General features: G+C 47.0%; 2 protein-coding genes and 1 long non-coding RNA gene across 3 annotated transcripts; 1 reads left to right on the top strand and 2 right to left on the bottom strand.

The window, feature by feature from the left end:
• Nucleotides 1–20,155: 20,155 nt before the first annotated feature.
• LOC120970894 (transposon Tf2-1 polyprotein) lies at nt 20,156–24,264 on the bottom strand. Its single transcript, XM_073503536.1, is given in 4 exon segments — nt 20,156–21,140; nt 21,252–22,566; nt 22,622–23,151; nt 23,235–24,264. Coding segments are annotated over 4 exon segments (3,735 nt in total). The 3' UTR covers nt 20,156–20,280.
• Nucleotides 24,265–34,621: 10,357 nt separating this feature from the next.
• On the top strand, nt 34,622–37,789 carry LOC120968141 (receptor-like protein EIX1). The gene has a single exon (XM_040394681.3). The coding sequence runs from the start codon at nt 34,677–34,679 to the stop codon at nt 37,545–37,547; it is 2,871 nt and encodes a 956-aa protein (XP_040250615.1). The 5' UTR covers nt 34,622–34,676; the 3' UTR covers nt 37,548–37,789.
• A 14,426-nt stretch (nt 37,790–52,215) lies between these two features.
• On the bottom strand, nt 52,216–53,367 carry LOC120968143 (uncharacterized). The gene is made up of 2 exons (XR_005762324.2): nt 52,689–53,367; nt 52,216–52,604 (listed from the first exon to the last, which is right to left on the bottom strand). It is a non-coding gene; the product is annotated as an uncharacterized lncRNA (long non-coding RNA).
• Between the last annotated feature and the right edge of the window lie 18,722 nt (nt 53,368–72,089).

Raw genomic sequence — 72,089 nt, 5'->3', positions numbered from 1 at the left:
GTGGTGTTCAAAAAAAGTATAAATTTGGTCAAACACTTTGCAAACGGTTGACGGGAGTAAAAAGGACCAGAGGGAGTATCATGCATGCGGAGTAGGCAAAAAATTTTGCTTGTCTAAAATAAAGGCAAAAAAAATTGCTCAGTTATAGCCGGTCGAAGTCTCAAAGGGCGCGACCGCGCGAGGGAGGCGAAGGTCGTGGGAGGCGCGACGTTTGACGGAATTAAGTGAAGTTACATCCACGCGCCGGCATGGCGTGCGAACAGGCATAAGCTATACCGTCAGGCCTACGATATGGGTCTAGTAGACATGACATCTAGTGGGTCCCGCATAGTTCTCGAGAACTCTGGGGGCTTGCAGCCGTTTATCCACCGGGCAACCAAGCAACCCCACGCCGTTCGCACGCCCTAGTCATCCCCGTCTTCTACCTTACAACAGTTCGCTCCCAGTCGCCCCGTCCTCTCACATTAGTTCGCTCCCAGTTTTTTTTGCGGGGTACAACAGTTCAAGTTCTCCTAACCCTCCTCCAAAATCCATGGCCTCCCAAATCTCCATGGTCGCCGCTGAGTACCAGGTTAGAGCTATCACCGGCGATCAGTTCATCGTCATCTACACACGTGGATCCGAGATGGTGAAAGCATGGCTTGCTCGCTTCCTACGCATGTTCAACAGTTCAACGGATGAGTGGGTCGCTGGGCTAGATGTTGAGTACACCACAGTCCTGGGACGAGAGAAGGATCTAAAGGACGAAGAGAGGAAGAAGCCCGCCGTGATCCAGGTTTGCGTACATAACGTTTGCTTGGTCTACCACATATGCCATGCCGATGTTGAGTGCCAGGATTTTAAGAACTTCCTCAAGGACAAAAGAGTGAAATTCGTTACTGTAGGCTTTAAGAACGACAGGGATGTCCTGCGTCAGATAGGTCTCGTTGTAGGCCTGCCCTTCGATCTCCAGAAGGCAAGCCTGGTGTCCTCCTCTCAACCTTCAATGCTGACCCTGGCAGCATCCATGATTGATCCTTCGTACGCTAAACTGAAGAAACCTCATCACGAGTTTCATCATGCATGGGAGTCGAAGAAATTAGATGAATATCACATCCTGTACGCAGCAATGGATGCCTACCTTTGTTTAAATATCTACAAGGGTTGGATGAAGAAGCAGAGCCCAGTGTCCGGTTCAAGCAAAGAAGCGTCGGTGAAGAGGAAGAGGAAGAGGGACGAGGACGAAGTCGAGGACGTGGACTCGGACTCCGAGTAGGTGGAAGTGCCGTCGCTCATGCTGGTTCTACTGCAGTGTCAAGCGGACTAGTTGCTTAGTTTATTTTCAAGGGTGTGTTGTGCTGAGGCCCCAGCAGAACTATGTTTATGTTCTTTCTCGTTATTTGAACTCTTTAGTACGTACAGTAGTACTAGTACTATGTCTTACTACTGTTCTTCTTGCAGGTGGTACTACTGCTCGTATCTTCGTGTTCCTACTATACTTAATACGTTCGTACTAGTAGTATAATTTGGGTCAGTCGATTTGTGAAAGAAGTTCGACGGAGCGAAGGAAGAAGACGGCAGAAGAGGTGGAAGAAGCCCTTCTAGCCATCCATGTTGCATCAAACGGCTCACATGAGTCGCCTGACCCAAATTGCACCTTCAGATTGCAGGATCCACGTGGCATTCAAGGTCTCGAAGGTAGATTCCGCGTCCGCACCCGGTTTGCGGGCTCGACGCGCGCGCGACCGGCTTCCGCCGCGACAGCCACCATGCGCGCCTCCTCCGCGCGGGCGGAGACGACAATGACACGCTAGTTCCTCCTCGCCGGCGTGCTGGAGCACGCGCTCGTCCTCCTCTTCGTACGCTACGTGCATAGACGCGGCTCCACCAGCTACTCGCGTCCTTGGCAGCGCGACGGCATCGCGAGGAGGGACTGCAGACGACGTGAGCGGGCGAGCCTTCGGCTTCATGGCACAGGGATGGCGGCGACACGGCGGTGATGGGCGAGAAATTGTTGGCCGGAGCAGGCGGGCGCCGGCATGCGCAACGGCGGCGGCGGCATATTGATGAGTGCGCGGGTGGGAGCTTACTTTAGTTTTATATATAAGGTTGGTCAAACTTAAAAGAAAACCGTACTAGTACATGTAAACATTAGACTTAGGCAGCGCTTTTATTAGTTAGTACCACAACCACGATACGGAATCCTGTGCAAGCGCGTGAACCGCTGCCGCGCGGTCGATCGAACGGTGCGTCACCGTGTCGCACTCGAAGGACATCCACGGAACCTTTTTGTGCGTGTGAAAACAATCCTCGAATATTACTCAACTTTTTTTCCTGTGAAAGTTCTTGACGCTGCAATATTTCCATATATTTGAATTTAGCTCCAGTTCGTGTTTATTTGGATTTGGACGTTTTAGGTGCGCCCTAGTTTTTTTAATACTGATTTTGTGTGTGTGACTGAGAGAGAACGTGTATATGTGTCCATATGTGTGTTGTGGCGGAAGGGCAATGTGGAGACGGTGTGCGTGTGATACAGACATAGAGAGGTGTGAATGTGCAAATGATCATGCATGAGTGAGACATAGACAGATGCCGATATGTTGTGTATACATGAGAGAACGGTCTTCTAGTTTACTTTGTGTGTGTGTGTGTATATGTGAGTTTGAGCATGTTGTGAAGTACTATAGACCTTGTATACATCTTGGCATTCGACAATGATTGTAACTATTGAATTATATAGACCATTACATTCGAAGTCAATAGCCTAATATATTTATTTCACAATTTCAACAAATGATTAGTTCACTACAAACTAAGAAAACAAATGTGTACCCCCTCCGTTTTTATTTAAGTCCGCGTATTAGCATTGGTCAAAGTCAAGTTTTGTAAACTCTCAGAAAGCTTATAACAAAAATATTAACATATACAATAACAAATAAATACCATTAGATTCATTATTGAATGTACTTTCACATCATACATATTTGTTATGGTAAATGTTTATATTTTTCTATAAACTTGGTCAAACTTTAGGAAGTTTGACTTCGGTCAAACCTAATATGCAGAGTTTACTACTACTACTCGCTAGTTGCTTAGCCGAATCACTCAACACGCCACACGGGGAGTCCAGTGTCACAAAATTTTGAGGTCGGCGGAAAAATCTCCTGCGACCCTGATTCGAGCAGTGGGAAGTTACCATCATCGCCTTCGGAACAGGCCTACGGATGATGCTTGGTAGGGGGCTGTTTTCGTAACTTCAGGTTCACCCTACCCAGCCAACCCCACCCCGGCACCCAGAGTAGTACACCTGAATACTCCCCATTTTCTATCCCCACCGCAAAATAGACTTCTCCACGACACCGCAGCCTTCGTGCTCCTCCCCTTTACATCGGCGCACTCGTCCACCGCAGCGCATCTGCCTCATTGACGACCTCGTACGCCGCACTGGAGCCGGTCCACCGTCGTCGTCGTACATGGAGCCTCTTCCCCGGCATCGTCTTCCACGGTCTCGGATCTGCTTCCCGGAAGCCGACGCCAAGCGCAGAAGTACCACCGTCGTGGACAATGAACTAACTCCCGTTGCCGACCATGACTCACAGAGGCCGCAGCGACCATCGTTCTCCTCATCGATTGGTAATGTGTGTATTGAATCACTTAGCAGTACATGTGCGGTTCCAATTTTGTTCATACCTACCCTTCAAATTTCCTGGGTGCTATTGTTCCGGTAAAAGTAATTGGTTATAGCCTCCATTGTCCAACAGAATATCAGCTTGTAATTGTGCGTCGCTCCTCTATCACATTGTGCTTGGGTAGGTTTTTCATCTGTAACCAGTAGTGTGGCAAATGATGGAAAGGTTTTTAGAACTAACAAGATGCCCATGCGTTGCACGCATCAAGATGCATTTGTATGAGTAGTTTATCTTGTGGGAGAAAAGGATGAACGAGGGAAGGCCTTCTTTGCAAATCTGGAGAGGGGTATGGGTATCTTTTTGCAAAATTCCCATTTGTTGCCTTCCTATCTGTCAGATATAAATCGGACGGCCTATATTGCAAGAAAAAAAAGTATAGAGAAAAAAAGTAGACAGTAAAGGAAGTAGAGATAAATATTAAATATTAAATATTAAATAAATATAACAGTAGAGAAGAGAGTAGAGATAGCAGAGACGTCGGGAAAGGATCGCGCGCGCGGGGAAAAAGCGGCCGGGCGTGCGCTAGTTTTGGCGCGCGGCGTCCGGGGCGCTTTATAAAATCCAACGCCCTCCGACCGCTCTATGCCTTCCCACCGCTCTCTCCCCGCTCTGTGCCTCGCCACCGCTCTCTCCCCGCTCTTTTTCGCCTCGCCGCCGCCGCGCCACCATGCCGCCGCGTCACCGGGAAACTTGGGGATACCGCGGCGTCCGCGCGCGCCCCTCCGGCGGCTTCTCCGCCGATATCCGGTTCCGCGGGATGCGCCTCGGCCTCGGCAATTTCGACACCGCCAACGAGGCCGCCCGCGCGTATGACGCGGCAGTGTGCCACCTCCGGTGGCCTCATAGAACATTGAACTTCCCCAACGTGCCGACGCGGGAGCGGGCACAGGAGCTCGCGCCTCTGCCGCGGCTTAGCACCGAGATCGACGAGGAAGCCATGGCGCTGTGGCGCCAACACTTCCCGCAGGACATCATCAAAGAGCACGAGTTCTACGCGCAAAGCAGGGCGGAGAGGGATAAGAGGAGGGCGGAGCGAGCCGCCTATCGCGAGGACAAGCGTAGGCGAAAAGCGGACGCTCAATTCAACATGAGGCTAGGAGCAGCGTCGCCCTGGGAATCCGACGACGATCGGTATCTTCACGCCTATAGTTAGACGTCGGAGGAGGACATCACCGAGGAGGAGTCGGACGACGAGGAGTACTTGAATTATCTTTTTTCTTATCTATCTATGCTGAGAACTATCCTCTGCTCTCTAGTATCTACTTCTCGATCTCAGCACTGTAAACGCTTTTTTTAAAGCGCCGCGCATTGCAATTCTGTTGGACATGCTCTAACATGGCAGACGAGTGCTTTAATGTTGCCCACAAGATGCGCGAGTATTACTAGTAGTATATTTTTCTTGCCATGTTGAGATTTTAAAACCACGAGTGCGAACATGCAGAGGAGCAATGAAGACCAAACACGGGATATTCGGGACATCTTCAAGGAGCGTGGCAAGTTAAAGAGGAGCTGCACCGAACCTGTAAAACGAGCTTTGGTAAGTAACACCCTTTCAATTACTTTCGTGTAGCCTCGTGTTCTTCGATGTGTATATGTTGTAGTTTCTGTTTCTCTTAAGCGTGGTGTTCTTCGATGTGTAATAAGAAGAGTCTTAATCGTCCTAATGCTTTCGTTTTTAGCTTGATGTAGGAAGTGGGTGTTCTCACCTTGTAGTCTATATTTTTTCCTTTTGAATTCACTTCTCCGAGTTCTGTTTATCTGGCTTCTACTAAATGGATCTAGGTTGCTCTGAGTATTGATCTAAAAAAGAAGTAACTTCATGTCGGGATGCAATTCCTGCGAGGAGGGAAGTATGTTCAACCTCGAGATCATGTTTCCAAAATGAGGCTGGATTACACACAAGGTGCCAGTTCCCTAATGATGCTGGATTAGACACAAGGTGGAAATTCCCAGATGATGCTGGATTACACACAAGCCAGGTGGAGTCGTCAGCTGTTCGTGTCCTCGTGGCATTAGTAAAGGCTGAAAGAAAGCGTGCAGCAGCCCTTGAGAATGTAGCTGAGTTTCTGAAGAAGCGAAAAGAAGAATCAGATGCTCTCTTCACCCAAGCCAAAGAAGAGATGGAAGAAGCCAGAAATAAGCTAGCAGAGGCAAAGCAGGCTAGGCGTCTCCTGCTATCTAAAACTGTTGTCAATACAAAATTTCCTTCATAATAGCTAGGTTCAAATGTTTATCCAGTCAGCATGCCTGTTGTGATGTCCGTGCATCTACTGATGTGGCACAAAATGTTTTTTTCGGGTCATGTAATAACAGCAATTACTTTCCAAACAATAACAGACGAAGCATTGGACATGGTATAGTTCACGCGCAAGCCCGACATTCCAAATTCAACTTCCACATCAAACTCATGTTCACAGATATCTGCACATTCATACATAATGTCCACAACCATGATTCACTTCAAAGCCAAAAAAAAATGTGAGGAGAGTTATAAATAAAGAAAATCCTCTACTAGTTCCTGCTACCAGTGCAAGCACAACAAGTCAAGACCATGCGTAAATTAATTATATTTTAGTCATTTTTTGTGTTCTAAAATGCCTGCCGGCTCGCGGAAGGACGTGTTGCCGGCACATGCGCGGATTCAATGAAGGCAGGCGGGGCAGTCTTAAGCTGGTTGCACGCGGCGAGGAGGCGTGCTCAGCCGGGCCTGCAGCGAGTGCGGCCCTCTTGGCCGGCGCGCCGGTTCAATGCCTGCGCTATGAGAGGTCGCGTCCGTGTCAGAGCAATCACTCCCTCCAGTCCTTTTTTGTTTGGGTATAACAAAATCTCGTTTTCCATTCACATTTTACAAGTAAAATTCATGGACAAACTTTGACCCAAAGTACGATGGGGACTAGTAAACCAGAATGGAGGTAGTAGTTTTTTTAATCAAAGAAGGGTTTCCCCTTCCGATTTTCATTACTGAAAACCAGCATCTAAATCTAAACCATAGTATTTGCCCTAGAACTACCAGGTTCAACATCTCGCAACATAAACCCATACAACCTCCATCGCAAAAAAACCATACAACCATATGCCAAGGAGGTACGTACTACTATGAATTCCATTTTCGCTCCATACCAATCGTTCTAAAAACTACTTACTACTTATAACGCGCCATTGAAAATCTGAACTCTTAAGCCCGCTAAAAAAAGATATTTTAAACGTGGCTACTCGATCTGTGGCACCTGGCGAGCCAGCGCGCTCCAAGTCGTTCACCTGTGGTCCCGACCATCAACTCCTACGGATCAAATTATCACGCGAGCTGACTATTCCTACAAAGGTGCTCCACCACGTACCCGGTACCCGCGAATGCAGCAATCGTGCACCTAGGGTTTTAGGGTTTATTTGTTAACGTCGCCTTTACGTAACACTCATGTGTGCGAGACAGCGAGAGGCCGACTGCATGCGTGCGCCTCTTCTCTTCGTATATGTACTCCACCGTTTGTCTGGTGTCCAAAAAATTATAATAACTACTAGAAATGTGCCAATGCGTTGCCACACGATCAAAGTAGACTAATACATATTCACCGATTTGATAGAAAAAAGAGTCTAGTTTTGAAATACGTATATCACTAAAAATATGTTATGTTTCACTCAAAATATATTCCTTTGGCGGTTCTGATGAGATAAGGGAGGAATGTTGTTGGTTTCAAGATTCGAGAAGTGGTATATGTCTAATTTCTACTCTTACTAGCAAGATGCACGTGCGTTGCATGGAACATCAAGATCTTGTGGGAGAAAAGGATGAACGAGGGAAGGCCTTATCTGCAAATGTGGTGAAGAGTGCGGGTAAATTGCCATATTTTCCTTCCTATCCGTCAGATGTAAATCGGACGACCTACATTGCAGGATGGCAGGCCCACCATCATCACCAACTCTATTTTTTATCCCTACTCTTATAAAAAGCATTGTCGGTGATGATCGTGTGCCTTCCATCCTACAATATAGGCAGTCCGATCTATATCTGACGGATAGGAAGGAAACTATGACAATTTTGCAAAAAGATACCCACACCCCTCTCCACATTTGCAAATAAGGTCTTCCCTCGTTCATCCTTTTCCCCCACAAGATAAACTACTCATACAAATGCATCTTGATGTTCCGTGCAACGCATGGGCATCTTGCTAGTTGTTGCAAAAAGCCCATGTGTGTGTGAGAGAGAGGGAGAGTGGAGGAGGACGGAGTGCATGTGTGACAAAGACACAAGGAGTGTGTGTGCGATAGGTATCAGCTTAAAATGAGGTGATAGTGTGTGTGTGCACGATCGAGAGGGCGTGTCTCAAGAAGGGAAGAAAAATCTACATAGATACAAGGAGCGGGAGAGAGACATGTATGCGATGGTGGAAGCACGAGTGTGCGGGTGTATAAACCTATCTAGAGGCTAGCTAGTCGATAAATGTTTGTGAGAGAAATACGAGCCGGGGTGCGAAAGCGAGAGTTTTGTGTGTGTGAGAGAGAGACGGTAGTCGGGAAGGGGAGTGGAAGCAGGAGTTGTGTGTGTGTGTGTGTGTCTGTGAGAGAGAGAGAGAGGAGACGGTAGTCGGGGTTGTCTGATCGGTAAACAAATGAATAATGTCAGTCTGGGATGGAGACGAAAAGGAGACCGCAACAAATGTTATGTCTACAGGAGAGAGAGAGTAATTTTAGTGGTATGAGTCATATGTAGAGACATATAGGGTGAGTGAGAGAATCCCATAGAGAGAAAGACAAAGTGAAAGACGAGTGGAGACTGTGTGTGTGGCGGTGAAAAAGAAAGCTTAGGTACCGAGTGATACCAGAGAACAATAGAGACGTGAGAGATAATGAAAACCGTGTAATATATAATGATAGGGAGAGTGTGACACTTCTCAAGGGAGACGTCGAGAGACCAGGTTTGCGAGGATAGGAGAAACATGAAGTGAGTGTGCGGGTGAGCTGGAGAAAAGAGAGTGATAGCTACCTGAAGGAGCATGCATCCGAGAGAGATGGGCGTGGAAGGAGTGAACAAAAAAGGGATTCAAATATTTGAATTCGAGATAATGATACATGTAATCCATACTCGAACCAAAATTGATCTATCAAACATGCATACACATACGAATTCACGCACATCTATCTTATTTAATATGTAGATATTACTGATCCATATATTTTAGTAGAACATAATTTGGTTAAATTTTTTCGAATTCAACCTTAAGATTTCGAGATCGTTGTATTTGTAAATCATATTATACATATAAAGGAGCAGAATTCTTTGTTGTGCTTTTGAAAGTATATATAAAAAATGATGTATATAGAATGTAATTCCAATTGAAAATGAATCCCGCCCGATAAAAAAATAGAATACAAACGGGATTCGAATTGAGTTGGCACGGTAAACGTGCACTCTGCAAAATTTGAACGAAGCGGGGAAAGTCGCAGTAACCGACCGAAAGCAAAATCTGCGAGATGGAAATCACTACTGCCTATCCCTACCACGCAAAGCCTATCTGCTGGATTTCTAGAGGTTTCGATAGGGGTAGGTTTGTAATTTCACCCAAACGTGACATAACCGCCTCTCACCCGGATTCGTACACGGTGGGCGCCAAAACACAGTGTGTCCTCGGCCGAAATCGACTCCCTCCCCAATTCATATTCATACACGGTGGGCGCCAAAAACAAACTCTCGTCGGCAAATATTCGGTGTATGCGAGATTACCGTCCTATCCCCAACCAACTAATATCGCTGTGATGTAGTAGAAATTTGAAACGGGGGCTAAGTTTGTAAATTTCCTCGCATTTGAGACAAGCGCGCCCTGAATACATGGTTCCCCCCTTCCTCTCTACCTCCCTTTTCCCCATTCGTACTCCGTGGGCGCCAAAACACCCTCTCCACCCCACCCTCCTCCATCTGCCGCCGTCCGCCATCCCATCCACCGCCGTCCTCCTCCACCATGCCGGAGCTGATACCCCGACGCCGCCGTCCATTACAAGAGATCGACCTCTCTCATCCATGGCTTCGGACCAGGATCCTTGCATCCCGTCCTCTCGCTTCATCCCCGCCGTCGTCCATCTTGACGGCGCCGCTCCTACGACCGTCTCGTCCACCGCGCCCTGCCGCCACCGTCTACCCTCCTAGATCTGCTTCCACGCCGCCGACAGCCATCGCTACCGCAGCACCGTCAAATTCTCAGCAGATGCGTACACGGCGCCGCACCAGAGGCGGTACTCTTTCGTATCTGCTCAACTTATTTATCGCAGCAAGAAAATAGATCGCCACTGCTTTACTCTGATTTCTTGTCTTGGTTGCGAAGTTGCCTTTGTCCGGTTTGCACCTTCAGATCTGCCATGGCACGCTCAACACTATACTCCCAATGCTTATGGTTTTCCCCTTTTATATTCCACACTAGCTAAATCACAGTAGACTAAATTTCAAAATTGGGTCAGTCGATTTTTCAGAGCTCGCCGGAGTTCGCCGGTGCGATCGAAGGGGCTCGGGTGGTTGTGGGGCCTCGCCGAACGAAGAAAACTCGATGCGGGTGGGGGTTGGGCGGGGGTGGGGGTGGCGGAGGAACACAGGCGGTGGGGGCCGGTGGTCCGGCCGGCGGCCCGTGCGGTGTTCTGTATGGGAAGAATCAGAGACGAGGAAGAACAAGGGTTAGGAAACGTAGGATCTTCATCCAACCACCTGAAATGGTCGAGAGACAGCTGGGAGTTGCATTCTTAATGCGCTCTGGTTCATCATGTGTGGGCAATGCGCAACCAACATTTTATTATCCAAAATCTGCTTGCTCTTCTTTACCATGTTCCTCTTTCGTTCTTCTTTAATATTTACTCTCTCCATTCCTAAATACAAGTTTTTGTATAGATTCCACCATGGACTACATATGGAGCAAAATGAGTGAATCTACACTCTAAAATGTATCTGGATACATCTGTATGTGATCCATAGTGGAAATCTCTACCAAGACTTATATTTTGGAACGGAGGGAGTATGATAGTAGTACAGTATGTTCCTTGTACTGAAGATGAGCTAGGACATTTTCAGTGTAGAGGTCTATACGTGATGGACACTTTGAGCCTCTTTGATTCGTAGGATCTTGTAAACATAGGAATAGGATTTGTAGTGGCCTGCCCACTTGAGTCCTATAAGAATAGCAAGGAAATGCGGGGAGCTGTGTCGCCTTTGAGAGTTACACTGATATTAACATTACCGCACCTTCACTTGAAGAGAGCTGGTATCCGAAGCCTTTCTAGCCGTACCGGCAATACTAGCACATATATTCCAGCAAGTTCCACTTTGCTGATTTTACTCTGATGCTTAAGGTTTTCCTGTTATATCTACACTATGATCTGTGTAACTGCTTTGTGTCGCACTAGCAGCAGTCCACTCTTGAAGCTAAACACTGCAATGACTTACAAAATTGGCACCAAGGCACTGAGTGCCATTCTGGATGCAATGAAACTCATACGCTCCCCACCTGTTGATTCTTGTTCAGAATATGATCCTAATGACTATTCTAACCTCGAGGAGTCAAAGGCAGATGGCCTGTCCTGTTCACCCATCAAGGTGCTTGTTCTAATTTGGCAATGTTTTATTGATTGCGGGTATCTTGCATATGTTGTCTTGCATTTCTTCTACTTTGTTGCACCGCCATCTGCTTAGTTTACTCATCATATATGTCGAGATGCCATGCCCATCCATTATCAATACATATTCCATCTATCATCATACCATGTTTTTTCACTCAAATGCTGTTCTTGTGCATCAGACATCAAAAAGGAAGAGGGTGATTGCCGAACCTGAAGGAGCACCAGCAAAGTCCTTGAAAAACGTGGTGGTGCCAGAGAAATCAGACAGCACCCCACTTATATTGGATGTACAACCACTGACACAAAACATAGGACCGACTCCAGCAGACTGTACCCATACTTCACTGGCCACACCACTAGCCCCACCACACAGGACCTGCACTCCAGCAAAAGGTATACCGATTTCATTTGCCATAGCACCGGCTGTACCATAGAAAAATCCCACTCCAACAAAAAGTACAGCAAGTCCACCGGCCGAAGACCTATCCCAACTGCAGAGACCACCAATTCCTGCAGATTGGAACCCATTCCATTTATTCCCAGTTTAAACGACAACGCTTTCAATGTTGTTAGGGACTACGTGCATATATTCCCATCATGGGAAGATTATTGTGAAGACAAACACCATTTTCACATCTTCCTGTCCAACTTACGTGTAAGTGCTATTATCCATGGTTATTATTTTCCTGTTTTCTGCTGATTGAACACATTGTTGTAACTAGGCGAGGGTCAATCTGGATAGTCATGACGAGCAAAGCTTGCTTGTGCTTCTCAAGGAAGCATTGCAGCAGTATCGGTGTTACCTGAGGAAATCACACTTTGATGGCAAGTCTATAAACGAATTTCCGGTGAAGTCTCCTGTGCTAAATTTAGAAGACATTGAATGGAAAAACCTTGTTATGCACTGGTCTCGTTCCCAGGATGAGGTACTGTCTATGAAATCACATGACAATTTGAACTTCTACTTTTTCGCATGTGCCTTACGGATCTTTTTTGCAGGAAATCTGCTCGAAGAAGAATTCCGGTTTGACAAGAACGACAGGATATCGCAAATATGCTGCCTGCTGCTTTGCTCTTGTTAGTACCTGTTGTCCTGTATCACTATAATTGCATACATACCTGGTTCATTATGTGACAGCAGTATTCATGATAGCTTGCTTATCAATTGTTCGCTCCAAATTATCTGATCTGTATGAATGGTTACATTAGTGTAGAATATATCCAATGCCAATGTTTTTTTTAGCTCTGCATTGTTCTTGTAAGTACATGCTGTCCTTTATCAGTGTACTTATAATGACAGGTAGTTGTTCATGTACCATCACTCTGCAGCTTATTTTCCTTTGCCCTCCATTTTCTACACATCAGATCTATATTTACTTACCATAAGGTTGGTACTGAAGAAGTTTAGCTGTGCATTGCTCTTGGTTGTACCTTTTGCCTGTATCGCTGCACTTACATTTATAGCTACTTGGTTATGTAGCATCACTCTTCATCTTATCTTAAATATTCTCCATTTTTTCGTATATTATAACATCTATATTTACTATTAACAAAATGTAGAATAAAGGCAATGCTTTTGAAGAAGATTCTGTGGTAAACTTCTTGAATTGCCCCCCCCCCCCATCAGCATGGACAAGGCCTTTATAGAGCCTGTCTTCACCAATAATGTAAGTTTGTCCATCTCAAGCCTTCAAACTTTGTTTTATATATTTGGTTAGGCATGACTACACAACAGCTGTTTATTTTTGGTGTTTGCATCAAATTGCTTGTTTAAAGTTTATTATGTAGTTCATAAACAAAAGTTTGTCCTTTCTCAATTTAAGTTTTCAGTTGTACAACCAAGTTCCTTCTTCATACCATGTAAATTAAACTATACAGAGCAAGTGATCTTCTTTTGCACTGCATGTATGCTTCTGTTCTTCATCCGTCATCTAGTGGTGTGGTGAACCTACCCACTATAGCACAATGTCATATTCTGCAATGTCTTAACTATGAACAATGTCATATCATTCTACTATTATTTAAACCGTCTCTTTATTTGCCAATCTGAAATGGTATAAATTGATAGCACACTAACCATTGATACTTATGAGTTCTTGATCTGTAATCCAGTGGTGTCATGAAGCTGCCAACTCCTTCACAATGTCATTTCCTGCCATGTCATGACCTGAACAATACCATATTGTGTTAATGCAATTTTAAACTGTGTCACTTTATTCGTCAGTAAGAAATGTGATGAATTGTCAGCACTGATACTTTTATGTGCAAAACCTGTCATCTGTCTGCTTGTTTATCTTTCAGAGTGAGGAAGATATAAGTGTTGAACAAGCGCAGTCTCATCATCTTGCTCAGCTGCTTGCGCTGCAGCTCCCCAGCAGGGCTAACCTTTCTTGAACTCTATTAAAGTGCTGTCGGTTTTGTATATTATTTTTTCGGCGTGTTTATTTGCACTGGTGGCGATCTTTGATGCCCAGTGTATGTAATCTGTTGTCTGCTTGTGCTTTATTATCATAGTGGCGAATTTTGATGCCCAGTGGATGTAATATGCCGTAATTTCTTTATTGTATAGTCTAGGTTTTTTCTTATTCACGATACTACAGTTATTTTACTGTATATATATATCCTGTCTTCGCAGTAAACCGGCCAAACCGTAAAATTACGGTACATAATCGGGCCGTCATGCAATCACGATGTAGGTTCGGCCTGAAACGTGTCGAACAGCTCACGGGCCGGCAGCAGCCCGAAATGAACCCCGGCCCATGATTGTGCGAATCAAATCACGGGCTTTTAACAGGGCAAAATTGTCTCGGTCCTTGTTTGGCCCAATCAGATATCGGCTGCGAGCAGGCCGGATGCAAACCGGGCCGTAGTTAGGCCCAACTATATGACGGGCTTTTAACAGGCCGAAATTAATATAGGGCCGAAATGTTAAACGGGCCCTTAACAGGCCAAAACTAATATCAGGCCGAATTACTAAGTGGGCCTTTAGCAAGTGGGCCCAAAAGCATAGTGTCCAGTTGACGGGCCGAACCTGATATGGGCCATAATTGAGCCCAAAGCCTCTTAAAGGGCCGGACCTGATCTGGGCCGTAATTTGGCCCAGAACGTGGTAGGCTTTTAACGGGCCGGATCTCATATGGGCCACTATTAGGCCCGGAGCATGGCAGGCCATTAATGGACCGGATCAAATATGGGCCGGCATTTGGCCCAAAACATGGCAGCCAGTTAATGGGCCGGCCTACTAGGGTCCTCAAAATCTTGTGGGCCTACAGCTGGGCCGGCCCATTAATGTCGGCGAAATCTCGTGGGCCTTTAGCTGGGCCGGCCCATTATGATCCGCAAGAATCTTGTGGGCCTTTACCTGGGCCGGCCCATTATGGCACACAAAAATCTTGTGGACCTTTACCTGGGCCGTCCCATTATGGCCCGCAAAATCTTGTGGGCCTTTATTTGGGCCAGCCCATTATGGTCCGCAAAATCTCGTGGGCCTTTAGCTGGGCCGGCCCATTATAGTCCGCAAAATCTTGTGGGCCTTCATTTGGGCCGGCCCATTTAAACTTGATGGGCCGGTCCACGTGTCAACATATCATAGGCGCGTCTCGCCCATTGGATGAGTGACACCTGTGCCAACGCGGACCTGACACGTGTCTCCTCCAGCCAATGATGATTTTACACGTGGAAAATCCCCATTGGTCGGGGCTGTTAACGGGTTATCGGATCCAAAACCCGACCCGATAGCTTAACGGCGTTCCGTTACGGTGGATGCCACGTGTCGGTCAGCCTTGACGAAAGCACTTCTGTGACGTGCGATTTATCGTCATGGAAGTGGACACTTCCGTGATGATAATTTTGGTAATGTCATGGAACACTTCTACGACAGCACAGGTATGACTATCTTGATTCTGTCATAAATTTGTCATGGATGTACATGCATGACAAAAAACACGACCTACTGCGACAAACACGTATCATCACGGAAGTGTATTTTTTTTGTAGTGTCCCCTGATCGGTACGGTCTCTCTATTATTGTTGAGCCCACTTCCTATCAGACTGCCATGACTGAGCCTGAATGGCAGCTTGCGATGGCCGAAGAGCTTGCTGCTCTTGAGCGCTCTAGCACATGGGATCTGGTTCCCCTTCCTTCCGGTGTTCGTCCCATCACCTGCAAGTGGGTCTACAAGATTAAGACTCGCTCCGATGGTTCTCTTGAGCGCTACAAAGCTCGTCTTGTGGCCCGTGGTTTTCAGCAGGAGCAGGGGCGCGATTATGATGAGACATTTGCTCCTGTGGCCCACATGACCACTGTCCGCACTCTTCTTGTTGTGGCTTCTGTTCGTCAGTGGTCTATCTCTCAACTTCATGTTCAGAACGCTTTTCTCAATGGCGAGTTGCGTGAGGAGGATTATATGGAGCCACCACCGGGGTACTATGCTCCTGATGGTATGGTATGTAGACTTCGCCGCTCCCTCTATGGTCTCAAACAGGCCCCTCGCGCCTGGTTTGAGCACTTCGCCTCTGTGGTGACTGCCGCTGGTTTCTTGCCCAGTGATCATGATCCCGCGTTCTTTGTTCACACGTCTCCTCGTGATCGGACTCTTCTCCTTCTCTATGTTGATGACATGATAATCACTGGTGACGACTCTGATTACATTGCCTTCGTTAACGCTCGCCTTCGCGACCAGTTTCTCATGACTGATCTTGGTCCACTTCGCTATTTTCTTGGGATTGAGATCTCCTCGACCTCTGATGGCTTCTACATCTCCCAAGAAAAATATATTCAGGATCTTCTTGCTCGCGCTGCTCTTGGTGATGAGTGCACAGTTGTGACTCCTATGGAGCTCAACGTTCAGCTTCGTGCCTCTGATGGTGACCCTCTTCCTAATCCCACTCGCTATCGTCACCTTGTTGGCAGTCTTATCTATCTTGTTGTTACGCGTCCTGACATCTCCTATCATGTCCACATCCTGAGTCAGTTTGTTTCAGCCCCCACCTCTGTCCACTATAGTCATCTCCTCCGTGTTCTACGATACCTTCGTGGAACGATCTCTCAGCGCCTTTTCTTTCCCCGCTCCAGCTCCCTTGAGCTCCAGGCCTACTCTGATGCTACCTGGGCTAGTGATCCCTCTGATCGCCGCTCGCTGTCTGCTTATTGTGTCTTTCTTGGTGGCTCTCTTATTTCCTGGAAGACAAAGAAACAGACTGCAGTTTCTCGCTCGAGTACAGAGGCTGAGTTGCGAGGCATGGCTATGTTGACGGCTGAGGTGATCTGGTTACGGTGTTTACTTGAGGACTTTGGTGTGGCTGCTACTACTTCGACTCCCTTACTGTCAGACAGCACTGGTGCTATCAGTATTGCACGTGACCCGGTGAAGCATGAGCTCACCAAGCACATTGGTGTGGATGCCCACTTTGTACGTGCCGCTGTGCAAGATCAGACTCGAGCGCAGCATGGCTTCTTCCTCTCCAAACTCAGTGTTGTTGATCCACCATGAGTTTGAGGGGGGGTGTTAGATATGTATAGTCCCTTTTCGGTATATCCCCATTGTATAAGGGGCTCTCTGCACTTTGCCACACATGTATATGTAATGGCCTTTGGCCCTCAGTGAATACTAGTTGCTGTTTATCCAACACCAATAATCCCTGATTCCAACTTGCAGGAACTGAATTCTATCATTTCCATCTTGGGGGAGACGCCCTTAGAAAGTAATGCAAAGTTTCCTGAGATTCAGAAATGCTTCTTCTCTGAACACTAACTTCTTCCCATAGTAAGCAGCCCCATCTAGATTGAGGAGCATGAGCTTGGGCAGCTTTCCTAGCATTTCTGTTATTTGATCTTCCTTTAGTCTCCTACACTCCAAATGAATCTTTACCAAATGCTTCAGACTTCGAACCCACTCGGGCATCTTCCCTCCAAGATTTCCGACCAACTTCAACTTATTTAGCAGGGGAGCAGGGGAGGAAACATTATGCAACCACTCATGTGATCCACTTCCAACATTTATGACTAATGTTGAGTCCATGGATTATACGCACTTTTCTTCCTTCCACCATTGCTAGCCTCTCTAATACCGCGCACTTTTTGCCGATATCATACACCCACCATATACCTTCCTCAAAACAGCCACCATACCTACCTATCATGGCATTTCCATAGCCATTCCGAGATATATTGCCATGCAACTTTCCACCGTTCCGTTTACTATGACACGCTCCATCATTGTCATATTGCTTTGCATGATCATGTAGTTGACATCGTATTTGTGGCAAAGCCACCGTTCATAATTCTTCATACCACTACTAGAAAAAGGCCTACTAGTGGCGCACCAGTTTTGCCTACTAATGACGCACTACTGGTGCGCCACTAGTACCACGCCACTAGTGGTGCGCCATTAGTATCGCACCAGTGGTGCGCCATTAGTATAGGCCACGGTGCGCCATTACTATCTGACTTAGTAATGGCGCACCACATAGAAGTGCGCCATTAGTAACAATTTTTTTCAAATATTTTTTCAGAAATATTTTTTTCAAAAAAAAATTTCAAATTTTTTTTTCGTTTTTTTTCTTAATCTCGGGTCACTATGGCTTAATCTTGGGTCAATATGCTTAACCTCAAGTCAAATCGCACTAAGTGGTCAAACTTCCCGTAAGGTCACCCATCCTCACACTAATCCAACCCGAGCACGCTTAACTTCGCAATTCTATCCAACCCTAGCACCACCTCACTTAACAGCCACTTGTTGATATATCTATCATATCAATCCTATTAAACCTTGTTGATGTCTAGGACTTTGTTCATATTCATGAGTATGATGAAATTTCAAAAAATATTTCAAACTTTCCTGTCATATTACGAATCATTTTTTGAAAAAAAATCCAATTTTTTTTTCTAGATACTTGTTATGTTGAGGACACTCTGTACTTCTGCTAAACTTTTACTCCCTCCGTCCGAAAATACTTGTCGAAGAAATGGATGAAAATGGATGTATCTAGAACTAAAATACATCTAGATACATCCATTCCCAGGACAAGTATTTCCGGACTGGAGGGAGTATAATATTTCTAGATCCTTTTCACACAAAAATGAGCAGCACATTGCATGACCAATATTAATTTAGGCAGAAAATATATTAAAAATAAATAAATAGTGAAACGAAACTAAAATATATCCGGAAGAAATCCAGAATAGAACAAAAATGAAAACAAAACCAGCAGAAAAACTATAGTAGGAAAGAAGGAAAGAGAAAAAACGAAACAACCAGCAGTCACACTAAAACGGTGCGGGCTTGTCTTAGCTTGGTACACCGATGAGGCCCAAGCCCAGCTGAAGCCATCTGATCCCCACTTGCCGACACGTGCGGCACTGCGCTGCGCTGCCCTGCCAGTAAACAGAGAGTGCGGCGCAGTCGTCGGGGACCGCCGCCGCGTGCCGCGCCGACGCCGTCGCCATCATCGGCGTCTCTCCTTCTCCGTGTTGTTAAGTATATATGCCTGTCTCCCTCTCTGGTTCAGCCGAGTGCTTCCCTTTCTCTCATCCCTCTCCGGCTCTCCCCTGAAGCGCAAGAACCCTAGCTAAGATTCACAAGTCAAGTGATGTAGTTGTAAGCGATTCGTCCACTCACGGCCCACTCACCCATCTGGAGATTTTCGAAATCCGTAGCCCGGTCTTCTTAAGTAATTAGACAAGACCGGCCGCAACAGGGGGCTGGAAGCACCGGGATTTTTTTTAAGAATAATTCTATATGGCATTAGGAGTATATTTTTCGTACAGATATGTTCGTTAAACACGATCTATAACTGTATATCTAATTTTCGAATTTTCAAAACGAAAATCAAAAGTGATTTTTGGGTTGGGGCAGTAAATCATTTTCTCTGCTTAAGGACAGTGATTTGGACCAACGTGGCTGTGTTTTGACTTTTGCACATTACTTTGTATTCTTGTGGTGAGCGGAAGGTGATCTGGTAATTGGCTGCATCTCCCCTGAAGCGCAAGACTAGCAAGAGCAATAGCGAACCTTGGGGATGAATTTTTTTTTTCTGTTTTTGTTTACTTTCATTTTGGCTTACGGTTCGTCTTATTTCCAGATTTCTTTTTTCTATTTTTAGTTTTGATGTTGTTTTCATTTCATCTTTTATTTGTATGTAACTTGTCGCTTTTTTCATTAATATATGTCTTTTCTAATGGCTTTTATAAATAGTCATGTTCTTTTATCACCAGTTATGTTCACTGGCGGAGCTTCGTCGAGGCTGACTGGGCCATGTCCCGCCCAAGGCTGGAACAAAATAAACTTATATATAGCCCAGACCATCACCAGTTCACTACTGCAACCCGCAACACTGGCCGACACCAATACAGAGCAGGAACACAGCAGCCTCGCACTGGTAGCATTCGCAGTGTCGCCTCAAAAAAATCGTAGCATTCGCAGTGATACAGAGCTTAGGGTCTGGCCGGGTGGCCACAAGCACACATCAGCTGCCGGAGCATCACACACATCAGTGCCTCCCAAAGTCCCAAGAGGACGTCCAATCAGACACCACCCACCGGCACACAGCTAGTCAGCGAGCACGCGGCCACGCAGCGGCGAGCCGGCGACCAAGACACCCAGCTGGCTAGTGCCTTCTCTCGATCCATCAGAATCACTACTTATCTCAATCCCTGCTAGCTTCACAGTCAAATTGATTTGAATCATTCCCAGTTTTATTCCCCTAAATTCCACTTAGGTCATTGTTCACTGAATCTGGTAGGACTAGGGTTCCTACCGGGCCTCCGGCGTAGATTGTATGGACAAGGAGGAGGAGGACGAGGGCTGGAGCGGGCGCGCCGGCGATGAGGCGCCGTCGCGGCTAGGGTTAGGTGCGGCGGCTAGGGTTCCGGCTCCTTGGGGAGCCGGGCAACAGAAGATTATAATATCTTTATTGCTTGCCTCAAACGGTGTCTTACAACTAGTATTTATAACTTTAGCCTAAGATAACTTGCCTAATATAACTTGCCTAAGATAACTTGTGGGTCAAGCCCCTAATACTAATGCCCGGTGGGCCTCTTTCTGGTATAGACCAAACCGGTCATAACATCTCTCCCCGCCTGCGCAAACAGCTCGTCCTTGAGCTGAAAGTCTGGATAGTGTTGGCGGAATTCGTCACGCTGCTCCCAAGTAGCCTCCTCCTCCGGAAGGCCCGCCCACTGAACGAGGACGAACCAGACGCCACGACGGAGCTGCGCCTGCAAGACCTTTGCCGGCTCGGGAAGAATGCGACCATCAGCGAGTGGAGGAAGCGCCGGAGGAGCCGCCGGTGGCTCGCCACGGAAAGGCTTGAGCATCCCAACATGGAAGACGTCGTGGATGCGAGCGCGGGCTGGAAGCTGAAGACGATAGGCCACCTTCCCAATGCGCTCCAAGATAGGGAAGGGCCCGGCGTAGCGAGGGCCGAGCTTGCGCTTCGCGCGCGGGTCGAGTGACTGCGTAGAGTGGTGGAGGAGACGCAGCCACACCCAATCACCCACCGCGAACTCCGCCTCGCGATGATGATCGTCGTAGTAGTTCTTGGCCAGCTGCTGTGCCTGAAGGAGACGCTGACGAACCTCAGCAAGCATCTCGTCACGAGTGCAGATAAGGTCACCCGCAACCTCCGTCCGAGCCGTCTCCGGGTCCACCGGAAGTATAGGCGGGGGTGGTCGACCATAGACCACCTCAAACGGCGTCGCGCGTAGGGTGGGGTGATAAGAGGTATTGTAGCAGTACTCCGCCCAAGAGAGCCAATCCACCCAAGCGCGAGGCCGATCACCTGTCACACAACGCAAATACATGGCAATGACCTTGTTAACCACCTCGGACTGACCATCTGTCTGAGGATGGAACGCCGTACTCAGGCGGAGTTGGACACCCGCCATCCTGAAGAGATCGCGCCAGACATGGCCCGTGAACACTGGGTCCCGATCACTGACGATCGAAGCAGGGAACCCGTGGAGACGGACGATGCCGTCGAAGAAGGCCCGGGCCACTGACGCCGCCGTGTACGGATGGCCGAGCGCGATGAAGTGGGCGTACTTGGAGAAGCGGTCGACCACCGTGAGAATGACCGACTTGCCGCCCACCTTGGGAAGGCCCTCGATGAAGTCCATGGAGATATCCGCCCAAACCTGAGACGGCACCTCCAAAGGCTAAAGTAAGCCAGCCGGCCTCAGGGTCTCCGTCTTGTTGCGCTGGCATGTCTGACAAGACCGAACCCAATCGCGGACCAGGGCGCGATCGCCAGGGATGTAGAAGTCGGCGCGAAGACGATGGAGGGTTTTCTGCACACCCTCATGACCCGCCGAGTGGGCGAGCTGTAACACCTGGTGACGGAGATCATCATGCGCCGGAACAAAGATCCGGCGCCCATGGAGAAGCAGTCCGTCAGAGAAGCGCCAAGGCTCCTCCAGGTCACTGGCCGTGAGCTGCTGCTGAAGAAGGACGGCGTCGTCGGCCGTCACAGTGGCGTGGCGAATGTCGGCGAAGAGACCGAACGTCGGCCCGGAGCGGATGCACAGGGCCGCCCCGGCGGACTCGTCGGTGGAGGAAGCAAGGTCGGAGTCGCGACGGGACAGCGCGTCGGCCACGATGTTAAGACGGCCCGGCCGATACTCGACGGAGAAGTCGAAGCCGAAGAGCTTGCTGATCCACTGGTGCTGCGGCACGGTCGACAACCGTTGGTCCAGCAAGAACTTCAGGCTGTAGTGGTCCGTGCGAATGTGGAAGGACCGTCCCCACAAGTACGGCCGCCAATGACGAACGGCCTGTACAAGGCCAATGAGCTCCCGCTCGTATGCCGCCAGCTTAAGATGGCGTGGAGCGAAAGGCCGGCTGAAGAAAGCGAGGGGCCCATCGCCCTGATGAAGCACGGCGCCGAACCCGGTGCCCGAGGCGTCACAGTCCACCACGAACGGGCGGTCGAAGTCGGGCATCTGGAGGACGGGGCCCGTCGTGAGGGCCCCCTTGAGGGCCTCGAACGCCATCGTCGCCTCGTCGTCCCAGGCGAAAGCGTCGCGGCGAAGCAGCCGCGTGAGGGGCGCCACGACGAGCCCGAACTCCCGGATGAATTTCCGGTAGTAGCCGGCGAGGCCGAGGAACCCGCGGAGAGCCCGCGGCGAGTGAGGCGTCGGCCATGCAGAGACGGCCGCCACCTTGTCGGCGTCCATAGCCACCCCGTCGGCCGAGATGACATGGCCGAGGTAGGCGACGGTAGGTGTTCCGAACGAGCACTTCGAGCTCTTAAGGTGGAGGTGGTGCGCCCGAAGCTCGTTGAAGACGATGGCGACGTGCTGGAGGTGCTCGGCCCAGGTGGCGCTGTAGATAAGAATGTCATCAAAGAAAACAAGCACAAACCGCCGTAAGTAGGGTCGAAGGACGTCGTTCATCAGGGCCTAGAAAGTCGCCGGGGCGTTGGCGAGGCCGAAGGGCATCACCAAGAACTCGAAGTGGCCATGGTGGGTGCGAAACGCCGTCTTGGCGATGTCGTCAGGATGCATGCGCACCTGATGATAGCCCGACCGGAGATCGAGCTTGGTGAAGAAGCGCGCCCCATGGAGCTCATCCAGGAGCTCGTCGACCACCGGTATAGGGAACTTGTCCTTGAGCGTGAGCGTGTTGAGGGCGCGATAGTCGATGCAGAAACGCCACGTGCCGTCCGACTTACGGACGAGAAGCACCGGCGCGGAGAAGGGCGACGTGGAGATCCGGATGATGCCTCCCGCGAGCATAAGGGCACACTGTCGCTCCAACTCATCCTTCTGCAGCTGAGGGTAGTGGTAGGGCCGAACCGCCACGGGGGTGGAGCCCGGTACGAGGTGAATATGATGGTCGTATCCCCGGGCGGGTGGAAGACCCCGTGGCTCGTCGAAGAGCTCGTTGTGCTGCTGCAGAAGGGGATCCAGCAGGGGGTACTCGGTCTCCTGGGACGCGGCGGCCAGCTGGAGGTGTGGCACGGCTGGCGGCGCGCCCCCAAGGCCGTCCCACCGGATGCGGCGGCCCAGCCGCCAGAACGTCATTGAGAGTGCGTCGAAGTCCCACAGGATGGGCCCGAGGGTCTGGAGAAAATCCACCGCGAGGATGAAGTCGAAGCAGCCGAGGTCGATGCCTGCACATGTAATGGAGAAGTGCTCGCCACCGATGGAGATGGGAACGTCGCGGGCGAGCCCATGGCACCGGAGGCGATCGCTGTTTGCCACCGTGATCCGCAGGCGCTCCCCGCCCGTGGTCGGCAGTTCTAGCCGACGCATGGTCGCCGCGGGCAGGAAGTTATGGGTGGAGCCAGTATCCAGCAGGGCCACCAGCCGCTCGCCATGGACCGTCACCGGTAACAACATGGTCCGTTCGCCACGGATGCCGGCGAGAGCGTGGAGGGAGACGACGCACGCCGTCGCCGTGGAATCCGCGGGCGTGTCCGCGGCCGCCGCGGTTGGTGGCTCATCGGTCGAGTCGTCCGCCTCGGTGTAGTCGACCGTCTCCAAGTAAAATAGGCGGGGGCAGACATGGGTCGGCGTGTAGGGCTCATCACAGTTGAAGCAGAGGCCCTGACGGCGACGCTCCTGTTGCTCGGCCGGTGACAACCGACGGAAGGTCCGGGTGGTGGCCGGAGGTGCGGTCGTCGTGGCTGGAGGAAGCCGGCCCGGTGATGGTGGAGTCGGCGCTGGTCGACTGGGATGGCGGCCGCCCCGGCCGGCCGGTTGCTGCAGCGCCTGAGCCCGCTGTTCGAAGGCCCGGGCGTAGTACATGGCCGTCTGGAGGTCGGGGGGATCCCGGAGCTCGACGTCCATGCGAATATGGTCCGGTAATCCGCCCACAAATAACTCGGCGCGCTGAGTCGCGGAGACGCCTGGCGCATGGCATGCCAGGGCCTGGAAGCGGTCGGCGTAGTCCTGCACCGTGGATGTGAAAGGCAAGCGGCCGAGGGCCGCCAGTCGGCTCCCGCGGATAGGAGGCCCGAACCGGAGGAGACAAAGCTCCCGGAAGCGCTCCCATGGTGGCATGCCGCCCTCGTCCTGCTCGAGGGCGTAGTACCAAGTCTGCGCCGCGCCTTGGAGATGATAGGACGCGAGCCAGGTACGATCCGAAGCGAGCGTCCGCTGCCCTACAAAGAACTGCTCGCACTGGTTGAGCTAGTTAAGGGGATCCTCCGTGCCGTCGTAAGTGGCGAAGTCCAGTTTGGCGAAGCGAGGGGGTGTCGGGCCACCGTGCCCGGGAGCTGCAGTCAATAGTAGTGCGTGTGCCGGGTCGGGGATCTCTGGAGCGTAGTTCGTCGAGCTGGAGGGATGGTCAAATCGGAGGGCGGGTATTGGGTGTTCCGGCGCCGTAGTATACACCGGGTCCGGAGACGAGCCGGCCACCCACGCGGGAATCGGCGATGGCGAGGGCGGAAATTGCACCTGGTGAAGGGGCCGGCCAGTAGGGCGGGGCGCGGGTGGTGGTGCTGTCGATGGCGGCGGCGCCTGGTGGTGCTGCTGCACCGTCGCCGGCGTCGTGGGGGCCGGCGGTGGCGCTGGGAGGAACTGCTGAGGCGGGCCCCCCAGTGATGCGGTGGCGGTCGGCCACGCAGGCCAAGGCGTTCCCGCGGCCGAGTAGTGCGGCAGCAGGAGCGGCGGTGGAGGCGCCCCTCCGTAGGGCGCCTGGAAGGCCGGGGCGGGCCACTGTAGCGGCGGCGGCCCATAGGCGATCGTGGCGGCGCTCGGCGGCGGGGGCTGGTTCCCAGCGAGGTAGAGGGTGATGCCCCGGACGGCTTGGACGAGCTCTCGCAGGGTGCCCGACACCTCCTCGGGCGTAAGGAGCGGGGGCGGATCCGCCGTGGTGGTGGTCGTCGCTGGCGCGGTGGTGGTGATGGTCCCGGACATGATCGCCGTCATCGGCGAGGAGGTGGCCGGCGGCAGCAGTGGTGGGGCGGAGGTGGATGGCAGCGGCGGCGGTGATGGAGGAAGCGACATGATCGGCCTGGTGTCTCTGGATACCAAATTGGTAGGACTAGGGTTCCTACCGGGCCTCCGGCGTAGATTGTATGGACAAGGAGGAGGAGGACGAGGGCTGGAGCGGGCGCGCCGGCGATGAGGCGCCGTCGCGGCTAGGGTTAGGTGCGGCGGCTAGGGTTCCGGCTCCTTGGGGAGCCGGGCAACAGAAGATTATAATATCTTTATTGCTTGCCTCAAACGGTGTCTTACAACTAGTATTTATAACTTTAGCCTAAGATAACTTGCCTAATATAACTTGCCTAAGATAACTTGTGGGTCAAGCCCCTAATACAAATGCCCGGTGGGCCTCTTTCTGGTATAGACCAAACCCGTCATAACAGAATCATACCCCAAATCCTCTTGTTCTTTACTTTTTATAGTTTTATACTGTGCAAGGCATTGTTGTTTACAAGTTCACAATAAATGCCACTTTTAGAGTTTACTAGTTCACATCAAACGCACGTTGTTGTTTACTATCTAACAATGTACTCAACTATTGTTTACTGCCAATTTTGTAGCACGTTTGGTATTTTGGTAGCATATAAATATATATGGTACAGAATTTGAAAATATTTGTGCTGTTTGGGCCGCCCAACTTATTTTTGGTAGCTGCGCCACTGGTTATGTCGTTTGCTACAATAATAGTTTAGTACTCCCTCCGTTCCCAAATATTTGTCTTTCTAGGCATTTCAAATGGACACAACATACGGATGTATATAGACATATTTTAGAGTGTAGATTCACTCAATTTGCTCCGTATGTAGTCACTTGTTGAAATCTCTAGAAAGACAAATATTTGGGAACGGAGGGAGTAGTTTATTGCGACAAGAGAAGTTTATCGCAACTCTGGCATGTTTGTCTTTGACATAATGAATAATTGATGGTTGTTTTCGACCAATTTTTAATGAATAACTTTTCTGATATGTATAAACATTTCTCATGGATGTTGTAACATATGTAAAAAAAAGCAAGTTGGAAGTACTGAGCAGCATGACCTGATCTAATTTTCGCAATGGCATAGACTTCTACTTGTGCCCCCTATTTTAGTTATCTCTGTCATGTTCACGTGCACAGCTTATTTTGCCCATGAGCAAGGTTAGCTTTTGTTCGTTCATTGCTGATTTTATGCTGGCTCCTATTGCGGTTCTAGTTGTTTAGTTCGTAAGCTGAACTCCATTAGAGTTAAGCTACCTGGGACATTTGGTTCAGTATTGTTACCCCACGGTACAGTGTAAAAATGATACATGATATTCCAATTCCCTGAGGATATTCTTCTTTGTTTTCTGCAGTGAGAGGCTGGCATTTGACAATACGGTTCCGTGTGTGTGTTGAATGTTGCTGCAATCAAGGCAATATTGATTCTGTTCCGTCATCCATCATCCCAGCTGCATTATTGATTCTGTTCCGTCTGCTGGCGAGGTAATAATCTCCCAGTCAACTTGTGATGTGGAAGATAGCAGTGTAACCATGATTGTTGGCATGTTCTGTATGCTATGGTTTTTGTTCCTTAAGTGGTTGCAAATATTCTTTTCTTTCACAAAAAATGCTTATTTCTCGTGACCTTTTGCTTCTTCTGGTCTTGTTGTGGAAATTTCTGTCCGCAGAACAATTATCCATCTCCTAAAACGAAGCTATTCAAAATAGGCATGCAAAACAAACTCAGATGGTTATTTCTAAAATTTCTAGGATATTGATCAATGTTGCTCTTTCCTAACATGGCTTATTTAAGGTCGATCATTTTTCTTAGTTCTATACTTTCTTCACCTCAGATGAGCATGGTAAAGTTGTCGAAAGTAAGAAAAATCACTACAAATTCAACAAGTTTGACGAAGTATACCTTCATACTATATAAAGCACGCACGAGACAAGCCCGCTCATTTGTGCTGACCGCACTAAACCACCCACGGCCGAGCGGTAGATGATAATTGTGATGATAGCATTAAGGCAAAGGCCTAGTTCCATCCAGATCTGGAATTGCCACAGGCCAGGATGCCTGGTTCCCTCTAGATCTAGAGCAAGGTTTTTAAGGCGGCATAAGGCGATCAAGCCCCGTCTAAGGCGAACAAAATGCTAGGATGCTGCCAGGGCGCCTTACAGCCCAAATGACAAACGAGGCCCAGTTCCATCCAGTTCTGGAGTCAGCATAGTGACTGAGGGAGCAGAGCAGATGTCTCTAGCTGCCACGTCTTGCGGTGACTAGCGTCGGAGAAGGTAGTTGCAGCGTGCGGCCTCCACCATTGTGTCCTCACTTGTTGTTAGCGAAGGAGAAGCTAGGACAAAGGACTTATCTGTTTTTCCTTTTTGTTATTTTAGGAGAAATCCATGTTGAAAATAGTTGATAATTGAGTTGCAATTTTACTGCTATTGGTGTTAAACAACCTCAAATTTCTATATTTCCTTCATCCTTGTTCTGTGGCAAGAAAGATTGAACACTTGCCTTTTCTGTCTCTCAAATGTCGATGAAATTTCTCATGATTTTTTCCACACTTTCATATTTGGGTGTCAATACTTTTGTATTTACTCTACTGTGTATTATGTTTCTAGTTTCTGAAAACATTTTAACTATGTTACTGTAGTTATCAATGGTTGTACTAGTATTAGGTGAATGAAAATAGTGATTGCAATATAATATAATATATTTAACTCAAGTCAATTGATATAACTGTTGTCCTTAAATTGATAATTCCTGATGCAGACTTTGAAGTTGACACCATGCAGAACATCAACCGGATCTCGATCTCCAACACCACCATGTCGATGCTCTGCGTCATGTTTGGACCACAAGGTTGGGCAGACTTGCCAGATGGGCTATTGTGTTCCATCATGGTCCTGTTGGGTTCAAGCCGTGACCTTCTTGCATTCATCGCCACCTGCCCCAGTTGGCGTGCCACGTTCATGTCAATGAATCCTACCTTAGACATGATCTTCCCACCTGTTATTTTCCGGAAATCTGCCGACCAAAAGAGCCCAGCTGGCTGCAACACTGGAAACACATGGGAGCCTATTGATCTTGCCTATCCAAGTACTCCATTGCGTCGGTTGAGCCCCCCAAATATTTTGGACACAATGGAAATTCTGAAATGTTCTTATGGTCATGCTATCTTCTCCTCCGGCAGATCCCATGTAATTATGGACGTGCTCACTGGCACCACGGTTGCAGCTCCACCTTGTCCATCGATTCAGCTCTGCTATAGAACATTCGTATCTCCAGAAGCATCGCCGGATTCATATCTATTTGTCAGCAGCCCGCATTGCCTCTACGCTTGGCGAGTTGGGAGCCCCTCATGGTTGCACTGCGATTTTTTAAATGCACATTTGATTCATGAGATGGTGTCCTTCAAAGGGCGGGTCATTGCGAGGATACAGCAAAAGCTCTACATCGTGCATTTGGCACCTGAGTTTCATGTTGAGGTACTAAGAGTTGCTTGCAGCGATAATATAGACCCATCCAAGCTTTCTCGAAAGTTGGTGGTTTGTGAAGATATGCTTCTCCTACTTGGTGGTAATGAGAAAGCCTTCTCCATCGACTTCTCGACTAAACCTGCAAAGTACGTGAGGGTGGCAGATGGAGGCTTGTCGAAGTGGGCATTCTTCTTCGGCGAGAAACCTATTGGCCAGCCACGACTGTTGGTGAACCCAGAGAGGATAGGGTTGAAGGGTGGCCAGGTATACCAGTTGGATCAAAATGGCCGAGTATTTTCATACCCAGCAGATGGCGAACTAGATGGGGAGTGGGTGCCTGAACCTTGTTTTGTGACGATCAACGCCCATTTTGCTCGCAGTACGACATCCTATGCATCTTGGGTATGAGATTGTGCTGAGCGGTTGTCTCCATGTAGCTGCCTACAGAGGGGAACTTGATGTTTGTGTTCAGTCGCTCCACGGGTAGATGCTGTGTCGGGAGATTGATGAAGACTTTCAAATTGTGTGTTTGCCATCCTGTTCTCCAGGAGTCAGAAACTTGTGCTACCTATTGTTGCTTCTGTTGAACCTTGTTGCGTACTTAATTCCATTTTGGATAAAAGAAACAGGAGTTTACATCCTAAAATAAATGCCATGAGCCTGACCTTGTAGTTATGTGTTATGTTTGTTCCGTGCATCTATCTGTAGCTTGCTTACTCTCCTTCTAAATGGAGGTAATAAGATGCATGAGAAGTTTTCTGAAGTAACATATGTTTGCTCTTTCCTTGCTCTGCTAAACTTTTTTACATTGAATCCAGGAATTTTTTGGTAGGAAACAGAATGGAGGGTGTGGAGATGTTTGCCCAAAGGAATGAATTGTATTTTCCTATTCTTTTATGGATTTTCATATGATGTTGATGTTTGATTAATATAGATCTTCGGCTCATGTAAAAAAAATGATGTATAAGAAGAAGAGAGGACAAATCAAGGAGCTTCTTCAGTAGGTTTTTCAGCTGCCGAGGGATAGAAAGATGTTGGCTATAGCATTGATTCGGTTCAGGTGGCATGACCGGAATAAATATTTTCTTATATGTATCTGGACACTAAAAAAATTCTACCATGAGGTTGCCGCAGTAGCAAACCCTGGCACGGCAGGCAACAGCGGTGTGGCCCTTCCTTGATCTCTCGCCGTCAAGCTCTGCTCCTCGCCCCCTTGCACAACATGATGTTGTTGGTGGCCTACATCCGGTCCCAATTTGCAGTTTTTTTTAGGGTCTTGCCAAAACTTTATTGATCAAAAGAAATGTTCATAGGGATAGAAAGAGCGTCATGAGGAGTAGCAAGCCACAAGTGGCGACCCTGATCAATAGAGATGGAAAAATCTGCAAGATTGTGTGCTTCAAAGTTCGACGCATGGCCTTCCAAAGCAGTCCATTCATTGGGCCGTTACCCATACATGGATACTCCAATTGCTTTATATTGCATTAGTAAAATAACCAATCAATTTCCGATAGCAATTTACATGTCAATTATGTCAACCTCGTCTAAATACTTATTTGGTTGTTCTACTTAAACAAAGCCAGGTTTAGATAATCCAAGGAATAACTACTAGTCTCCTATTGGGTACTATGTTATTTGTTCTAATTGGGTACTCATTTAGAAAAGCTAATCTAATTCTATCCTATATTTTTCTCTCGTCTACGCCTTATTCACTGTCGAAAGTAAAATATTTGTACTAGATATTCCCAATTTAGTGCCTCTGCATGTAGGGCGCGCGCGGGGGGGTTCTAATAGCAACATGCAGGCAACAGATCACATAGGGAGATGGAACAAGTGAACCAGCCCCCCGCACTTGCCTTTTTCGGCTATCACAGGCAGTGCACCACATATCAACGTTCGAATTATAGTTTGATGATTAACCATGTCTGGTTTGGTGTCCTCAGCGGCAGTGCCACGCAAAATAGCAGTCCCACGTTCCATCCTCATTGTTTATCCTGGATCTACGCCCTGCACGAGCGAACATGTGGTGTTTAGGTCACACGGATTGACGATTCATGATCTCACAAATCATTGTCCAGGTACTTTAACTTTGTCTTGACGGTGGTTAGGACAATGGTGTTATAAGCTTGTTGTTGTCACTTCATCTCTCGTTTCGTTCTTTTGTGCCCCCAGTCTTCTTCCCTTACAATATGACGATGAAGCAACATTTCGGCAAGGTGCCTACCATAGTTCGTTCCTCAATCATAGGTTCTCACCTGTTGAGGTGGATGGTTTAGAGCAACTCTAGCATATCGGCTAAAACCGCATCCCGCAAATTTGATATAGGGGCCGCATGAAAAAATATTGTGGTACTGCAAGGCCTCTGACGGAACAGATCCTGGAAACTCGTCCCACAAAATTTTGCGGGACAACAGGATCTGTTCCATGCCGGAGGCCTCGCGGTACCGCTAATTTTCAGGAACTTTGCAAATTCATGATTTTCAACAATATAAACTTAATAGAATCACAATTTAAATCAAACTTATTAATGGCCCGAAAGGCAAATCACAATATAACAATTGCATTCATTACAAAAATTGTTTAAATTCGAATAAATAATACAACAATAAATGGTCCGAAGGAAAATAATTGTTCAAAGCTAGCCAACCATTGATCCGTGGCGCTTTCTCTTCGGGACGGCTTCAAATTTGTCGATAAGATGCAACAACACTACGTGGTCGACATCGTCGTCCAAAATCATCTCCTCTATGTCGGAATCATCCGACGAATCATCCATCTAAAAAATAAATACACGCCTAAGATTTTTCTAAAATATCGTCACGTGTAAGACTATAACAACAAATGGGCAAGAAATTACCTTCCCCAAAAGAAATTCCGCCAACCGGAATGAAGTTAGCCGGCCCTTTCTTCTCCGCCGCCGACTGAAGCAAATCGGCAAGCTCTTCGTCACCACGGCCGAAATCCGCGACGTCGGCGAGCGGCGCTGTACCACAGTCGACTACGAGGCTCGCCATCGTCAGGACCAAGCAGATCCGCCTGCTACGTCGCCGCGTGGCAAGGTACTAGCGGATCCATTGTGCCGGCGCCAGCCACTCGCCTGGGAGGAGAAATCGGCGCACCCGGCCTCCAAAATTACTGGAGAAGGTTCGGCGGGGGCATGAACTGACAGCAGGGAGATGCGGCGGTGGCCTCGAGGGTGCGGGCTGAAATGTCCTTCACACGCTCGAGCTGTCGGGATAGGGTAACCAACAAAAAGAGGGGGGAGGACCATGGATATGGCAGACGCGACATGGAATTTGCAGGATCCTGCAAAAAAAATTAGCGGACGGCCGAATATACCAGATATGTTCCGTGCAGAAAAATCGTTACCATCCCGTAGATTGGCGGTTAGTACAGCAGACTGACTGTTTTTGCGGATCTGCTAGAGTTGATGTTAGTCAAGCTTTTAAATCTTAATTTGATGTTAGTCAAGCTTTTTTTAATGTCTAGTCTTCGCAGTTCTTGCAGGGATGTATGGATAAAATTCATCGTGCAAGAGGTGGACCTAGAGTTGAGGATTGCAAAAGACTTTGATGTAACTTCTAAAATGACCTTTTCTTGTTCAATTTTTGTTTGAACTCATATGCTTTGTCTAGTTTTAATAAATTTTAATCATTTACTTAAAAAAATTGAACTCATATACTTGGTCCACTTTTAATAAAGTGGAATCGTTTACTTTAAAAAGACATGAGGGCATAGAGTATATTGTGTAGGATTTCTATTCAACGCTCTTGAAGCCTTCCTAATAGCTCTAGAAGTGAGCTATTAGTTCGTTTTTCTTTAGAACAATGGTTTCGTTCAAAAAAAATCTACAAAGTATTGTAAAAGACAAGTCCTGCTCAGAAAGACGAGAGGGCGGCGGCTCCCTGAAGATGGTGTCCAGCATCATCGATGGGCGTGTGGAGGTGTGTCTTCGGCGGATCTTTCATTGATGGATTTGCTTGGATCTGGTCATAGTTCATAGTTCATCTACGTTAATGTGTTTTTAGGTTGGATCCTTCCGATCTACGCTACTCTTCATCAGCGAACGGTTGCTGTTCTGCTGCGCTGGTCCTATGGGGTCTTAGCACGACGACTTCCGGATTGTCTACTACAAAAAAAAATTCCCGGCTCCGGCAAGGGAGGGGCAATGACGGCGGCGTGCATTCGGCTCGTTTCAGTGCTCGTAGTCGTCGCTAAGTGGTCTATGGATCTATATGTAATTTTTATTATTTCTGGTGTTCGTTGTACTGCCGTGATTGAAAATGAATAGATCGAAACTTTTCTCCAAAAAAGTAAATGTACTATGAAAGTCATGCAAAAAAAAAACTCTAGCAAAAAAATGTACTGCTCGTATGAAAATCTTCATATATACAAAAAAAGATTATTATCATTTGCATGGATTATCTGGGACCAGTTTCTTTCTCCTTCAAGATAATTGTGCTTCTAACCGGGCCAGCCCAGCAGACAAATAAGTCCAAGTGCGACAGGAGATGAGGTGAAGTGAACCTACAGGTGGCAGCACAAGAGCAATGGCGGCGGCGGCGGCGTCTTCCTCGCCGTCGTCTCCCTGCTATTTCTTCAGTGTCATGTTTACTGTTCCCACTTGCTCGATCGAAGAGTTGTTAGTGACTGTATGACTGAAAATCCGTTGAGAAAGAACTAGATGATATTTTGTTTTCACCGGCATGATCCGTGCTAATTTCTGGAAATGAAGTGCAGAAACCGGCCAGGATGAATTTCCTCCCCTTCTGAATGTTGTACGAGTTAAAACAGTAAGCACCTCTTCTTGTTCTGTACGAGTTAAAAGTGAGACTCCGATGTGGGAATTGATACTCTGGAGTGTACTGATGCCATGGCTTGTGATATGTAGCTGAAGCAAAAACAAGACTAGCCTGATACACCTACAGAGCAGAGACTGGACTAGCTAACACAATTCCGGGTATATATCTTTGTTTGTCCCATTATAATTCAATCCTTATACCCACATCGTAATCGCATCACTGGAACTACACATCCTGCTATTTCTAGATGATGAGGATATGACTTACCGTGCCATGCGGTTGCCGTGTGTGTTATGGTGCCAGTCAAACCGATTTAGTTAAGCACTTGAGCTTGCAAAGATAAAAATAAAAATAGAAGTAGTACACATTGTATATTCAAGTCGTCTTGCCAAGTGAAACTTCTATTAATGCTTCTTTTCTGAATTTTATGTATCACAATCGCCAACCGTATTGGCCTTGCAGTTTTGTAAGAGCATCTCCAACAGAAGCGTTATATAAGCGACGCGCGGTATAAAAACTGCTTTTAACGCGCGCGGACCCGATTTGAAGTCTCCAGTAGCCGGACAAAAAACGCGCGCGCGCTATAACTAATGCAGCGCGCATTAAAAAGGCATCGCGCGCAGCATATTTAGTGTGTCCGGTCGCGCGCGCTGCAAACTTTGGGCTGCTGCAGATGGGACCGCTTGATTGGGACCGCTGGACTCGCGCGCTGTGCATATTTTACGGCGCGTGTTGGAGCAAACGTCTTCTAGCGCCCTAAAAAAAACTACTTGCACGCTGTAAACCCATTTTTTGGACGCCACGCATTGGGCGGCTGTTGGAGATGCTCTAACCATCCATCCTTGACCCCTACAGGTGACTGATGCCCTGTGTGATAGGTAACCGAAGCAAAGACTAGGTGACTGATGCCCTGTGTGATAGGTCATAGGCCACAGTCCCATCAGTGGAAGGGGAACCACATATCCTGCTATCTACATGTGAAGAACATCCTGCTATCTAGATGAGAAGGACATCTGGGTATGTAGAATATCACTTACCGTGCCTTGCGGTTGCCGTATGTGTTTCTGCAAGCATAAGACATATAAATCACATCAATGGTCCTAGTCAGTCTAACCTCCACATGTGACTTTTCCTCTGAACCCAACGACAGATCCACTATAGAATAAGATCCAGACCGGAGTTCACAAGCATGCATACCTTCATACCCAAATATCCGTAAGAGAAAACCCACACTGAAATATGTCTGACCTCGGGATTCTTGTCCAAGGAACTCTGATAGTTTTGCTGTGCCTACTCCTCTCCTTTCCACCACCAGCCACAGCCTCTCCCCTCCATGAACCAGCTTCAAATGTGAGTTGTGTCACGTACGAGAGGGACGCGCTTCTCTCCATCAAGGAGAGCCTCTGGGAGCCCAGTGTCAACCTCTCGTCATGGCAAGGTGAAGAATGCTGCACCTGGAAAGGCGTCAGGTGCAGCTACAAAACCGGCCACGTCGTCAAGCTCAATCTTCGTGGAAGTGCTCAAGACTGCCTCAGATACTCTACGTATAGAGGTGCGATAAGCCACTCCTTGGTTACTTTACAGCAACTGAGGTATCTAGACTTGAGCTGCAATAGCTTCAACTGGTCTGAGATACCGGAGTTCATTGGTTCTTTTCCGAGCCTTAGATATCTAAACCTTTCATATAGCTTGTTCTATGGGAGAGTATGCCCGCAGATTGGGAACCTCTCCAAGCTTGCCTACCTGGATCTCAAACTCCCAAGTTATAACATATTGTACTCAAGTGATCTTCGGTGGTTATCACACCTGTCATCACTGAAGCACCTCGACTTGAGCTATATTAACCTTACCACTGCACTAGACTGGGTCCATGAAATTAACAGGATTCCAAATCTTAGCAAGCTTTACCTAAAGTACACAGGCCTAAGAAGCACAGTTTCTGTCCTTGGTCAATCCAATCTTACGGCACTCGAGGTGCTTGACATTTCACAGAACTACTTTAACACCACCATTGCTCCACACTGGTTTTGGAACTCAACGTCCCTCACTTCTCTGAACTTGTTTCGTTGTCACTTCTATGGTCGTATTCCTGAATATATTGGTAATATGGCCTCTCTCGAGGAAGTTTATTTCGGGGGGAATAATCTTATGTCCAATATGATACCATCAAATTTCAAAAATCTATGCAACCTGAAGATACTAGAATTGTCAGGCAGCAACACCTCAGGGGATATCTCAGAGTTGATGGAGCGGTTACCAAACTGTACTTTGAACAAGATGCAAGTGTTGGACTTGGGAGATAATATGCTAGGTGGGGCCATGCCCAGTAGTCCCGGGCCTCTTACAAACCTGACCTGCTTGGCCCTACCTCAAAATAAGCTTACAGGCCCTATACCCAAATGGATATGGTCACTCACCGAGTTGCTTATTTTGGACTTAGAAAGAAACGAACTACATGGCGTAGTCACTGAAGATCACCTAAGAAGCCTTACAAATTTGAAGATCTTAAGTTTGGGCCACACACTTCTTCAGATCAAGGTCAGTCCGAATTGGGTTCCTCCATTCAAACTACAAGTAGTTACCTTAGAAGGTTTGCAGCTAGGACCAGCATTCCCGTCATGGCTTAGATCACAGACAAGCCTTGGGATCCTATTGATTGCAAATACAACCATAACTACAATCCCAGATTGGTTTTGGGTTGCCTTTTCAAGGGCAAAAGTGGTGGATCTATCCAAAAATCAGATAACTGGCGCACTACCAGCAACACTGGAATTTATGGCAGCAGAAACAATGGCTCTGTCCAACAACAGATTTACTGGCGCAGTTCCAAAATTCCCAAGAAATATTAAAGGCATGTACTTGTCAGTAAACTCTTTATCGGGGTCGTTGCCATCAGATTTCGGAGCCCCGTTGTTGCAGTATCTTAGTATTTATAACAATTCAATATCAGGCTCCATTCCATCTTCGTTATGCTCATTGACACAGTTGGCTCTGCTAGATCTATCAGGGAACAAGCTGACAGGAGAAGTTCCAAGTTGCGAAGAGGATTCTAACCCACCCATGCATAATCTTAATGTGGTAAATTTGCATACCAACAACCTCTCAGGAGAGTTCCCAAGAGTCTTTCAAAGCTGCCCCAACCTTGTTTTTGTTGATCTTTCATATAACATATTCTCCGGAGACCTACCTGTCTGGATGGGGGTGAAGTTACCGTACTTAGCAATGTTACGTCTGCGGTACAATATGTTTTCTGGCCAGATTCCCATTGAAATTGGAAAGATTCGAGAGCTACAGTTTTTAGATCTTGCACACAACAACTTCTCAGGAAGCGTGCCGAACTCATTAGTTAACTTGAGTGCAATGGCCCGCACTTCTGGACATAGTGATGTTCTTTATTATGCCTTCAGTAATAGACAAGGGGCTCATCTGTACAACTCAGTATATCTCTCTATTTCTTTCGGGGAAACTTTATCTGTTCTTACAAAAGGACAACAACTTGTATTTATCTATATCTCAGACATGGTGGTTCTTGATTTGTCATGTAACAGTTTAACCGGAGTGATCCCTCGAGATATTGGTGGTCTCATTGGATTAAGAAGTCTGAACTTGTCATTGAACAGCTTAAGTGGTGCAATCCCAGAAAAATTTGGTGAGCTCAAGCAATTGGAATCTCTTGACCTGTCAAACAATGAACTTTCAGGAGAGATCCCTTCAAGCATGACTGCTCTTACCTCTTTGAGCCATATGAACCTGTCATACAACAATCTTTCCGGAAAGATACCAACTGGAAATCAACTACAGACTTTTGACGCATCTGACTACATTGGGAACATTGGTTTATGTGGTTACCCCTTGACGAACAACTGTACAGGAAATAGTTCAAGTCGACCTACACATGTAGATCATGGAGATGGATCGGAGGATATATCCCTTTACGTTGGTTTGGCTGTTGGGTATGTCCTTGGCCTTTGGGTGGTCTTCTGTGTGATGCTATTTAAAAAAAGATGGAGAACTGCTTATTTCAGATTTATTGAAGGGCTGCAGGACAGGATTTATGTGGCAGTGGTACTGAGATGGACCAATCTGAAGAGGAAACTTGGTAAAACTTAAGTATTGTTATATGTTATGGATGATAATAATCATGTATGTGTTCGATCCAGAACTTTCCCTTTTACGGATGGCTCTCTATATCCAGGGGTGTTGTGACAAAAGTATATTGTATGAACTGGCATGTACCACTGTTGTGTTCTCCATATTTGATGTAATCTAGTGCCATGTATTGTAAATCATCTGCCATATATTGTATTTTCCTTGCTATTTTTAAGTCGAGAATTGATTCTTGGCCTGTAGTACTGTTGATTTGTTATATATTCAAATCAATGAAATGTTCCTTGGGATACGTGTATAGTATGCAAATCAAATCAATTCCAGAAGAAGACATTCCCTGATACGACATTCTAATATGATTGAGATGAGAAGCAACAGCTGCTGTCCATGGTTGGTGCCTTTCCTCTGCTGAATGCTGACCACTATATGCCTAACGCATTCCTAGCACATGATGCTTGCCAAATGCTGCTGCTGCTGCCGCTCATAATCCGCCCAGAGGTATGCCATCGTGTAGGCCTCCCCCCCGTCGAGCTGAATCCCTAGCATTATCTCTCTTTACACTTGCATCTAGAAGTAGATGATTCCGTGGTCGTAGGTCCTTTCTGTATCAAGCCGGCATGGATGATGAGTCTAGAGTGCGTAGTCTCCTCAAACGAAATGCTTAGTGTTGTGGGAATTGAACTGGACCTGACGCTGGGTGTTGGTTGCTGAGTCTATTGAAAAAGGTTGGCAGCATAGATTTGATTTGGTTGAGTTCAGGAAGCATCGGTCTGATTTGTAATTTACATGCACTCTCGATACTTGCTAGTCACTGTCAATGTTCAGCCTTCGAGCAGAATTAAACTAAAAAACTGAGCAATTTATCATGTATTTTAATTCGGCATTTAGGCATTTCTGTAGCGCTCGAGACCTACTGCACCATTGAACAGATTCCTTTCGTTGACACATAACACAGTTGCTCAATATTGTTTTCTTCTGTTCTTCAAGTGACAGGAGTGAATGATCTGCCTATAACTGTATGTGACTGGCTGTACACCCGTGCTCTCCAAATGTGATCGCTGTTTTGGAGCGTTGCTTTACATGGTTTGCTCTGTTGAATACATGGGATGCATGTTGTTCTAGCACCCGGCGAGTTGTTTCAAGTACCTGTTGTTTCCAAATGTTCAGCAGACATGGAGGGGAATTTCGAAATAAATATCGATTTGATTTGATTTTTTTAGAAAAGGAGGATGACCCCGGCCTCTGCATCTGGGCGATGCATACGGCCACTTTATTAATTATTCTCACAAGACCATACAAAGTCATACAACAACCAGACTAAAGCCACCGTCTAAGCAACAACTGTCGCTACACCTATTCAATTGATGAAGGGGCGCTGATAGCCTGGGCCTAATACTAAACAGATATCGCAGCCAAACCTAAACATGTAAGACCTGAGGTCCCAACCAGGATGCCTGCCTGGTATGGGGCACCTACCAGTCTGGCGCACTCCTCAACCAGGACGCCTGCCGGGTACGAGGCCGCCGCAGCCACCTGCCACGAGTCCATCTTCAGAGCTGTACTGTTGCATCTACCGTGCCAGGTCTCTCTGCCATCGACGCCACCACGACGCCAGACAGCGTCGTCCTCCTGCGCGAGTCCATCCTCCCACATAGAACTCCGAATCTGCACTGCGCCACGCCATCAAGATCCGTCGCCATCAATGTATGGATGAAGCACCGCTCCACCAAAGAAACCGTCTGTTGGTCCCGCGAAGCAAGGCGCAACACCAAGTAGAAGGCCGAAGTCGCACCGCCACCACGCCACCAGCAGCCCCGCCACCAAGAGCTGTTCCCAGCCACCGCCTTCAAGAAGGAACACGACACTAGGGTGCCATCGACGCCCAGGGGGAACAAAAGCTTTCGTCATAGCTCGAGGAGGAGGCGGAAGGGAGAGGATCCACCCCAAAGCCTCCAGGAAGGGGATCGGCGCCAAAGGCGTCGACTTTGGGGAGGCCGCCGCGCCCGCTAGGGGTTTCCCCCGGAACCTCACCCGCACGCCAGATCTGCCAGGCCGGCAATAAGGGACGCCGAAAGTAGCCGCCAAGGACCGGCGCCAGCACGGATCGGGACAGATCGGAGCAGGGGCGGATCTTCTACATGGAGCCATGACGGATTGCGAGGAGCCGCCACTGCGCCAGCGTCCTCAGCCCCCACACCGTCCGCGCGGCCGTGGGAGGCTGCCCACCAGAGCCTGCCGGCGCAGCCCGCCGGCTGCACCGCGCCCACCGGCCGGGGCCGCCGCCCCGGGGAGCCAAGGCCCTCCAACGGAGAGGAGGCGCCAGATCCCGCCGCCACCATCATTGGGGCCGAGCACCCGCGCCTCGGAGGCCCTCAGGCGGCGGTGGAGGGAGGGGAGGGGAGGGGGGGGGGAACGCGGCGGCGGCGCTAGGGTTGGCCCCCGAGTCGCCTCAGAGGAGGCGACGCGGGGGGAGGCGGGGGGCGGGGGGACATGCGGTCATTAAATATGTCGCTTACATTCTTTCCGCATGATGTTACGGGTATATGATAGCACTTCTAGTTATGGGTATATGATAACGTGTTGCACATCTGGCCGTATTTCAACCAGTTGACTAGTTACTATCTCCATTTCTTTATGTGTTCTTGCTTGATCTTGATTTGTTGTCTGTCACAGGGAATCTGGTGGTGTTGCAATAAAAGCTCCTCTAAGGAGGCTTGCCATGCCCTAATATCCATCTCCTGCGCCACGTGTGCACCCCTAGGTTGGGCAGATCTTCCAGACAGACCTCTCTATGAGATCATTGCTCTATTCACCTCCTTCCATGAATTCCATGAATTCCTCAGAGTTAATGGTACATGTTGGTTTTGGCGTTCAGCCTTCTCCTCCTACCCATCGAAATTTACACTCCCCTTCCTCCCTCTTGTCCTCGATCCTGATGCGTACCCCATCGTAGCTATTTTTTTCTTTCGAAAAGGGGAGTACTCCTTGCCCCATCGTAGCTATTACCCTTATAAGATTTTCTCCAAAACCAAATGGGAGCCCATCTGGCTGTATTTCAGCGCCCCTGCCCCAGAATACCCTGGACACCTTGCACTTTGTAGGATGCTTGTATTGCTATCTCATCTTCTCCTACCATGAACAGTGTGTCCCTGTCAATGTGTGCACCGGTGCCTAAATTGTTAAAATTATGTGTCGAATATTATGTGTACGACTTGTGCTATAGTTGGACTTGTAATTAGCGAAGGGTTAGGTGTTTGAGTTGAACACGTGTAACCCGGGCCTATTCTATAAGGGCACCGTGGGGTAGCCAAAAATACTAGACATATGCTGTAGGCTAAGACAGAGATCACGAGAGGTACAGTCCGGGCGCCCGTGGCAGGGATGCTTGGACCGGCTGTGGCACGGTGGTCGGAGAGCTGTCTGGTGGCCTCGGAGGGCTTATTGTGGACTGAATCATGTGATTTGGTACATTGGGAGGTGCGCCCGTCATCATGTCCTCGGGCTGTAGCCATGTTGGTAAATCTCGTTAACAAATTTCGATGCTGTGCTTGTGCTTATGTGATTGCTTGTCCTCGACGAATTGACGGTCGTCTCGGACTAATTCTAACAAGTGGTATCAACACTACTAGGGAAAACCTTATATACATAATCTTAGCAGCAGCGCGGTACAAAAAGAGGCGCTACTGCTAATTATCAGTAGTGCGGGTACAAAACAAGCGCTACTGCTACTCCTCCGTTAGCAGTAGCGCAGCCTAGTGGAACCATGCTCCCACTAAAATCGACCGACAGTACCCGCCACCCTAGGTTTAGCAGTAGCGCTCTTGCTAACCGCGCTACTGATAAAGTTATAGTAGTAGCGCGCTTTTTATGGGAGGCGCTATTGCTAATTTTAAAACCAGCCACATGGCGGGCCCCGCTTAGCAGTAGCGCGTGTGCCGGTAGCGCGCTGCTGCTATGTTCTTAGCAGTAGCGCTGTTTACGACACGCGCTACTGCTAAGACGCAGCATAATACCACCTTTTTCCCTCCCCCCATCCTCTCTTCCTCACTTTCCCCTACCTCCCACCTCCTCTCTCCCTCACTTTGCTTCTTCCTCACTACTTCTCCCCCCATTACTCTCCCTCTTCTACCTACCTTTCTCTCTCTTTATTACTCCTAGCTAACTACACCACCTCCATTAATGCATCTCCTTTCTCTTTTTCCTTCCCCCTCCACTAGTTGAAGTTGTCTCCTCCCAAATTAGCTAGCTAGGTAGATGCCTAACTAGATCTAGCCTTGTCAAGAAGAGCTTTGTCCACTTTTGATCTCCCTACTACATGCATCCATCTCCACCGCGTGTGCTCGATCTCGAGAGATAGGTGATTAAAAATTCATGCTTTTGCAAGAATGGAAGTATGTGTATGTGTGTGCGATATGACATAATCGGGCGATATGATGGAAATTGTGTGTGTGGCATGAGTTGACACCGAATTGTGCTTGTGAGTTGCCTTTGTTTCGCCGAAATGTCGATTTATTTCTGTTTCAGCGAATTCCGGGCAAACTCTAGATCTATATGTCCTATTTTTAGGGAAGGTCATGCCGAATTTTTGTATGACTTTGATGCATGCACGCATTTTGTAATCAATTTGTTTATTATTACCATGCATGCGTTCATGGTGGTCAGTGGAACGATGGTGGACAGGTGGTTGCGGTCGGCGGTGCAAGACATGAAAGAAAATAACCTGACAGAGGTTTTATGTCCTGTCAAAGATGCAAAGGAATAGTTTGGCTCAACCCCTATGACGATGGTCGTGTCGAAGCGCACCTGCTCATGACTGGTTTCATGGATGGCTATACTCGCTGGATAATTGAAGATGAGGATGATGATGTTGAGGACGCCGACGGGGCAGGCAATGACAACACGGGGCAAGACGAAGAGATGATCGATAATGGCGGCGGGGAAGAGGCCAGACATGGCAGCAGAGAAGGGGTCGGACATGGCTGAGGAGAAGGGGCCGGACATGGCGGCGGAGAAGGGGCCGGACATGGCGGTGAAGAGAACGTGGACTCCACGCCGCAGAGTTCATCGGTACTAAGTTCAATCGTGCGGGACCCTCATGTTCAAGCACTGCTTCGCAAGGAGACGAGTACTGAGAGAGCTGTTTCTAGAGAGGAGACTAAGCTGCAGCAACTAGTGGTAGACTCGCAACACCCCATTGTATGATGGTTGCAATCCTGAGGTGACCCGCTTGAGTTTTATGCTCCAACTCCTGAAGACGAAGCTAAAAACAAATGGACCGACACTAGCCTTGATGAGCATCTCAAGTACGTAAAGGATGTTCTTCCCGTGGGGAATCTATGTCCTACTAGTGTGGATGAGGCCAACAAGATCGTGTGCCCTCTTGATCTGCCACATGTTAGATACCATGCATGCATCAACGATTGCATAATTTATCGGAAGGAGCACGCTGAAAAAATAAGCTGTTCGGTGTGCAATGCTTCTCGATACAAGAAGGCCGGGAAGAAATCTCCCCAGAAAGTTGTATGGTACTTACCGATCACTCCCCGTATACAGCGGTATTTTGTAGATCCCAAGGAAGCAAAGCTCATGTGCTGACACGTGAAGAGGAAGAAGCCCGACGATGGAGATGATCCGAAGCTGAGACACGTCAAGGATGGAAGACAGTGGAGAGCGTTGAACGGCTTCTATCGGTATTTCGAATGTGATGCAAGGAACATCATGCTCGGTGCGTGTACCGATGGCATGAATCCGTTTGGCAACCAGAACACCAACCATAGCACATGGCTCGTGTTTGTATGGATGTACAACCTCCCCCCTGGTTGTGCATGAAGTCGAAGTACATTCACATGAGCATGCTGATTCAAGGGCCGAAACAACTAGGAAATAATATTAATCTGTATTTGGGGTTACGTCAAGAGGAGTTAGACATGTTATGGAAAACACCGGCCAAGACATGGGATGCCGGCAAAGGCGAGTATTTCTACATGAGAGCCGCGCTGATCACGACGGTGCATGACTATACCGGTTACGTATATGTTGCAGTCCAGGTGTGCCATGGATATTGCAGATGCACGCAGTGCATGGATGATACGACGTCTCAGCAGCTAACGTCAAGGAAAGATGGCGGTTCTGGGAAAATCGTGTACATGGGGCATCGAAGATGGCTCGATCAGGACGACCCGTGGAGAAACCATGGAGATCTATTCAATGGTCACGCTGAGCATCGAGGACCTCCACGTAAGCGGAGCGGCGCCGAAATCGATGATCTGTTGAAAAACTGGGAATAGTGCCCCGCGCCGGGAAAGACGATGAAAAAGGCACCGGAGCCGCTGCTGAAGGTATGGAAGACGAGGTTTGTGTTCTGGGACTTGGAGTACTGGCAGAAACTTGACACACCTCATTGCCTTGATCAAAATGCATATCTGTAAGAATGTCCTTGAGAGCTTGCTCGCGACACTGATGAACATGCTGGATAAGACCAAGGATGGGCCGAAGGCAAGAAAAGACTTGCAAGATTTGAAAATCATGGAAGATCTGCACATGCCGCCCCGTTAAAAGTCGGATGAGACAGAGACGAAGACAGAGGTGCGGGAGAAGAAGGGAAAAAAAGTAAAGGAAGAGGATTATTGCCCCCCTTCTTGCTTCACCTTAAGTCAGGCTGAGATCGATCAATTCTTTAAGTGCCTTACCGGAGTCAAAGTTAGTTCTGGTTACTGTGGCAAGATAAGTATATATCTAGACACGGACAAGAAAAGGTTCAGCGGGATGAAGACCCATGACTGTCATGTCATGATGATGCAGATACTACCTATTGCCCTTAGAAGGATAATGGACAAGCACGTCCGTGACACGCTTATTGGTCTCTGCAACTTTTTCGACGTCATCTCTCGAAAGTCGATCACTGTGAGGCAGCTCCGAAGGCTACAGGAAGAGATCGTTGTGATACTGAATGAGCTTGAGATGTACTTCCCGCCCGTGTTCTTTGACATCATGGTGCATCTGTGTGTCCATATTGTGGACGACATAATAGATCTGTGTCCGTCATTCCTGCACAACATGATGCCGTTTGAGAGGATGAATGGGATCATCAAAGGATTCGTTCGTAACATGTCCAGTCCGGATGGAAGCATCGTCCAGGGCTATCTGACACAAGAGTGCATCTCTTTCTGCGAGAATTTTCTATATGGCGCAGACCAGCCGCCTGGTGTTGGTGTTGGTTTGCCCCTTAACAAGCACGATGGGAGGCTCGAAGGAGAAGGTCACTCCAACAGTCGCAGGGAACTGCACGTGGCATACTCAGATCGACGCAACGACTTTGACAGAGCAAATTTGGTAGTGCTACAACATCTAGACGAGGTAGATCCTTTCGTGGCACTGCACAAAGAAATTATCACAAAGAAGTATCGTGACCGGGGGGTATGCAAGACGGACGCCGAATTTTACTAGAGAGCACAACCCACTTTCCTGCATTGGTTCAAAGAGCATATTATTGCAAATCCACCGGAAGAGGGCTCTAAGGACGGATTGCTCATATACGCCTTAACACATGGCCCCTCGCACAACCTCGTCACCTATCAGGCATACGATATCAACGGATACATGTTCTACACGGAGGCCAAAGATATGGACAGCGATGATCAGAACTCAGGGGTGACGATGGAATGCATGACCGGAAGTGACAATGGCGCAACTGAGAGATTCTACGAAAGGGTAGAGGAGACTTAGGAGCTTGACTACTCTGGACTGCACAACACGACGATGTTCGTGTCAGATGGGCTAAGAATGTCGAAAAAGAAAACCGGTATTTCACTACCATGACTATACCCGACGCCAAGAGCGCTACCGTGAACGCTATCGTAAAAAACGAGCCATGGGTACACGCTAAGCACGTGACACAATGCTTCTTCATAACCGACCCGCGCAATCCCGGCCGTGTTGTCGTGAGGAGAGGCAAAAGGAACATCATTGGAATGGATGGAGTCGCCAATGAGGAAGACTACGACCAGTACGGCAACCCAATGAGGGAAGATGACAATGACGATGAAGTATACATCAGAAGAAGAATCAATACTACGTTTCCTAAGAAAAATCGTACTTCATGGAAAAGGAAAAGTCACAATGAGGGGCTCAATTATTCTTCAACAAACAAGAAGGGAAAAAAGCTCACTCAAAAACGAAAACGTCAACGCCGAGGAACCGTATGTTATCGGTCAAATGATGTAATATATATGTTCCTATTTTGTGTACACACTTAGCCATTATGCATGGGTCAAATGATGTAATATATATGTTCCTATTTTGTATACATACTTAACCGTCAAATGATGCAATATATATCACCTTAGTTATATACATTGTATCACCTTCCCTTCGTTCACTTCTCTCGGAAAAAAGGAAAAGAAAAGTGAGAGAAAATAAAGGAAAAGAAAATTGAAGAAACAAACAGGAAAACTGCTATAGGTACTGGTTATAGCAGTAGCGCTTTTCTGAAAAAGAGCTACAGCTAGTCAAGGTAGCAGTAGAGCTTTCCGATTAAAAACGCTATAGCTACCTGTAATAGCAGTAGCGCTGTCAGGATAAAAGCGCTATAGCTAACTTAGCTATAGCGCGTTTGTCCAAAACGCGTTACTGCTACATCGACTTAACCCCCCAAATCCTCACTCTCTCTGCTTCTTCCCGCCTCTGCTTTTCCCCCCAAATCCCCACTCTCTCTTCCCCCGTGTCATCGCCGCCTGAGCCCTGCCCTCGCCACGCCCCTGCGCTTGGCCCCGTCCCGGCGCTCGCCCCCGACCCCGACACGCCACGACTCCCGCCTCTGCTTCCTCCCCTCCCAACCTCGGCCGTCGTCGGGCCTGCCTCCTCACCCCTGCACCCTCTGTAAGCCCCCCACTGCTCCTCCTCCCTTTGCTAGCTATGGTTCTTCGGTTAATTTACTTAGGTTTTAGTCAGGGCAGTAGGTTAATTAGGTTATCTATTTAGTTATGAATTTAGCTAGGTTTTTATGAACCATAGGTTTCAAAATAGGACAGAAATTTAGGGTTAAGCAATTGTAGTTAAAAGAAAAGGCATAATTGATTATATAGGTTTCTTGCATTTTTTAGTTTAAGTAATTGTTGCTATTTTAATTTTATAGTGCTAGTTAGTTAATTAGAATTAGTATTAAAAACAGAATTAGTTTAAGCAATTGTACAAATCAACATCCCTTGTTAAAGCAAATTTTTTTAGTTTCAAATTTAGGTAGGCTGAATTTACTTTCAAATATTGTGAGGAAAAATGACTTCTTGCATTTTTCTTCAAGGTCTATATTTTTCTTCCTTTTATATGCAAATTTGAAGTGGACATGTGTTATGTGCACATGTGATTTGGACATGTCATATTTGGAATTTGGACATGTGATTTGCACATGTCAAATTTGGAATTTGGACATGTCATATTTGGAAAACGATGATTATGTGTAGGGTAAATGATCCGAGTGGCCTATGTTACACCGGAATGTTGATTCATTTCCGTTCCGGTGAATTTCAGGCGCTCGATATGTCCACTTTTTAGCAAAGGTCGTGCCGAAATTTTCCATGAATTTTGGCATTGTGCTTGATAGTAGGCATATGGAGTGCTGGAAGTTGCTGGGAAACGGCATTCCGGCAAACATATATATATATATATATATATATATATATATATATATATATATATATATATATATATATATATATATATATATATATATATATATTTTATGTCATTTCTCAATTTTTTCATAGTTTTAGAATTAAACGAGGAGACATAATCATAGGAAACATGTCGAACAACGAAGAAACGGGCCTTCTGACCAAGATGCAGACGAGATGGATTATGAGGGTGAACAAGAGTACCTAGACATTTTGTCTGCTAAGCACACTCAAGGTTTGCGGGTCAGCCTCGATGATGGTACTGACGGCGACATTGACACCGACTATGCCGGCACCGATGGCGGCGCCGAGACCGGCGGGGAAGGTAACGGCGCAGATGTCGCTTCCGAAAAGAAGAAGCAGAAGAAGCAGAGGATACGAAAACCTAACAAACTCGGCATTGGACGACTGGTGATCACAAAGATGGCACCTGGCAAGTTTGAGCCATTAGATCCGGAAGAACCTCGCAAGTGCTATGGGAACCAAGTAGGATGCATCCTACGGGAATGCGCGAGCATCAACGACGATGACTTAAATAGTAAAGAACATTTGAGGCAGTTGCTCCCGACGAAGTTGGACAAGAGATTCAAGTTCCCCGACCGGGATGATAAGATAGAACAACCGTGGGATGATCCGAAGATGAAAAAGATGAACAATCACGCCATGGGCATGTTCAGCAATGATTTGGCCTCCTGGAAAGGGAGGGTGAAACGAGTTATTGAGGCTGAGGAAGAGGATTTCGAAAAGTTTAGGGACACTTGCGCTACCGAAGCACCCAAGGCTAAGGCTGCGAAATTCAAGAGCCTTCAGCAATGGAACACGGGGAAGCATCGCCTCGGAAGCCGTGGCTACCTCGGTAAAAGGCCCATATGGGATAAGGAGGACATGGAACGTGAAGCCGCGGGTCTCCCAGACCCCTTCACGAAGTTCACCTACCCCTTGGAGCATGACTTCATCAGGGCCCGCTACAAGTGGGACAAGGAAAAGAAGGCTTTTTACACGGACCATATCACGAGGAGATTGATTAGAATACTGTTAAGTATTCTTTTACCACCTTACATTTAGCTCCAGATCAAGTCGAGTACACATTCGTAAACGGTTCACATTCCTTCTGCAGGAGAAGCAACACCAGCTTGCAGCCGAAAGCCCTACTTCTTCGATGAGGCCTAAGTGGTACACCCCTCTCAACCGGGCCTTGAACGAACTTAAGGGACTCCCTTTGGGCCAGCGGCCGCAATATGGACGTTTGCACGGCGCTGGAGACGGCGCCACATGGAATGTGTTTTACAACGAGGGCCCGGAGGCCAAGAAGCAGCAAAAGAAGTTTAGTTAGGCGGACATCAACGAGAAGGTGAAGCTTGCGTTCGAGAAAAAAGCAGCTGAGGACGCGAAAAAACAGACGAGGAGAAAAATGAGTTGCTACAGCAGGCAGTCAATGCAGCTGTACTGCCTGCAGAAATGATTTCACTACTAACTTGGTCTCGGCTATCATCAAATGGACGAAGGAAAATCCATTCAAGACAGTACATGATTTCCCGTTGCCCAGTTTTGTCGCGAGCAACTCCGTGAACAACACCACCGCACCATCACCTGCTCACGCAACCGGGCCTGCTCTCGCACCCGCACCCGCACCCGCTCATAGCAGCCCATCCTCAGTCTCTGGCGCACTAGGCGGGCCTTTGTCTTTGGCTGATCTCGATGCCCTCACGGTAATTACATGTCGCATGAACATATATATCTAGAATATTCCATTTCTGTTGCCTTTCAGATGATTTATGCCACAGACATGTGTTTGCAGGCCGACGAAACCCCGTGCACCGTACTCTTCTTGATCAAAGGCCAGAAGGTGGACGTGGGAAAGGGGGTGATAACGAAGCCCTTGGAACTCACGTTCCACAACCAGTCGATGCCCGCTGGGCACTTCAGGGTTACCTTGTTGAGTGTGACATCGGGGCACGAGGATTTGCCTCCTCCATTACGCCTAGGGGGAGAGGACGACGAGACCCCGCCACGGATTTGGAAGCTGCAAGGGTTGGGTGCTGCTATGGCCGAAGAATCTTCTTCGTCTGGAGCCGGCCGAGAGGACACCAATAACCATACATCAACAAGCATGTATGGAGACCACCACCCCAGCTATGCAATTACCAGCTCCTGTAGTGCCGGGTGAGAGCGGCGGACGACGTGATGAAGGGGGTCCAATAGTACTGGCTGATGTAATCGGTCCCGTAGAACAGAGAATGGATGATGAGACGGAGGACCCAATGGGTTTCCTCAATACAGGTGCCTATGACGGTGACTTAGATATGATGAGTCAACCATATGGCGAATCAGGCTATCAGCATGCTAATGAGGATATGGATGATCTTCCTGGGCAGGAACGTCCTAGCAGGGATTGCAAGAAGTCTCTCTTCATGAAATGCTCACAGGACACACCTGAAGATGCCGCCTCAACACAGGCTCAACTAGCCGGGGTTCGTACAGTGCTTAGCCCGGCAACACTGGGGCAGGGGTTAAGGAAGGGTCTAGAAGGTGTGCCCAAGAAAAAGGAGAGGAAGAGACCGGGGAAGATAGTTGTCTCCAAACAAGTCAGAGCACATAGCAACCAGACGGTGGATTTTGAAGAGAGTGTACCCGTCAAAGATGCGGCCACGTTCCATGTCACGGGCGAGCCGATGCTACCGCCGAAACCGCTGGAGGCACTATCAGGGGATCTCAGGAGACTGCACGACCATGTGCTGTCGACTGAGAAAAGCCTACTAGCCTCGAAGGATCCAGGATATCCAACATACGTGGCTCGTGTGCCTGAGGGGAAGTGCTACGTCGACACACGGCCCACGGGTGTGTTCTCCTGCGGTTTGACCATATTTTCGAGATGTTTCTAACAAGGCGGCTCGATTTTACAATCGTCCGCCTTTTTGCGCTACATATGAGCTCTGTCATGAAGAGAGAAGAAGTCTCTCAAATTTGTGTGGCGGATCCGTACTACATGCACGAGTCCTTCTTGAGTCTCGGCGACTTTGAGCGTGAAACTGCTAGGGAGTACCTCCAAAACTTCATGGTACAGAATAAGGACCAGGAAATTGTCCTCCTGTCTTATCATCCAAAGTAAGTCAGTTGCGGATAACCCTTTCGTACATTTCAATCATTCCTTCTCGCTCATATGGAGAATAATTTGAGGTGTATTTTTCCCCGTAGCAACGGGCGCGCCGTCCTTATCGTTCTTTACCCGCGAGTCTCCCACGCCGTGTATTTTGACCCTACCAGAGATTACGAGAAGAAGGACTACACCCACATAATGAATATTCTAGATGATGCTCTCCAAGGCTTCAACATTAGGGGTGGCCACCTGCAGATCAGGAAACAAAGGAACTAGAAGTTGGGTTTCTCACATAAAACTAACTTATGCTGCATCCATGTCCCAAAACCAAGCAAGAAAGATGGATTCTACCTCCTCCATCTCATGATTGAGTTCAGCAGGGAGCACCAAAAGCTTCGCATGACAACTAGAAACGATGATCATATCTACAAGTGGGTAGAATCTCGTGGAGAAGCGGATTATAAACTTAGAGATGACTTCTTTCGCATCCAAAGGGACATTGCGACGATCATCGTGAAAGAAGTCGTCGATGAGAAGGGGATGTTCCACCACGGCCCTGTATCGTGAGATGACGTCCGAACTCGCATAGGCATGCAACGTCATGACCTCACGCCGTTCAAGAAGCTAGGGTCCATCCTTGATGATATGGAAGGATGGAACTTCTAGTGATTTACGATGAGGATGATGATGATATGTGTCGGTTGAACTTGTATACTTTCTGTAGCGATGAAACTTTGTGATGTCCACGATCCCTGCCGAACTTGCGTAACGCTACTTTGTTAGTTTGGGTACGATGACCTGCGTACCTCCAGTTAATTAGTTTGCGTACTATATGTTGCATCTAGTTGCTAACCCTTTCTTTTTCATGTTGCTCTAGTATATTTTGTTGCATATGATCGTACATTCTCTTGATGAAGATGCATCTCTAACAGGTTCCTAGATTCTTGATGGCGAAGGAGTGCTATGTCGTGTACAAAGGGAAGGTTCCGGGAGTGTACGATCAGTGGCCTGAGTGTCAGGCGCAAGTGGTGGGGGTCTCGGGCGCCAGCCATAAAGGCTTCAAAAGCAGACAAGAAGCAGAAGCTAGTTACTTGAGGTTCACGCTAGCGCGAGAGAGGACTCATAACCGCCGCCTCATGTACTGCATAGTTCCGCTATCACTCATAGTGATAGCTCTTCTCGCGTATATGATTGTTTAGATGGATGACGATGTAGTTGCAAGTATTCGAGACTTGTATCGCTATTTTCGAGATGATGACGAGAGACCACTTTGTGCTGGATGATGATTATGATGATGACATGATTTGATGAGACTATTTATATGTATATGCTATGATTACATTTCTATGTGTATGATATGCTAGAGATTATTGTATAAAGACCTAAACAAAAGTCAGCAGCAAAAAATATGGAGCAGAAAAAAAAATCAAAAACTAATAACAGTAGCGCGGGGTATGGCTTTAGCAGCAGCGTGCTTTTAGAAGTAGCGCTATTTGTTAAAGGGCGTTGCAGCTATTAGCAGCAGTGCGTGCTGCACACAGATGCTGCTGCTATACCTAGATAGCAGCAGCGCGGGTCGAACCGCGCTACTGATAAGCATTAGCTGTAGCGCCGTATCAGTAACGCGGCCACCCGTACTACTGATAAGCATTTAACTCGCGCTACTGTTAGGCTTTTCCTTAGTAGTGCAAAGCACGGTTTCAAAGAGGTTGGGATTGTTGATCTAGAGGAAGCGAAGGCAACGACGATATTCTGCTTGGTAGAGTGGTCGCGATTGGAGCGGAAGCAAGTTGATTAGAGCACAAAGAAATTGATGTGCGATCGTCGGCAGGCTGAAACCACGATCTATGGAACAGGGAAGTTTTTTTTGAACATGCTATGTGTCCCGAAGGACCCAGAGACTAGATTTTACTCAATAGAGAAAGTGCATGATTCAGAAAAGGACCTCAAAGAAAAAGAAATGACAAGGCAGTCCCTGACATAAGCAAGGAGAAGCCTGGCCCGAGAACTAAGATTACAATCGGGTCCATCACAGTATTCCGTCGCCTATTCAACCCGGCCGTCGCCGGGGACGAGCCACTTGGGACCGCAGGGCCTCCACCTCCTCGTCTTCGACTCAGCTCGCCGGAGGAAGAAAAGGTGAACACGACGCAGAATACAAAGTGCCTACATATTGGCCTCAAGCCAGGAGGTAGAGAAAGAGTGAACGGACGATGCCGTCGCCACACATGGCCGCCCTTCGGTCAGAAAGGTCACCGGGGTGGCAAAGACCACCCATCTATTGCTGAGACCTAGCTGCAGCGAGCGACATAGCTCCGCATCATGCACCGGTGAGATTAAGCTCAAACCCAACCTGCAAAAATCAGATCTCCAACTTACTCATCCTCTGCCTCCCTCTCCACGATGGCAGCTTGAAGGATAGGCCAAGATGCGGCTGATTCTCCAGATCCGGGACCGCACAAAGCGCCCAGAAGCAAGGCCTCAGATCTCACCCTTCTGCCTACTTCCCAAACTTTGCTTCGACCACCACGGCCGCCATCAAGCTCACAAGGAAGTGGAAGAAAGAGCTATGATCTGGTTTATTTAAAGCAAAAGAGCAACCTAGTACACAGACTACTAGGGCCGCCCCCCTCTCTCCCTCCTCTCCGATGACTGGAGCCACCGGAGAGAGGAGGGAGAGAGAGGCCGGAAGCGGTGGAGACGGGGTTAAAAGGAGCGACATCAGGCACGACCGACAACACTAGTTTCTTTCTTTTTCGACTAGTAAATGCGCACGTGCAACGCACTTGTAATCTTAAGATTTGTTTTTGTTTATTTTAGTTAGCACTTGTATATTTATCGTCATGTTGAGGGTAATGTACAATTCATGATGCTGGGGGTATAATAATGTACAATGCAACGAAGTCTAACTGACCCATGCAAACATAATGTACGCTGGTATTACTTGACATACAATTCTCAGTGTAAATTTACAAATATAGTATGCAGGCTACTATAGAAAACCCAGATAAGTTTAAACAACAGATATGTAAGACATATGCAACATTATTTTTTAAAGGGCAAGGCTGCAGGTTCGTTACATTACAGCAGGCTGCAGGTTTGTTACTTTATAGCAGCCCCGCATAACTAACAACAAAGAACACAGAGAGAGTAGAGGCAGCCGGAGAGCGCGGTCCAGGGAATCACATACATTTGTTCAGATCACAAGAGAAGGAGGGGGGGTATCAACTAAACACCCGAAGCCAAGTATTCGCGTGCCCCTGCAGAGCGCCGGGAAGACGCACACGCCAAGAGTTGGCATCCTCCCGACAAGAGCGCCGGAGGGAGAGCAGCCCCGGACGATCCCCACGAAATACCACACCATTCCTGTGCTTCCAAAGGTTCCAGCAACACAACAGAGTCAACCTCGCCGCCGTAGCCCGCGGGACCGCTGGAGGGGCCTCCATTGCCAGAATATTCTCAACCTCCGCACCGCCCAGGGGGCCACTGCCGATGGACCGCCAGAATTCTCGTGCCATGCTGCAGCCGAACATGATATGTGAGGCACTCTCGATCCCGTGAGAGCAGATGGGGCACGTAGCCTCCTCTTCCATGAGCACCCCTTCTTAAAGAGGGAGGCTCGCAAGAGGATCCTTGCCTGAACCAGCAGCCAACCGAAGAACCTCACTCGGGGAGGGGCATGATTGGTCCAGACGAACGAGGAGAATTCCGCTGCTACGCCGCCAAAGATGCACAGACGATAGAGCTCACCGGAGTCCAGAGCGCTATCCGGTTTGGCACAATGAACGAGCCGCCAGCAGTCATCCCCTTGGGTCAGACCAAATCCATCCAGACTTGTGTACAACGCGCCCAGCTCACGATCACCTGCTGCCGTCAAGCGCGGAACCAGAGCATTCTGGATTCCACCAGTCAGCACAGATGCCACACTCGCGTTCCCATTCAGAGCATGCGAGAACAGGGCCAGGAATTGATGGCAGAGCGCTCCACCGGGGCACCAGTTATCCAGCCAAAATGCCGTGTGTTTTGCCATCCCGCATGGCGATCACCGAGAGGGCACGGTAGAGCGAATGCAGTTTTGCGAGAGTATTCCAGTGCACGCCTGCACTCGCCACCCGCCGCTCAGGGTTCATCGGGCCGCTGAGGGAGTCCTGAATTAAGGGGTCCTCGGACGTCCGGCCTGTTGGACATGGGCCGGACTGATGGGCCGTGAAGATACAAGAGAGAAGACTCTTTCCCGTGTCCGAATGGGACTCTCCTTGGCGTGGATGGCAAGCTTGGCATTCGGATATGAAGATTCCTTTCTCTGTAACTGACTTTGTACAACCCTAGTCCCCTCCGGTGTATATATAAACCGGAGGGTTTAGTCCGTAGAGGCAATCACAATCATACAGGCTAGACTTCTAGGGTTTTAGCCACTACGATCTCGTGGTAGATCAACTCTTGTAATACTTGTATTTATCAAGATCAATCAAGCAGGAAGTAGGGTATTACCTCCATAGAGAGGGCCCGAACCTGGGTAAACATCGTGTCCCCTGTCTCCTGTTATCATCGACCTTAGACGCACAGTTCGGGACCCCCTATCCGAAATTCGCCGGTTTTGACACCGACATTAGTGCTTTCATTGAGAGTTCCGCTGCGTCGTCGCCAAGAGGATCGATGGCTCCATCAATCATCTACAACAATGCTGTCCTGGGGGAAGTTTTCCTCCCCGGCCAGATCTTCGTGTTCGGCGGCTTCGCACTGCGGGCCAACTCGCTTGGCCATCTAGAGCAGATCGACAGCTACGCCCCAGGTCACCAGATTAGTTTTGGAAACCTGGACTATGTCGCTGACCACTAGTAGAAAAAGGGTCAAATGTCAAGCACATTAGTGCCGGTTTGCTTTTGAGCCGGCACTAATGTGTGCATTAGTGCCGGTTCCAACGGCTAGCCAGCCGCTTTCGTTAGTACCGGTTCGTGGCCGACCTTTAGCACCGGTTCGTGCCACGGACCGGTACTAAAGTGAGTGGTGGCAGGATGTTGTCAGTCCGGGCCCCTCCAGCACCTTTAGTACCGGTTCATGGCACGAACCGGTGCTAAAGGTCGTCCTACATAAGCCCTTCGTCCACCCGAGCTTGCTCTTTTCTTCCCCTTTCCCCTCTCCTCTCTGTTCTTCCCCTCTTCCTCTCGAGCTCATCACACATTTTGCCCAAAATTTGTCAAGATTTGAAGGCCCCTATCCATTCAAATGATCACAAAGGTTAGCAACTTTGTCCTTTCATCTCTCATTGCTAGATTAGCTCTTGCAATGCTTTGTATAGTGATTAATTTATGAGTTTAGTAATTTGGTAGAAAATATATGTGCTAGTATTTGATTTATATGCAATTTATGGTCAAAACTAACACTTAGTTTGCATATGTAGGTGTGGTTTACTTAGTGCCTTCTAAATCTCCGTCGTAACCACAGTCGATCGCCCGCACCGTTCCGTCACCGGCACCACCTTGTGGTGAGCCTCTTGTTCATGAATGTTTTACATTACCAAATTGATGTTTGTGTGATTTGGATATATAGTTACTCGTATAATTATCTTACCCGTACGTTGTTTGTTATACATAGTGCCATGGTTTTGATATCCGTCCCCGTCGGCCCTCGTCCTTGTTATGATTCGGATGTGGTATATTCTCTTTTAAAACTAGTTGTTGCATTTTGTGTTTATGACAAATTATGCCCATCAAGTTGACATAGATATTTTTGTCTAGGAGGTTTGTGAACCGGAAATTCCAACCGACCCTATTGTCAAGAGGTTAAATTTAGTTGAAAGAGAAAACGAGTATTTGAAAGAAAAATTGAAAAGAATTGAGGGGGAGAAGATGGAATTGGAGTTGCATGTTGCCGATATCGTCGATGATCACAAGATCAAGATGGAGAAAATGCGCTTGAAGATTAGAAAGATTAGAAAATATGCCATTGATAGTGAGGCTTGGTATCATTATGCTGTTGGATCAATTGTTACCTTAGTTACGATCTGTAGGGTAACATAGCAGAAAACAAAAAATTTCCGACCTACGCACCAGCCCAGGACCACTATGGAGACTGCATACATGGTTTGATCTTTTTCGTTACCGACTCGTAGCGCAGCGGGAAGTAGAGTCGATGACGATCGGCGGTGCAGATCCCCGCAGCTAGGATTTACAACCTCCCAACCGCGAGGATGAATACCCTCATCCGCCATACGGACAGCCCTCCGGGAGGCGGTCGAACAGTCCCCCGGACGGTGTCGCGGACAGCCCTTCGGGAGGACCTTCGAAACTCGAACGGTCACTCGGACAGCCCTCCGGGAGGACCCACAGAACTCGGACCGTCACTTGGACAGCCCTTCGGGAGGCACTCTCGAACAGCCCCTCAGGGCACTAAGATCGAAACTACGACCTCTCTACAGAGTTGCACACATACGGTGTCAGCTATCCGGCAGAGCTTCGCCGCCAGAACTAGTTCCTGCCGGAACCCAGACAGCCTTTCGGCTCTACGAAACTATTTCGCTGGGAGGGAGAGAAGAAGCCAGATCATTGCAATGGCATGTATGTGAGAAGGGATGATCCTTTAGGCAGCCCCCTCCACCCCTATTTATAGGCCAAGCCCAAGGGTGGCTTCTCCAAGAAGCCAAGGGGGGAAATACCAAAAAGGCCCTCAAGGTGGCTTCTCCAAGAAGCCAAGCAAAAAGCACTTTCACTATTCATGACGACATTTTTCAGCGTCCGTTCGAATTGAAAATATTTATGTGGGCTCAGAACATTTCCAGTACCCACTAAAATAATTTTCAACGCGCTCCGAAACAATTTCGGTTTAGTGATTTTCATCCGCGAAAAGCAAACAAGAATGCGTTTTTACGATTCATGAAGACAATTTTTCGCGTCCACTAAATCCGAAAATATTTCTGTGGGTCTTAGAATAATTCCAGTACCCACTAAAATGATTTTGGATTCGTTCTGAAACAATTTCAGATTAGTGAATTTCATCTGCGAAAAACAGCCAAAGCGGTACCGGCAGCTCCGAAACATTTTCGGTTTTTATTTCTGAAAATTCCAAAAAGTTTCCAGAATGATACTGGCACCCTCCAAGAATTATCAGGCATGTGCCGAAACCATTTGACTTAATGGCATACCCCGAAACAACTTTTTCGGTTTCACCGAAACTCATCCGGTGACCTCTCTCTGCGGTACGATTCCGCTGTCCGAAACTTTTCGGTGTCCAAAACTTTTTCGATGATTTTCTCTCAGACTCCCTGTCTAGTATTCAGCAGATAAATGACCCTTAAGCGTGTGACCCTATAGGTTCGGTGAAGTATAGACATGACCTGGAACCCCTTCCGATCAATGATCAACATCGGAGCCGTGGACACCCATATTGACCCCTATACCCACACGAATGAATATTCGAGTGAACCTCCAGTTGAGGTGAGCTATTCCTGTTGCTTCACGATATATCACAAACACCTAAGGTGAGATTTATTGCATCCCCGTGGGCCAACACTTTGTCCACTATGCAAGTTACCTCGTTACCGGTTTTGTTCTCTTTTCTCGTTTCGTGTTCCGGCATCCCCGTGATCAAATCACAAAGTGTCTGGCCAGACGATGATGGACACCGTAACACCGAGTGGGCCCGAGTATATCTCTCCATCGTCGGAGGAGCAAATCCCAATCTCGAGCTATCAAGTTACTTAACATACTTTCCCATGAACCCGTAAGCCGCCGTAATAGCCATCCAGTTACGGATGACGTTTAACAAACCCCAAAGTTCATGAAGCAAGCATGAAGAAACTCGATACTCTCATGGTCTAAGGAATTATGCAAACATTAACTATCTCTGTGTTATAAACCATTAACTTGTGACGAATGTATCTCATAGCATAACATCAATTCGGGTCGATTCAACACAAATGTCCTTCCTGACATTGTGCCCTCAAAGTTGCTTGGCATAGACATGCCCATGATTGGGAAAACATAATCATCATGCAACACTTGAGCTAGTCTTAGAGGCACGACTAGGAATACATTTTACCGTTTATTATTCCACACGTGCATATGGGTTCTCCCCAGAGCCTTTATGGATATACGGGCTCGGGAACCACAGCAGTTATAGCATGGAACATAAACATAATTATGAACAAGGAGATAATCAATAACATTTATTATTGCCTCTAGGGCATATCTCCTACAGACTCCCACTTGCACTAGAGACAATAATCTAGCTTATGCTAATGCACTTCACACCTGTGGCACACCGGTGTAAATATGCTTCGCTTGTGGTATAGCCTGATGTCCAACGGATCTGACGATTTCAGTTCCGTGTGTATCTTTGCATGTCCTCGCGTTTTCACAAAATTCTTATTTTGTGTGGACTTGGCTTTGTATGTATGTGAATCACAGGTCGAACCTGGATTCCTCAGACTGAGTTATGGAGCAACTACCTGCAGTAGTGTCCCATTGTCAAAAGCCATCTTGGAACTATACTAAGTTCATGAATGAACTATATGATTCAACATCTTCTTTGTCGCTTCTAAAGCGTCAACATACTTAGCCCTTGTTATAGAATTCGCCACAGTAACTAGTTTGAACAAATTCCAACTAACTGTGCCACCACATTGTGTGTTACACAAAACCCTTAATTTAAATCGAAAATCGCATGGAGAAAAGATGAAGACTGTATCGATGTAACATTTTACAACGAACTCTTCATGATCTCTGCTTGCGAGAAAACCATGTCATCAGTACTTACTCTAGTACTCTGTGACATCTTTCACTGTTGTCCCATGATCAGTAATTTGATCACTTTGGTATCCATACTCGCAACACCTTGGGAGTATCGGACATATCTGGTTGTTTTACATACCATGGAATACATGATTAATCCAAACACAAAAGTGTGTGGAATCTGCATCATGTATTTTACTCATCAGTGTTTTGGGACACTGAGTCTTGCAAAAACTCTTTCCATGTGACTTTGGCAAGAATCACTCCTTGGCGTTTTAAATGCTAAAAGGTTTTAGCATCTTGTCAATATGTATTCATTGCTTAGCCCCATTAGGTAAATCTATCTCCATAGATCATCATGCCTAATATTGAGGCTATTTAGCCTAAGCACTTCATCGAAAAACTATTTTCAAATGAAGTCCTAATTTGTGTCAAGAAATTTATTTCCAATTACCAATGTGCCAAGCACATAAGGTTTTTAGAAATATTATTACGCTCCCACTTACTTTCTTGAATTACAAGCATCTTCGTTACCCATTGATGAAGTCAAAACCCCTTTGACCATTTCTTCAAAACACGAAGATTCCAACTCCATTTTGCTCTCTTCTGTCCATTGCTGGAACTCTGAAGTTTGCATACCTACTAGCATCCTCTGGATCGACAAATTACTTTGGACTGTATCATATACAAGTCCTAGCTTTCATTTCCATCAGATGGAAATCCTTTTATCATCCATGTTTCATATCTCATGATTGAAATATGTATTAATTGCTAGTTCAACCCGAACCGACTTTAAGCATCGCTACGATGAAAACAACCTCATCGTAGTCAACTCTTGAACTTGTTATTTCAACAAGTCGAGCTTTATGGATAAAACATTTTTATCCGTATCAGTTTTAAGTTCCATAAATATTCGTTAGACTCTAAGTCTTCCGAAAGGTGTATCAAGGTTTTAATCTTGAATCACTTATATGGAAACTAACTCGGGTTGTATTGGCATTTAGCCAATTCTGGAGTTAGGGCCCATCAACGCTTCCTTGTGTATCGTAGGTATAATGTTGTCTAACAACAATATCTCGTTTGCGCACCTGAGAGGTTTGCACGAGCCTTGCCTACGTGGTTCAGCTGCAAGTTCGACCGAAGTTCATACATTTTATTGTAGAGACTTCTGTATCAGTCGCAGTAGGAAACTCTGGAATTACTTCCAAGGTCTCTTTCCTTTGATCTGATGAAGATATTGTTTATCTCGTCGAGTTGCACTATTCTCCCACTCACCTTTTAGAAAGAACCATTCTCTTTAAAAGCATACCGTTCTTTGTGGCAAACCTATTTGCCTCGGTATAGTGAGGGAGGAATACCCAATGACTTGGGATAACCTACAAAGTAGCACTTGTCTGATTTGGAATAGGTTTGTAACCTTTTACACAAGCCCCATATTCCAAATGTTAAGAAAAGATACAACATGGTTGGGCGTACCATACCATGGCTTCATTTCAACAGACCCGATGTAGCTCTTTTCAGTGTAAAAGCCGCAGTCTCTAAAGCATCACTTTAAAAAGGATAATGGCAAATTTATTTATGTCATCTTTGACCTTACCATGTCATAAATGCTTAGATTACATCTCCACGGACTTTTCACTTGCAGTGGTGTTCCGGGAGGTGCAAGTTATGAAACCCCTTTCACAACTCATCAGACATTCGCTAAACATGTAACTCAAATATTCCTTTGTGCAATCAAATTGCAGAAACATAATTTTCTTGTTACAATAACTTCTACTTCATTTTTGAAAACCTTTCGAATGATTTCAAAAGATCCAGACTTACGTCTCATCAAGTAAATATCCATATATCTACTTGAGTCATTTCTGAAGATAAATAAATCCACCACTAACAACACTTATCGGACTACACACATCAAATGTATGATCACTAATAAGTTTGTTGTTCATTCCTTATGGCCTATGAACGGTATTTTAGTCACTTCACTTTTCGGAGGAAAGTTGCAAGTGTCAGATGATTCAAAATCAAAAAGACTTCAAAATCCATCATAATGGAATTTTCAATGCGGGTTTCTCCAATGTGACCAAATGTAGTGCCACACTTGTGTGGTATTCTTTTAGTCTTGCGACATTTAGCGTCAGTGTTATGGATGTATCATATTACCCTCAATATTCATAACATACGTCCCATCTTGGATGGAAGCATGGCCCTTCATGTTATTCATAATACTTAACAACAATTGTTGTTTTTATGAACAACTCTTTTGCAACAAACATTGTGCAATGGGCTAGAGTGTATGAAACTCTAAAATGAATTACGAAAGTAAACCCAGAGGTATTGTATTATTATCAATATTCATAACATACATCTCATTCATAATGAAAGTATGGCCCTTGTGTTATTCATAACATCGAACATAAAAGGTTCTCTTATGAACAACCTTCTTGCAAGATACCTTATGCAATGGGCTAGAGTTTGTAAAACTCTAAATGAATTATGAAAATAAATACAGACAGCAATACACCGATGGAAGGTATAGTAACATTTACTATGTTCCCTGTGTATACCTTAACCTCATTTCTGGCTAGTCTTTTTAGGCCACAGTAGCTCTTACAGTGATTCGCAATTGAATGCAATCGAGCGGGTATCTTTGTGATTAACTCACAATACCCAAGAATTAGTGATTAACATGTTTAACCATAATTCCCAAGAACTATCTCTTTGAACAGCCTACTATACATCAAAAACTTGTATGACATTCATACATGAGCTGGATATTCCAGTCATCTTTCTTTCTGCCTTTATACTTCTAACAGTTTAACTTTTAGTATTTTTCCTACTCGCAAAAGAAGCACCCAACTTAAGAGTGGCGTTAGCCCCGAACTTCCTAGGCGTGTAAGTCATACTAACACCCTTTGGACACTTCCTTTCTCTTTAAGTTGTTGTTTTATTCACCTTTCATTATATGACAGGCGTTCTTCTGGATCCCTTTCCCAACAGTCAAATGCATAGTAAACACTTTTACTAATACTTGCAAACAAACATTGCTTTGTTTGTATCTGAAAATAATTTTCAGTTCCATGAATATCATATAACTATCCCAACTTTCGAAGTTTGGGTTTCATGGAAGCAAACATATTGCACTTGACTGAAACGGAATTATAGCTTTTGGATCGAAGGACGAGAGTCACATGATCCATAGCATTAGCGGGAGGATACGGAAAGCATGCGATAGGACAAAGTCCTTCTCGGCACTTTTGAGGACAATCCTCATATTACGTTACCAATCGTAAAGTTTTAACCAGATATTTAACAGCTATTCAATTTTAATAGGGAAGGTGGAAACGCGAGCCATTATTCTACAATTATTTTGCAAGAAACACTTAGACAGTGTTCATAATTAATTGCACTAAGAATTAAACATGTTAATTCAACAGTGCGCTCCCACTCAAATCAATATCTCTCAAAATTGATTGTGAGTGATACAAGACCCACATTTCAATTGTTCGCCATTGGTGTAACACCACTGATGATGAAAAATCTCAACCGGTAGGCCAACTTGCCAATCACATCTCTATGTGACTCTTGTTCATCTTTCGATGCGTGTGTTCCGAGCTCATGACGGTCATGCCTGAACGTCAAGACAACCAAGTGATCTCGCTGCGAGGTCTCAACTCACCCGCCTCACACGTCTCTAATCGTTCGTACCCGTGTGACACGGCGCACCTCGAAAAGATAGGTGCCGTGACGGTGCTACACTTGGGAGAACACTAACTACTTGGTATTTTTGTGAGAGATCACCCTAATAAAAAGCGACTACCGCGCAATCAAGAAGGGTGCAACATAAGGGATAAACATCTCAGGCAATTCATAATAGCATGATATGGTATAGCCCTTTCTAACGGAGAAGTATTTCATTTCTTCGTCTTCGGCATTTGTGTTGGTGTTCACCTTCGCGAAGATTGCCACCACCTTGTCGATGCACCAGATAATATTGCTATCTCCATAGCGTATAAAATTAATGCATTACTTAAGGTTGACACGCAGGTCATTAAAGTGCAATCATATGGCTCCAGCCATCATGCCGAACCATGACACGCAGGTCATGTTAATCAAATTACATCATATAGTCATCTCATACATAATCGAATTAGTATGAGCACTGCTATACCACATCACATGCACATCCTGCAAAACCAAGTTAGACACCTCTAATCGGTTTATGCAAAATTTTATTTTACGTGGCTTCTAAGGTTTTGACTTAAACCGCAGCTACCAACGTTTTATCATCAAGTATGATTATTCAAGTTGCTAGATTAACATCTCGGGGTGTATGAAACACGAGATAATTAAATCTCGAGCTCCATAATAAACTTCATCATACGCATGACCCCCGTGCAGATCATATCTGCAATGCCCTTTCATCTGCGAATTTCATCTTTCTTTTGACTACGGCAGAACCCAAAGAACTGATAGCACTTCCATGATCAATCAGGATCACGGATTGCCAGAACTTTGTCAAATTCCACCATGCTGTCTCGAGATTGAGCAAACGCAAATTCTAGGGAAGCAACAAGAACGTCGGGTAACAGATTCCATCTGTCACCCGCATAAATAATTTTCAGCAATAGATCTCATCTACTACCTAAATATATTATGCAATACCCATACATCTCCATGTATTCTAGATCGAAACCTGCATCTACGCATAGCACGGCTCTTGATGCCACTGTAGGGTAACGCAGCAGAAAACAAAAAATTTCCGACCTACGCACCAGCCCAGGACCACTATGGAGACTGCATACATGGTTTGATCTTTTTCGTTACCGACTCGTAGCGCAGCGGGAAGTAGAGTCGATGACGATCGGCGGTGCAGATCCCCGCAGCTAGGATTTACAACCTCCCAACCGCGAGGATGAATACCCTCATCCGCCATACGGACAGCCCTCCGGGAGGCGGTCGAACAGTCCCCCGGACGGTGTCGCGGACAGCCCTTCGGGAGGACCTTCGAAACTCGAACGGTCACTCGGACAGCCCTCCGGGAGGACCCACAGAACTCGGACCGTCACTTGGACAGCCCTTCGGGAGGCACTCTCGAACAGCCCCTCAGGGCACTAAGATCGAAACTACGACCTCTCTACAGAGTTGCACACATACGGTGTCAGCTATCCGGCAGGGCTTCGCCGTCCAGAACTAGTTCCTGCCGAAACCCAGACAGCCTTTCGGCTCTACGAAACTATTTCGCTGGGAGGGAGAGAAGAAGCCAGATCATTGCAATGGCATGTATGTGAGAAGGGATGATCCTTTAGGCAGCCCCCTCCACCCCTATTTATAGGCCAAGCCCAAGGGTGGCTTCTCCAAGAAGCCAAGGGGGGAAATACCAAAAAGGCCCTCAAGGTGGCTTCTCCAAGAAGCCAAGCAAAAAGCACTTTCACTATTCATGACGACATTTTTCAGCGTCCGTTCAAATTGAAAATATTTATGTGGGCTCAGAACATTTCCAGTACCCACTAAAATAATTTTCAACGCGTTCCGAAACAATTTCGGTTTAGTGATTTTCATCCGCGAAAAGCAAACAAGAATGCGTTTTCACTATTCATGAAGACAATTTTTCGCGTCCACTAAATCCGAAAATATTTCTGTGGGTCTTAGAATAATTCCAGTACCCACTAAAATGATTTTGGATTCGTTCTGAAACAATTTCAGATTAGTGAATTTCATCTGCGAAAAACAGCCAAAGCGGTACCGGCAGCTCCGAAACATTTTCGGTTTTTATTTCTGAAAATTCCAAAAAGTTTCCAGAATGATTCTGGCACCCTCCAAGAATTATCAGGCATGTGCCGAAACCATTTGACTTAATGGCATACCCCGAAACAACTTTTTCGGTTTCACCGAAACTCATCCAGTGACCTCTCTCTGCGGTACGATTCCGCTGTCCGAAACTTTTCGGTGTCCGAAACTTTTTTGGTGGTTTTCTCTCAGACTCCCTGTCTAGTATTCAGCAGATAGATGACCCTTAAGCGTGTGACCCTATAGGTTCGGTGAAGTATAGACATGACCTGGAACCCCTTCCGATCAATGATCAACATCGGAGCCGTGGACACCCATATTGACCCCTATACCCACACGAATGAATATTCGAGTGAACCTCCAGTTGAGGTGAGCTATTCCTGTTGCTTCACGATATATCACAAACACCTGAGGTGAGATTTATTGCATCCCCGTGGGCCAACACTTTGTCCACTATGCAAGTTACCTCGTTACCGGTTTTGTTCTCTTTTCTCGTTTCGTGTTCCGGCATCCCCGTGATCAAATCACAAAGTGTCTGGCCAGACGATGATGGACACCGTAACACCGAGTGGGCCCGAGTATATCTCTCCATCGTCGGAGGAGCAAATCCCAATCTCGAGCTATCAAGTTACTTAACATACTTTCCCATGAACCCGTAAGCCGCCGTAATAGCCATCCAGTTACGGATGACGTTTAACAAACCCCAAAGTTCATGAAGCAAGCATGAAGAAACTCGATACTCTCATGGTCTAAGGAATTATGCAAACATTAACTATCTCTGTGTTATAAACCATTAACTTGTGACGAATGTATCTCATAGCATAACATCAATTCGGGTCGATTCAACACAAATGTCCTTCCTGACATTGTGCCCTCAAAGTTGCTTGGCATAGACATGCCCATGATTGGGAAAACATAATCATCATGCAACACTTGAGCTAGTCTTAGAGGCACGACTAGGAATACATTTTACCTTTTATTATTCCACACGTGCATATGGGTTCTCCCCAGAGCCTTTATGGATATACGGGCTCGGGAACCACAGCAGTTATAGCATGGAACATAAACATAATTATGAACAAGGAGATAATCAATAACATTTTTTATTGCCTCTAGGGCATATCTCCTACACGATCTTGATCGCATTTGTTGTTGCATTTAAATTCTTTAGTTAGAGAGTTAGTTGTTTGTTGCATTTAAGTCTTGTATGAACTTTATGTATGAACTTTATGTATGAACTTGTATTAATTTGGTCTATTCAGTGTTGTGTAATGAAGATGAGCCGACAATGGATGTACGATGACCGATGCTCTCCCGAGTTCATTAATGGCGTGCAAACTTTTCTGCTTGCGGCTGAGGCAAACAAGCGGGCGGATGGTTTTATTCCTTGTCCATGTTTAGTCTGTAAGAATGATCACAATTACTCTACGTCAAGAACCATTCATGTCCACCTATTTAAGTCCGGTTTCATGCCCCACTATAATGTTTGGACCAAGCACGGAGAAAGAGGGGTTATGATGGAAGACAATGAAGAAGAAGAGGACGACGACAGCTATCCTGGCCATGTGTTCCCTGAATACGATGATACAACAATGGGGGAAGAAGCTGAGCCGGCAATGCGGGAAGAAGCTGAAGAAGAGGCATCAGATGAGCCCGCTGATGATCTAGGTCGGGCCATTGCCGATGCAAAGAGAAACTGCGCAAGTGATTTGGAGAAGAAGAAGTTGCAGCGCATGTTAGAGGATCACAAGAAATTATTGTACCCGAATTGCGAAGCTGACAAAAAAAAGTTGGGCACCACACTGGAATTGCTGCAATGGAAGGCAGAGAATGGTGTATCTGACAAGGGATTTGGAAAGTTGCTGGTAATGATAAAGAATATGCTTCCAAAGGACAACGAATTGCCCGAGAGTACATACGAAGCAAAGAAGGCTGTCTGCCCTCTAGGGTTAGAGGTGCAGAAGATACATGCATGCCCTAATGACTGCATCCTCTACCGCGGTGAGTACGAGGATTTGAACGCTTGCCCGGTATGCGGTGCATTGCGCTATAAGATCAGGCGCGATGACCCTGGTGATGTCGAGGGCGAGCACCCCAGGAAGAAGATTCCTGCCAAGGTGATGTGGTATGCTCCTATAATACCACGGTTGAAACGTTTGTTCCAAAACAAAGAGCATGCCAAGGCGATGCGATGGCACAGAGAAGACCGTAAGAAAGACGGAAAGTTAAGAGTACCCGCTGACGGGTCGCAGTGGAGAAAAATTGAGAGAAAGTACTGGAAGGAGTTTGCAGATGACGCAAGGAACGTATGGTTTGGTCTAAGCGCAGATGGTATTAATCCTTTTGGGGAGCAGAGCAGCAACCATAGCACCTGGCCTGTGACTATGTTTGTATAACCGTCCTCCTTGGTTGTGCATGAAGCGGAAGTTCATTATGATGCCAGTGCTCATCCAAGGCCCTAAGCAACCTGGCAACGACATTGATGTGTACCTAAGGCCATTAGTTGAAGAACTCTTACAACTGTGGAATGGAACAGGTGTACGTGCATGGGATGAGCACATGGGGGAAGAATTTGACCTAAAGGCCTTGCTGTTCGTGACCATCAATGATTGGCTTGCTCTCAGTAACCTTTTAGGACAGACAAACAAGGGATAGCGCGCATGCACGCACTGTTTGGATGATACCGACAGTATATATTTGGAAAATTGTAGGAAGAATGTGTACCTGAGACATCGTCGATTTCTTCCAAGCAGGCATCACGTAAGAAAGAAAGGCAAGCATTTCAAAGGTGAGGCGGATCACCGGATGAAGCCTCGCCACCGTACTGGTGCTGATGTACATGATATGGTCAAGGATTTGAAGGTAGTCTTTGGAAAGGGTCCTGGCGGACAACCTGTTCCGAATGAGCTGACGGACGCGCACCCATATGGAAGAAGAAATCTATATTTTGGGACCTGCCCTATTGGAAAGATCTAGAGGTCCGCTCTGCAATCGACGTGATGCACGTGACGAAGAATCTTTGCGTGACCCTGCTTGGCTTCTTGGGCGTGTATGGGAAGACAAAAGATACACCTGAGGCACGGGAGGACCAGCAACGTATGCATGGAAAAGACGGCATACATCAGGGTCATGCCAGCTACGCTCTTACCAAAGAAGAGAAGGAAATCTTCTTTGAATGCCTGCTAAGTATTAAGGTACCGTCTGGCTTCTCGTCGAATATAAAGGGAATAATAAACATGGCAGAGAAAAAGTTCCAGAACCTACTCATGACTGCCACGTGATTATGACGCAACTGCTTCCGGTTGCATTGAGGGGGCTTCTACCGGATAACGTTCGATTAGCCATTGTGAAGCTATGTGCATTCCTCAATGCAATCTCTCAGAAGGTAATCGATCCAGAAATCATACCAAGGTTAGAGAATGATTTGGTGCAATGTCTTGTCAGTTTCGAGTTGGTGTTCCCACCATCCTTCTTCAACATCATGACGCACGTCCTAGTTCACCTATGCGAAGAGATTCACGTTTTGGGTCCTGTATTTCTACACAATATGTTCCCCTTTGAGAGGTTCATGGGAGTCTTAAAGAAATATGTTCATAACCGTGCTAGGCCAGAAGGAAGCATCTCCAAGGGCCATGAAAATGAGGAGGTCATTGAGTTTTGTATTGACTTTATTCCTGACCTTAAGCCGATTGGTGTTCCTGAATCGCGGCATAAGGGCAGACTGGATGGAAAAGGCACGCTAGGAGGAAATCAAAAAATATGTATGGACGGACATTTTCTCACTGAAGCACACTACACAGTTATACAGAATTCCACCTTGGTGGCTCCATATATGGATGAACACAAGAATTTTCTACGCTCCAAACACCCGGAGCGGTCTGATGACTGGATTACACGTGAACAAACCAGGAGTTTCGCCGGCTGGTTGCAGACACGTACCATGCATGACGCCTCTATTGAAGCTGACCTGTACTCGTTGTCCCAGTTACCATCTTCGAATATAATGACTTTCAAAGGGTACGAGATATATGGTAATACATTTTACACGATCGCCCAAGATAAGAAGAGCACCAACCAAAACAGTGGTGTCCGCTTTGATGCAACAACCAAGACGGGAAAGGAAACATATTATGGTTACATAGAGGAGATATGGGAACTTGACTATGGACGTGGTTTGAAGGTCCCTTTGTTTCGGTGCAAATGGGTCAATATGACACGATATGGGGTAACGGAAGACCCGCAGTATGGAATGACAACAGTGGATCTCAACAATCTTGCATATGCAGACGAACCATTCGTCCTAGCTAATGATGTGGCACAGGTTTTCTATGTGAAGGATATGTCTACCAAGCCGAGAAAAAGAAAAGATAAGGAAGCGAATGCATCATACGATGAGCCAAAGCGCCACATAGTTCTTTCTGGGAAGAGAAACATCGTGGGAGTGGATGACAAGACAGACATGTCAGAAGATTATGAAAAGTTTGATGAAATTTCTCCATTCACAGTGAATATTGACCCGAGCATCCAGTTAAATGATGAAGATTTTCCATGGCTACGGCACAAAGGGACACACGCGAAGAAAAAGTTTCCCACACAAAGATCTGGGAAGTGATCGGCTTCACTATCATCACTTTCTTCTGTGTTTCACACCCAGGAGGGAATCTCTGTAATAGTTAGGGTAGTTATGTGTTTTGGCATTTGAAATGCAAAGAAATTTTATGTGCAAACAAATTCTTTCATGCATTTACTGATTTTTTCAGCTAAATGACCCTGAAATTGAAAAACATTTCAAATGAACTCAGAAAAGGTTGAAAGTTGGCATGGTATCATAATTTCACCCACATAGCATGTGCAAAAAAGTAGAGAGGGTTACCGCAAAAACTGGATGCACTTCGTGTACAAAATGGACAATCTCTTTCGAAGTATCAGGGTTTCGGACGAAAACTCATCCGTTACAAAGGCATTTCATTTTTTAAATAACCTAAGCATTACCAAATTGAATATAATGATAAAACACACTAATATTAAACATAAGATAAAAGAATCACTGAAAAATCTATTTTAAAAGTTAAGTTATTCACACAAATTTCAAATAATTCAAAATGTAAACTATTCAAATTTGTAAACTACCGGCACTAATAGAAAGTTTGTACTTTTTTGTACCTAAAGCAAAAATATTCACAAAGAAACTCTAAATACAGCAAAAAACAACTCAAAAATAAATAAAGCAAAAAAATAAGAAAATAAAAAAGCCCGCCTACTGCGCCACAGCGGCCTGCATACGACTAGAAACCCAACCTGTTGTTGGGCCAGGATGCAGGCCCGCAAAGGCCCAGTAGGCCCACAGGGCAGCATAGAACATTTAGGCCCAATAGGCCTGCTTTGGAGAGGAGCTCGAGAGAGCTACCGCACTGGGGCTTATAAACCAGTGCGGGCGCCCCTCGGCTAGCGAGGTGGGACTAAACTTGCCGCACCGCACCTGCGCCAGCGCACCCCCTTTACTACCGGGTGGTGGCTCCAACCAGTACTAAAGGGGGGGCCTTTAGTACCGGTTGCAGCCACCACCCGGTACTAAAGGGGTGCGCTTCCCGCCGCTTGGCCTGGCCAAAATCGACCTTTAGTACCGGTTGGTGGCTCCAACCGGTACTAAAGGCCCCTCCTATATAAACCACACTTACGAAAATTTCGTCAGTTTCCTCCCACTTCTCTCTGCTTCATCGCCGCCGCCCCGTCCCGCGCCGTCGCCGCCGCCGTCGCGCCGTCCCCGTCGACTCCGCGCCGCGCCCGTCCTCGTCGCGCCGTCAGCGTCGCCGGCCCGTCCCCATCCCCGCACCGGCCCGCGTCCCCGTCCCCGCACCGGCCCGCGTCGCCGTTGCCATCGCCGTCGCCTCGACCTCGCCCGCGCTGTGAGCCTCTGTCCCCCCTCTCCTCTCCCTCCAATCAAAGCCGCCGCGCGCGCCGCCGGCGCCGTCGCCTTGGCTCGCCGTCGCCGTCGCCAGCACACACAACACATACACACACATACACCATACACACACACATACACAATTTTTGTTCTGTTTTTAGTTTTCAGTTTTTCTGTTTTTAGTTTTTAGTTTTTAGTTTTTCTGTTATTAGTTTTTAGTTTTTCCAGTTTTTTCTGTATTAATGTTATAGAAATGTTAGTTATATAGAAATGTTAGTTATATATAGAAATGTTAGTTTTTTCTGTATTAATGTTATAGAAATGTTTGTTATATAGAAATGTTAAAGAAAAATTAGTTATACAATTTTAGTTATAGAAATGTTAGAAATGTTAGTTTTAGATATGGTCGATGTTTTTGTAGTTCAGTATATTTTTAGTTATAAAATTTAGAATTTGCATATAAGAAATCACAATCCAATCATTTAAAAAATGTTACTTTACTTTTGCGGCATATAGTATTTGTTGTTGACGATGCCCGGCCCGCATCCTCGCCGTCGACCCGTTCGCGACGACGTCCTGCTTCAGAGGACCCATGTCCGGGATTGGGCTCCGCCGGGCTGGCACTGGGAAGTGCTACCTGGAGGGGCGCGACGCTTGGTGAGGAACCCGGCCTCGGGTCCCGTCGTCGACTCTGATCTCCTTTGGTGGCGTTCGTGTGGGCCACATTCGGTGCAGAGGGAGCCGGCCCTGCCGGAGGTGGTGCGTCGTCGTGTCAGGGAGGAGGACGAGCACGTCCATCACTACATGGCTGCTATGGACATCAGGTTCTCCAATACGTGGCAGGTTCTTTGGGCAGATGACCGGAGATATGATCCTGTGATGGTTCCTTGTCTTTGGGTGTCCACCGTCCGCGCCCCAGGAACCGCGAGTGGCCTAGATTCTTCTATAGTATTCGATCTTTATTAGCTACCTAGCCAGTGATGTATTCGAGATTATATATTATTCGAGATGATGTATTCGAGATTATATATTATTCGAGACGATGTATTCGAGATTATATATTATTCGAGACGATGTATTCGAGATTATATATTATTCGAGACGATGCATATTATGTACTATATGATTCAGTTTTTCCTTATTGATTGCATCATGCATTGTAATTTGAATACTAAATTATTTTATATTTCTTTGGTATTAGTTAAATAAAAGCTATGGCGGACAATACCGGCAGAGAGCGAGAAGAGGCCCTGTTCGAGATCATACGCAGCCCTAGCAGGCCAGATGATCTGAATGAAGCAAATGACGGCTCCCAATATCTGAACAATACCGGGGAGGGTGATGATAAGATAATCG

This window comes from Aegilops tauschii, chromosome 7 (assembly GCF_002575655.3).
Source record: "Aegilops tauschii subsp. strangulata cultivar AL8/78 chromosome 7, Aet v6.0, whole genome shotgun sequence".
Classification (NCBI taxonomy): domain Eukaryota; kingdom Viridiplantae; phylum Streptophyta; class Magnoliopsida; order Poales; family Poaceae; genus Aegilops; species Aegilops tauschii.
The sequence above is the reverse complement of the archived record's forward strand: the minus strand, read 5'-3'. Positions and strand labels throughout refer to the sequence as shown.

Coding starts and splice junctions, on each gene's coding strand:
- LOC120968141 (XM_040394681.3), top strand. CDS start 34,677: ATGTCTGACCTCGGGATTCTTGTCCAAGGAACTCTGATAGTTTTGCTG.